Source organism: Ambystoma mexicanum, chromosome 13 (genome assembly GCF_040938575.1).
Source record: "Ambystoma mexicanum isolate Mex_15411 chromosome 13, UKY_AmexF1_1, whole genome shotgun sequence".
In the NCBI taxonomy this organism is placed as follows: domain Eukaryota; kingdom Metazoa; phylum Chordata; class Amphibia; order Caudata; family Ambystomatidae; genus Ambystoma; species Ambystoma mexicanum.
In genome coordinates, this window is record NC_090938.1 from 567,760,879 (window position 1) to 567,832,967 (window position 72,089).

The following is a 72,089-nucleotide window of genomic DNA, read 5'->3' on the forward strand; positions in this document are numbered from 1 at the left end:
CCCACCCCCCAGCAGTGCAGGGGCAGCCTCCACCAGGCCCCCTCGCATGTCCCCCTGCACCCCCACCCCCCAGCAGTGCAGGGGCAGCCTCCACCAGGCCCCCACTCATGCCTACCACCACCCCCACCCCCCAGCCACCAGGGGCAGCCTCCACCAGGCCCCCACTCATGTCTCCCACCACCCCCACCCCCCAGCAGTGCAGGGGCAGCCTCCACCAGGCCCCCACTCATGTCTCCCACCACCCCCACCCCCCAGCAGTGCAGGGCAGACTCCACCAGGCCCCCACTCATGTCTCCCACCACCCCCACCCCCCAGCACTGTGGGGCACCTGCCAGCAGGCCCCCACTCATGTCCAACTCATGTACCCCTGCACCCCCACCCCCCCAGCACTGTGGGGCACCTGCCAGCAGGCCCCCACTCATGTCCAACTAATGTCCCCCTGCACCCCCACCCCCCAGCAGTGCAGGGGCAGCCTCCACCAGGCCCCCACTCATGTCCCCCTGCACCCCCACCCTCCAGCAGTGCAGGGGCAGCCTCCACCAGGCCCCCACTCATGTCCCCCTGCACCCCCACCCCCCAGCAGTGCAGGGCAGCCTCCACCAGGCCCCCACTCATGTCTACCACCAACCCCACCCCCCAGCCACCAGGGGCAGCCTCCACCAGGCCCCCACTCATGTCCCCCTGCACCCCCACCCCCTAGCAGTGCAGGGGCAGCCTCCACCAGGCCCCCACCCATGTCTCCCACCAACCCCTACCCCCCAGCAGTCAGGGGCACCCTCCACCAGGCCCCCACCCATGTCTACCACCACCCTCACTCCCCAGCCACCAGGGGCAGCCTCCACCAGGCCCCCACTCATGTCTCCCACCACCCCCACCCCCCAGCAGTGCAGGGGCAGCCTCCACCAGGCCCCCACCCATGTCTACCACCACCCCCACTCCCCAGCCACCAGGGGCAGCCTCCACCAGGCCCCCACTCATGTCTCCCACCACCCCCACCCCCCAGCAGTGCAGGGGCAGCCTCCACCAGGCCCCCACCCATGTCTCCCACCAACCCCTACCCCCCAGCAGTCAGGGGCCCCCTCCACCAGGCCCCCACCCATGTCTACCACCACCCCCACTCCCCAGCCACCAGGGGCAGATTCCACCAGGCCCCCACTCATGTCTCCCACCACCCCCACCCCCCAGCAGTGCAGGGGCAGCCTCCACCAGGCCCCCACTCATGTCCCCCTGCACCCCACCCCCCAGCAGTGCAGGGACAGCCTCCACCAGGCCCCCACTCATGTCCCCCTGCGCCCTCACCCCCCAGCAGTGCAGGGGCAGCCTCCACTAGGCCCCCACTCATGTCTACCACCACCCCCACCCCCAGCCACCAGGGGCAGCCTCCACCAGGCCCCCACTCATGTCCCCCTGCACCCCCACCCCCCAGCAGTGCAGGGGCAGCCTCCACCAGGCCCCCACCCATGTCTCCCACCACCCCCTGCCCCCCAGCAGTCAGGGGCACCCTCCACCAGGCCCCCACCCATGTCTACCACCACCCCACCCCCCAGCCACCAGGGGCAGCCTCCACCAGGCCCCCACTCATGTCTCCCACCACCCCCACCCCCCAGCAGTGCAGGGGCAGCCTCCACAAGGCCCCCACCCATGTCTACCACCACCTCCATCCCCCAGCCACCAGGGGCAGATTCCACCAGGCCCCCACTCATGTCTCCCACCACCCCCACCCCCCAGCAGTGCAGGGGCAGCCTCCACCAGGCCCCCACTCATGTCCCCTGCACCCCCACCCCCCAGCAGTGCAGGGGCAGCCTCCACCAGGCCCCCACCCATGTCTACCACCACCCCCACCCCCAGCCACCAGGGGCAGCCTCCACCAGGCCCCCACTCATGTCTCCCACCACCCCACCCCCCAGCAGTGCAGGGGCAGCCTCCACCAGGCCCCCACTCATGTCCCCCTGCACCCCCACCCCCCAGCAGTGCAGGGGCAGCCTCCACCAGGCCCCCACCCATGTCTACCACCACCCACACCCGCCAGCCACCAGGGGCAGCCTCCACCAGGCCCCCACTCATGTCTCCCACCACCCCCACCCAGCAGCAGTGCAGGGGCAGCCTCCAGCAGGCCCCCACTCATGTCTCCCACCACCCCCATCCCCCAGCAGTGCAGGGGCAGCCTCCACCAGGCCCCCACTCATGTCTCCCACCACCCCCACCCCCCAGCACTGTGGGGCACCTGCCAGCAGGCCCCCACTCATGTCCAACTCATGTACCCCTGCACGCCCACCCCCCAGCACTGTGGGGCACCTGCCAGCAGGCCCCCAATCATGTCCAACTCATATCCCCCTGCACCCCCACCCCAGCAGTGCAGGGGCAGCCTCCACCAGGCCCCCGCTCATGTCCCCCTGCACCCCCACCCCCCAGCAGTGCAGGGGCAGCCTCCACCAGGCCCCCACTCATGTCCCCCTGCACCCCCACCCCCCAGCAGTGCAGGGGCAGCCTCCACCAGGCCCCCACTCATGTCCCCGTGCACCCCCACCCCCCAGCAGTGCAGGGGCAGCCTCCACCAGGCCCCCACCCATGTCTCCCACCACCCCCTACCCCCCAGCAGTCAGGGGCACCCTCCACCAGGCCCCCACCCATGTCTACCCCCACCCCCAGCCACCAGGGGCAGCCTCCACCAGGCCCCCACCCATGTCTACCACCACCCCCACCCCCCAGCCACCAGGGGCAGCCTCCACCAGGCCCCCACTCATGTCTCCCACCACCCCCACCCCCCAGCACTGTGGGGCACCTGCCAGCAGGCCCCCACTCATGTCCAACTCATGTACCCCTGCACCCCCACCCCCCAGCACTGTGGGGCACCTGCCAGCAGGCCCCCACTCATGTCTCCCACCACCCCCTACCCCCCAGCAGTCAGGGGCACCCTCCACCAGGCCCCCACCCATGTCTACCACCACCCCCACCCCCAGCCACCAGGGGCAGCCTCCACCAGGCCCCCACCCATGTCTACCACCACCCCCACCCCCCAGCCACCAGGGGCAGCCTCCACCAGGCCCCCACTCATGTCTCCCACCACCCCCACCCCCCAGCACTGTGGGGCACCTGCCAGCAGGCCCCCACTCATGTCCAACTCATGTACCCCTGCACCCCCACCCCCCAGCACTGTGGGGCACCTGCCAGCAGGCCCCCACTCATGTCCAACTCATGTCTCCCTGCACCCCCACCCCCCAGCAGTGCAGGGGCAGCCTCCACCAGGCCCCCACCCATGTCTACCACCACCCCCACCCCCAGCCACCAGGGGCAGCCTCCACCAGGCCCCCACCCATGTCTCCCACCACCCCCTACCCCCCAGCAGTCAGGGGCACCCTCCACCATGCCCCCACCCATGTCTACCACCACCCCCACCCCCAGCCACCAGGGGCAGCCTCCACCAGGCCCCCACCCATGTCTACCACCACCCCCACCCCCCAGCCACCAGGGGCAGCCTCCACCAGGCCCCCACTCATGTCTCCCACCACCCCCACCCCCCAGCACTGTGGGGCACCTGCCAGCAGGCCCCCACTCATGTCCAACTCATGTACCCCTGCACCCCCACCCCCCAGCACTGTGGGGCACCTGCCAGCAGGCCCCCACTCATGTCCAACTCATGTCTCCCTGCACCCCCACCCCCCAGCAGTGCAGGGGCAGCCTCCACCAGGCCCCCACCCATGTCTACCACCACCCCCAGCCACCAGGGGCAGCCTCCACCAGGCCCCCACCCATGTCTCCCACCACCCCCTACCCCCCAGCAGTCAGGGGCACCCTCCACCAGGCCCCCACCCATGTCTACCACCACCCCCACCCCCAGCCACCAGGGGCAGCCTCCACCAGGCCCCCACCCATGTCTACCACCACCCCCACCCCCCAGCCACCAGGGGCAGCCTCCACCAGGCCCCCACTCATGTCTCCCACCACCCCCACCCCCCAGCACTGTGGGGCACCTGCCAGCAGGCCCCCACTCATGTCCAACTCATGTACCCCTGCACCCCCACCCCCCAGCACTGTGGGGCACCTGCCAGCAGGCCCCCACTCATGTCCAACTCATGTCTCCCTGCACCCCCACCCCCCAGCAGTGCAGGGGCAGCCTCCACCAGGCCCCCACCCATGTCTACCACCACCCTCACCCCCAGCCACCAGGGGCAGCCTCCACCAGGCCCCCACCCATGTCTACCACCACCCCCACCCCCCAGCCACCAGGGGCAGCCTCCACCAGGCCCCCACTCATGTCTCCCACCACCCCCCCCAGCACTGTGGGGCACCTGCCAGCAGGCCCCCACTCATGCCCGACTCATGTACCCCTGCACCCCCACCCCCCAGCACTGTGGGGCACCTGCCAGGAGGCCCCCACTCATGTCCAACTCATGTCCCCCTGCACCCCCACCCCCCAGCACTGTGGGGCACCTGCCAGTAGGCCCCCACCCATGTCCAACTCATGTTCCCCAGCCATCACAATCTAGATCCCTGGTCCCTATGGTCAGCCTCTAAATGCAAAACACCCACCCGAGTATTGCATCCACCCACTCATAATTGGCAATTACATGACAGAACACCAATTGCAAGTTCCGAAACAAACACATTTCCCTCACATACACCCAATGGGTGTCAGTGAATCTCAAAACCCATATCATGATATGCATTAAACCAATGAGATGATACTACACATTGAAGTTTGATAAAAAAAAATATGTATTGAAGGAAACATAAATAGAATCAAAAATAAAGAAACAGAAATGGGAATGTACAAAAATGAAAAGAAGCATGTCCGTGAAAAAAAGCAAAACCAAAAATCAAAATCCAAAGTAATGGTGTCCAAAGTCACTGTCCAGAAAACAAAATCCAATGGGAAATGAAATAGAAAACCATTGCTCCATGGTTTAAATGTGAAAGAAAAATACAATCCAACAGTGAACTATGTACATACGAACAAGCCAGGGTCCATTATCCCAACAAAAGAAAGCAAACCTAACTAACTACACTAACTAATAAAATAAACTATATACAAAAATGTGGCCAATCTCCGAAAGGTCCAAAATAAATCCTAAAAAAAATGAAACCTAACACTACCTACATAACTATGTACAAGGGCAGTGGGCTAGTTTGACGGCTCACTTGTGGATGTCCCGGGCCAGGGCATCATCAAACTCCTGCTCAGTCCCAGAGGCGGTCCTCCTCCATGGCCCCGAGGGTCCGCAGGGCCGTCGACGTGTCCACCTCCAAACCCCTGCGGATTGCCTCGAGGCATTCGGCCCGCCTCAGGGCCCTCCGCATGGAGTTCTCCGCCCTGACCATTGTGAGCCGTGCCTCTTCCGCCCGCTGCCGCTCCACATCTATGGCGTGGCCCAACCGCTGCCACACGGAAGACACTCTCTGTCCTGGGTCCTCCTGCCCTCCGGCCGATGCCTGCCCCTCCGATGTTGAAGGCCCCGAGCCTTCATGGCTCCCACCACGTTGCTGCTGCTGCTGTGCCTCTGCCCGTGCACTGCCTCCTGCTGCCTGCACATCCTCCGCGTGCTGGGGTGCAGTCGTTGATGTGGCCACCCCTGCTGGACGTCCGACTCCCGACTGTGGCAGGGATGCCTCCTCCACCAGCCTGGCCGCACCATCAGAGGCAGCTCCACAGGGCACCCAGGTGACTGATGGGTGGGAAGATGGCACGGAGGACGACTGGCACGTAGGGGGTTCAGTTGAGGAGGGGGTCATAGCAAGCCCCATCATACGGAGGAATCCGGCCTGGGTGACCTGTCCCAGCAGGCTGACGTGGTCAACGAGCCATTCGAGATGACGTGCAGTCTCCTCATGAAAAGACTGCAGGTCACCTCGCATGGCCCATTGACACAACGCCACACCACTCAGAACAGGCTCAACCCGGACCCGGATAGCCACGTCCGCAGGCAGAGGAAGGCCAGTTGTCGTGAGCTCATCCCCTGCCTGAAAACGGGTCTGGACGTAGGCATCCCTGCTGGTGCAAGATGATGCTGGGACAGGATCAGGGACAGGATTGCACACAGGCACCTCCGCGGCGGCCTGTGCTGCCTCCTGTCCCTGGTCCTGCACTGCACCACTAGCACCAGTGGGATCCCCACCTCCAGACCCCGTCTCTGTTGCTTGCACGGCCTCCTCCTCCACCAAACCCCCCACCAACCTGGATGACTCTGTGCCATCTTCCCCCGTTGGGCCCTGTGGGGTCCCAGCTGCCCCTTCTGCTGCCGAGGAGTCCAACTCCAACCTCCGCCTCTTGGACCTCCCCCCGGCAGCTGCGGCCAGGGACGCGGCACCGGACTCCTCGCTCCCCGACGAGATGACAACATGGGAGGGGAGCCGGGCCTTGCGTCTCTGGCTGGCGGTGGGATCCCCGCCGCTGTGCTCCACAGCACCTTCTCCGCCCTCTTCATCAGTTGACGCTGCAGACAGGGAGAAATAAAACACAGGCATCAGGGCACTGTACAATGGACACATACACACATGACAGTTGTACATGAGTGGCATTGGCAAACCTCAGACATGTCATCACAATCCCCAACACACATGTCATTTCAACTCGCACACATGAGCCATACCACAGCCATATCGCAACTGCCAGCACCATCCATACACATACAACAGCATGAGCAGGCAAAGGTGAGCCAGACATCACATGCAACACAGGAAGTGCACCACACATGTACACACACCACCACACTTGCATGCATGTGTACACCTCTGCCAAGTGTCGCAGTGTTCAGATGGGCATCCATGTCACATCTGCCCATCAGGCCTCCACATACCGCTGTCACATGCATCCATGTTGCATCACTGTTGCACCCTTGTCAAATACACACACATGCACATGTACACAGTGCTGATACATGCAGCTGAAAACAACATACATGCGTGACATCACGGACATGTCTACTTACATACACATTCATCCAAACATGTGTGCCCACACAACTGCATTTGGCATGCAAGCCTACACACACAAGCACCATCCATGTCTCACACATTCCAGCCCTGGCATGTGTTAGCCCCACGGCCCTGTACACCCCCACCCATACTCGACCCCATACAAACAGATGTGCAACCTGCACACTACTGAAAAATCACCACACGCACAGCTCACAATCAGGATGCATGTACACTTACCGCTCGACTCCAGACGGGTCTGCCTTTCAAGGACCTGGACGTGGAGGGCTAGGGATATGCGTTCCAGGACCCTCATCTGTTCTTCCGACAAGTGGCCCCAGCGCCCCTTGGCATCCGCTGCCTTCAAGAGGCGCCGGGCCTTGTTCAGGGTCCTGGACCTGAAGTCCTCCCAGCGCTTCCTGACATGTTGGAAGTCGCGGACTGCCACCCCCTCCGCGTTGATGGCAGTCACGATGTCAGTCCAGATCCGAGTCTGTCCTTCCTTGTCAGCGCGGGAACTTCCGAAGAGGGCATCATACTGCCCCAGGACTTACTCCACCAGGACACCAACTTCAGTGGCACTGAAGCTGGTGCCCCTGTGCCTCTCTGGCCGGGGGTTGTCAGTGGTCTCAGATGGTGTTTGCCCCGACATGACAACCCCAGAGGCAGGAGTGGGTGGGCAACTGGGTCCTGGGGCTGGGCTGTGGAGCGATGGAATCCTAGTCGGGAGTCTTCAGTTCCAGCACGGGTGGTCACAGCAACAGCACCCCTGATGTGCAGGCAGCAAATGGCAGGGCACGTGGGCAGCAGGCAGTCAGGCAGCAGCAGATGGCAGGTGGGAGGCTGCTCGGGGCTCTGGGGGGCAGTAATTCGGCCTTTTGGGCAGGAGCGTGGTCTTCCGTGTGCTTACGCGTGGCCAGCTTGATACGGAGTGATTTGGCACGTGAAAATCCTGCACGTCTGCGTGTAAATCGAGGAAAGGCCCTTAGCACGTATGCACATCAGCACGCATATGCAATTTCATTGGACCAAAGGCCCTTAGCGCGTGAGTGCGTCTGTGACGTGAGGCGCGCAGGTGTTTCCCTCATTACACGTGATGACAGAGCACACGTGGATTTCCACCAATCGCGTGTGGAACTTCCTGCGCACCCCAGAAATACACGTACCCAGGCCAATCGCGTGTACGCTCACTTCCCTCCGATTACACGCGATGACACTCGGACGTGCAGTTTTACCACGTGTGCTCGCATATGCGATTTCATTGGCCCAAAGGCCACCATGCGCAGCTGTGACGTCACACGCATGGCCGTAGAGAATGGCGCGTGTAAAAATGAAGAGATACACGTCCGAGTGTCAAAGCGTGTAATTGGTGGAAATGGCTTCATTGCGTATGCGCGTCTGTGACGTGTGTATAAAAGGTACGTGTAGAACGCCATTTCCTTGTACGTGCTTTTCGTGCAGAGCGAGTGGGTGAAATCTGTACTTCTTGTCGGTTCACACGCGATTTACTTCATGGCGTTTCCAGTTCGTACTCCCTGTTACCTCTGACAGCTTTTTCTCTTTTCCTCTTTTTCCTGGGCCTGTTTCCTCAAACAGCTTCCCTACTACTGTTGTCCTGTCTCCTCAGACAGCGTACAATTCTTCTTTTGGCAGGGGTGTTGCCAACGCGCACACGCGCATTTCACGCTTTTGTTCCTGGCGGACGGTGAGTCGCGCACGTATCTAACATCTGTGCTTGCCCCGTGTGTCGCGTACCCCTTCAGAGGTCATTCTAGGCTTTGTGTGACACGCATACGTTCATTCTTGTGTTCCTGGGTGCCACAGCGTAGTGCAGGTTTATTTTTCCACGCACGTGGTCTAGGAGGGGTTGCGTGCACCTTACTTCGCTTTTTTGGGGTGCCTGTGCGTTGCGTGACCCGTCATCTTTCCCCAGGGGTGACATACAGCCTTGCTAGAGCACTGGGGTACGATTACCATCTGGTACCCAACCCCTTTGACCCCCAATTGCCCAGGACAAAAGTTCACATCAACTCCCATACGCACAATAACATCAGTGCCATGGCTGGGAGGCGAACAAGCCGTAAGGGTGGCAAAGGTGGCCGAGCCCCAAGTGGTGGCCGTGGTGGATCCGGTAGGGGACGTGGCCGTGACTTGCAGGGTACCCCTAGCCCCCCATGTGTGGAGGAGCAGTCAGGGACACCCATGCCCCCCCCCTGGTTGAGGTTACCGTGGCTGACACCATCCATGCTCAGCCCTTGTTGGACCAGCCCACTGTGGAACCAGACCTGGCACAGGGTGACTCCATGGCTGACTTCCAGGTCAGCAGGTCTAGGCCACGTGCGCCGGTGAACGTTGGTGTCGTCAGGCCACGTGGATCAGGGGCAGCTAGGTCATCTGCTGCCCCGCGTAGGCAGGCTGGGGAGGCTGCAGGGGCAGCTGCGGCTCCATCCACCCCACCTCTCACACACCCATCCAGGACAGTGTCGGTCCAAGTCCATCATGCTGACATTCCCCCTGACACCATCAAACTTGAGATAATGCCTGCACCAACTCCCATGCTGAGTGTGCAATCCCACGCTCCTGCCCCTAGTGTCCAGAGCGGCGGAGGACACTCCGGATCCCCACCACCTTCCAAGCGGAAGAGGAAGAGTGCTCGTCCAGTAGAGGCTGATGCCCCAGACACGGCTACACAGTCCGGCCCGTAAAGGAAGTCCAGCTTCAATGAGGCCGAACTGAATGCACTTGTAGAGTATGTGTCCGCACATGACCGCGAAATGGTGACTGTTGCAGGATCCAAAAGCACACCTGCACAACATCAGGCACACTGGCAGACCATTGCGGACATCATAAGTGCCCTTGGAATCGTGAGGCACACAGCTAATGAATGCTACAAGCGCTGGAATGACCTGAAGCACAGGGCAAAGAATAAGCTGGCCCCAAGTCATGCCGCAACTCTAGTGACTGGAGGTGGGTCTCCAGCAGACGACATAGAACTCACTCCACATGAGCAGGTTGCTGGGACCTACGTCACGGAGGAACAGATCCAAGGCGTGGGAGAAGTGGCAGATTACGAGGCATTGTCCGGTGAGTGCACATGCATGTGTGTGTCATCCATGTGCATGGTGTGTGTGGGAGGGCTTCTGTTTGGGTGCCAGGGGAGGGTGTGTGTGCCTGAGTGGTTCGGCTCACCCATGTGCCTCTTCCTAAACATTCTTGGCAAAAGTATTTGGGTATAGCAGCATCCCTTCGGCCAACATTAGACATCCAGCCCAACACCACGCCAGTTGCCCTTGGAGTGTCATCTTGCCACTACACTGTTGCTTATTTACCTCTGTTTATTCAGGCAGATTGTTTGCATACCACCACTTTTACTCGGGATTTCTCAGTCCTATTGTCACATGTCTGACATGGCTATGGTACAGTGGACTGGCTCAGTTTCGTGGACATGATTAGTTTGGACATGTCCCTGTGCTATAGGACCATTTATGACTGGCAGCTGCATGTTAAACATTTGAACCATTACAATGAAAATAATCAATCATATGAACAAACTGGACTGAATGAACAATTGGTGACCTCCTCTCCCTCTTCACTTCATGGCTAGGGTACATGCCAACTGTGTGATGGCATGTGTATTTGACCTGCCAATCACTGGCCAATGTGTGATGCCACTGTTAGGCAGCATGCAGCAAATGTGTTCATCTTCCATCTTGGTGTCATCAATGTGTGCCATCTGCCTCCCCATCACACGCAGTGACGGTGCATGCATGGGAGTGTTTTAGTCATGTGGGACATGTCAATCAAGTACTGTTTCTGTAGCCCCTCAGCCCTCATTGTGTGCCATAGTGCTAATGCCTGTTTCCATTTGTTTTCTTTTATGTCTTTGCAGGGGAAGACGCACCTGATACTGCTGGGGTTGTGGAGATGGTGCAGACCCAGGAGGGGTCTGAGGGCCGACCGACCACCAGTGAGGGACGTGATGTGGTGGTGGGTGAGAACCCACAACTGCTGCAGGTCGTGCTCTCAAGGGGTGTCTCTGGCTGCACCTCCCCCGAGCTGTACTCAGGTGTTGATTCGGATGATGAGACCTACGTGCCGTCGCATGTGAGTGTTCCTGGGAGGGATTCTGTTCTGTCCGACCCACCTGCACCAGGGTTAGAACCCTCAATGGGGATGTCAGTGTTGGCAGGTACGCCTTTGGTGGTTACGGATGCAGGGTCACACTCCGCAACATCTGATCCTGTTCCTGGGCCAGCAGATCAGAGGGGGAATGCAGTCCTGCAGCCTCAGGCAGTGCCGGCACAGCAAGGCGCAGTTCGCCTTGCCCCAGACAGGTGTGGTGCCCGCCGACGTGGTGGCCATACGCCACCTGGCAATACCGCATGGGAGCAATCCATTTACGGTATGGCAACCCAACAGGCAGCATCATCAGAGATGATGGCCCAGGCCATGGATAGGGTGGCCACTTCCATTGTCCCCCTCGAAAGGCTGATGGAGCGACTACAGCGGGCAACCGACTCCATCTGCCAGTCACACAGGGAGGACATGTTGGCGTCCGACAGGGACAGGCGGGCGGCACTGGCGACTCTGCAGGAAGCCATCTCCATAGAGTCCCAGGGCCACAGGGAAGCCCTGAGGCTGGAACTCCTTCACCTCAGGACGACTCTTGTTGAGCTTGAGGCTTCAACAAACCGAAGGACAGAACAACAGCTGGAGCGTCTCACCCGTACGCTCTCAGCTGAGATGCAGGCAACTAGGGCGGAGGTCCGGGCATCCGGTGAGTTGTTGCATGGGGACCTCTGCACACTCATCCTCCAGGACGAGACCTACCACACCCGCATGCTTGCAGCCATGGAGGAACAGACTAGGGCTTTGCGTGGGCTGCCTCCCATAGTGCCACCACCTCCGGATGCAGCTGCAGAGGGTGAGGATAGCGACAGCAGTGATACTCCCACAATAAGGTAGCCGTGTAGGCCATGAGCCCATCGAGGTGTTTTTCTTTCGCAAGATCCACACAGGTGTGTTTTGGTGTGCACCCTGTCCTCGGACCTCCTGGGTGGCCTCCCCAACCCCCCCGGGCCCATTAATGGCCATTTTTGATTTTTTTTTTTTTGTTCTTTTTTTTGGGACAGTGTGTTGCCTTGTGTGGCTCCCGTGGGCATACGCTGCATTGTGGCTGGGCACATGCAGGCTTGTCATGGATTTGGTTCAGATGCTTGGGTTTTTGTCACACACACCCCTCCTGCTTCCCGTTTCCATGGGCTTGCAAAGGGTGTGCCCAAGTGACATTGACGTACATGGTGACATTGGACTCCCATGAGCTGTGTGGGCAGTCTGTAGTCAATACTGTGTATACATTCATAGTGCATATTGTTGTTGTATTGTACACTGCGTGGTGTATTGATATGTGCCTCTGCATCCATCTCATCCTCCATATTTGCAGGTCCATTCCTCATGTCTTCACAATGCGGTCCACCTTGGAACTGGAGTCCATGTTGTAAGCAGTGCACCTACACTCTTGCGTGGCGCTAACACTGTATACTTGCAAGTGTTCGGAGGGCTGTCATCATCAGGTGGTGAGGCTAGCTAATTTTTAAGTCTGTAATGTCATGTTTAAGGTAGGTTGGAGGTTGTGTAGGTGATTGGTATTCTTGGTAAGTATTTGGTAATGTGGGTTGTAGGTCCTGCATTACTGTGAGCATTTCATGTGTGGACATGTTTCCATTAGGGACACTGTAGCTGCTGACACTTGGGGCATGTTGTGGGGATTCATTTCTTTCCTCTCACATTGCATGACATGCCATGGTATGTTGTGTGGCCGTGCCGGGGAGGGGGTGGGTGACATGGGACTGTTTTCATGTAGTATTTTGCAAGTGGGTATTCATTTCTGCAGCATGGAAGTGTCTTTTCATGACACTGCATTGGTGGTGTTTGTGTAGGTAGGGATGCACACATTGTGACACTTCCACATGAACAATCTCAGGCTGCTATGGTTCTGACAGTTGACAGTCCCTTTGTTCGTCTTAATTGTCAGGTCGAGTCATCATTGCTTATCAGATGGTATGTGCCAGGCCTGTGTGCACTCCACTGGGGTGTGATTTCTATGTGAAGTAATAAGCCACCAGCTGCGTACGGGCTGCCTCACCCCGTGCCCTCTCCCCTCCCATGCGCAGCGGGCGTGCATGTGGTTGGGGATGTGGGGGCACCACCATGTCCACGGCCAGGCCCCGGCGTGTTGCAACATTGTGCAGGACACATGCTGCCACTATGATCCTGCACACTACTGGGGGCGCATATAACAGCTGCCCGCGAGAACGGTCAAGGGAGCGAAAGCGTGACTTGAGCACTCCGAATGTGCGCTCCACTATGCCCCGGGTTGCAATATGGGCTGTGTTGTATCTTACCTCTGGAGGCGTGATGGGGTTCCGAATTGGCGTCATCATGTGGGTGCTCAGAGGGTAGGCACTGTCCCCTGGTGAGGAGGTGATGGGTATCATTAGTGGGGTAGTGACATAACTCTGCATCTGACATGCATGCATGTGCAGTACATTCATACTCACCAAGCAGCCATGTATCGCCATGCCGCCCAGCTTCTAGGTCCCGGCTTAGGGTAGACATTCAGTAAATGAAGCTGTCGTGGGTGGACCCTGGATAGTTGGCATATACTGAGGTGATGATTCCCTTAGCATTACATACTACCTGCACGTTGATGGAATGCCAGTGCTTGCGGTTCCTATAGATGTGCTCATATGCCCTGGGGGGACGTAGTGCCACATGGGTGCAGTCAATGGCACCTAGCACTTTTGGAAATTGTGCCACACCGTAGAAATCGAGGGTGGCAGCCTGCCTTTCTGCAGGTGTCCTGGGCAGGTATATGTACCTACGGACTGATGGGCGTGCAGTGATGATGTTCAAGACCTGGTGTAGGCAGCGTGACTCCGTGGCCTGTGACACCCCACCCACTATGGCACTTGTCCGCTGAAATGATCCTGTGGCCAAGAAGTGCAGTACATTGAGGACCTTCTCCAGCGGGCTGAGTGCTTGGGAGCGTAGGGTGGGTGATGTGAGGTCATCCTCCCACTCACTGACCAGGTCCAGTATTATGTGTGGGGGAAACCTGTACCTCCCATACACCTGGTCATCAGGCATCCCAAAAAGGCTGGTTCTGGGAGTGAAACTTCGGGCCCTCACTATCCTCCTCCTCCTTTGGTAACCCACGGCCACTGCTGCTAGGAATGGTGTATTCATCCTGGCGTATGAGCTTGTTTGTTCTTTGCGCGCACTTTTATGCTGCGCGGGTCGACGTATGCCTGCTTAATGCTGGCGTACGTGTCTCAGGATTGGACCATTTTTCGGCATGTCGTAGGCGAACGTGTGAATCTTCCCGCCCACCCCAGGAATACACGTAGCACGCTCTCACAGGCACAGTTGCGGGTAAATAATCCCGCCCACCCCTGGAATACATGTAACCCACTCTCACAGGCCCAATCGCGTGTGGAAGTTCACGCGCACCCCGAAGTACACGTACCCAGGCAAATCGCGTGTGGAATTTCACGCGCTCCCAGAAGTACACGTACCCAGGCTAATCGCGTGTGGAACTTCCCGCGCACCCCGAGTTACACATACCCAGGTCAATCGCGTGTGGAACTTCCCGCGCACCCCTAAGTACACATACCCAGGCAAATCGCACGGCTGGGGGGTGGGGGTGGTGGGAGACATGAGTGGGGGCTTGGAGGAGGCTGCCCCTGGTGGCTGTGGGATGGGGGTGGTGGGAGACATGAGTGGGGGCCTGGTGGAGGCTGCCCCTGCACTGCGGGGGCGTGGGGGTAATAGGGGACATGAGTGGGGGCCTGGTGGAGGCTGCCCCTGCACTGCTGGGGGGTGGGGGTGGTGGGAGACATGAGTTGGACATGAGTGGGGGCCTGGTGGAGGCTGCCCCTGGTGGATGGGGGGTGGGGGTGGTGGGAGACATGAGCGGGGGCCTGGTGGAGGCTGCCCCTGGTGGCTAGGGGGTGGGGTTGGTGGGAGACATGAGTGGGGGCCTGGTGGAGGCTGCCCCTGGTGGCTGGGGGGTGGGGGTGGTGGGAGACATGAGTGGGGGCCTGGTGGAGGCTGCCTCTGGTGGGGGGTGGGGGTGGTGGGAGACATGAGTGGGGGCCTGGTGGAGGCTGCCCCTGCACTGCTGGGGGATGGGGGTGGTGGGAGACATGAATGGGGGCCTGGTGGAGGCTGCCCCTGGTGGCTGGGGGGTGGGGTGGTGGGAGACATGAGTGGGCGCCTGGTGGAGGCTGCCCCTGCACTGCTGGGGGGTGGGGGTGGTGGGAGACATGAGTTGGACATGAGTGGGGGCCTGGTGGAGGCTGCCCCTGGTGGGGGGTGGGGGTGGTGGGAGACATGAGTGGGGGCCTGGTGGAGGCTGCCCCTGGTGGCTGGGGGGTGGGGGTGGTGGGAGACATGAGTGGGGGCCTGGTGGAGGCTGCCCCTGCACTGCTGGAGGGTGGGGGTGGTGGGAGACATGAGTGGGGGCCTGGTGGAGGCTGCCCCTGGTGGGGGGTGGGGGTGGTGGGAGACATGAGTGGGGGCCTGGTGGAGGTTGCCCCTGCACTGCTGGGCGGTGGGGGTGGTGGGAGACATGAGTGGGGGCCTGGTGGAGGCTGCCCCTGGTGGCTGGGGGGTGGTGGGAGACATGAGTGGGCGCCTGGTGGAGGCTGCCCCTGCACTGCTGGGGGGTGGTGGGAGACATGAGTGGGGGCCTGGTGGAGGCTGCCCCTGCACTGCTGGGGGGTGGGGGTGGTGGGAGACATGAGTGGGGGCCTGGTGGAGGCTGCCCCTGCACTGCGGGGGCGTGGGGGTAATAGGGGACATGAGTGGGGGCCTGGTGGAGGCTGCCCCTGCACTGCTGGGGGGTGGGGGTGGTGGGAGACATGAGTTGGACATGAGTGGGGGCCTGGTGGAGGCTGCCCCTGGTGGATGGGGGGTGGGGGTGGTGGGAGACATGAGCGGGGGCCTGGTGGAGGCTGCCCCTGGTGGCTAGGGGGTGGGGTTGGTGGGAGACATGAGTGGGGGCCTGGTGGAGGCTGCCCCTGGTGGCTGGGGGGTGGGGGTGGTGGGAGACATGAGTGGGGGCCTGGTGGAGGCTGCCTCTGGTGGGGGGTGGGGGTGGTGGGAGACATGAGTGGGGGCCTGGTGGAGGCTGCCCCTGCGCTGCTGGGGGATGGGGGTGGTGGGAGACATGAATGGGGGCCTGGTGGAGGCTGCCCCTGGTGGCTGGGGGGTGGGGTGGTGGGAGACATGAGTGGGCGCCTGGTGGAGGCTGCCCCTGCACTGCTGGGGGGTGGGGGTGGTGGGAGACATGAGTTGGACATGAGTGGGGGCCTGGTGGAGGCTGCCCCTGGTGGGGGGTGGGGGTGGTGGGAGACATGAGTGGGGGCCTGGTGGAGGCTGCCCCTGGTGGCTGGGGGGTGGGGGTGGTGGGAGACATGAGTGGGGGCCTGGTGGAGGCTGCCCCTGCACTGCTGGAGGGTGGGGGTGGTGGGAGACATGAGTGGGGGCCTGGTGGAGGCTGCCCCTGGTGGGGGGTGGGGGTGGTGGGAGACATGAGTGGGGGCCTGGTGGAGGTTGCCCCTGCACTGCTGGGCGGTGGGGGTGGTGGGAGACATGAGTGGGGGCCTGGTGGAGGCTGCCCCTGGTGGCTGGGGGGTGGGGGTGGTGGGAGACATGAGTGGGCGCCTGGTGGAGGCTGCCCCTGCACTGCTGGGGGGTGGGGGTGGTGGGAGACATGAGTGGGGGCCTGGTGGAGGCTGTCCCTGGTGGCTGGGGGGTGAGGGTGGTGGAAGAAAGACATGAGTGGGGGCCTGGTGGAGGCTGCCCCTGGTGGCTGGGGGGTGGGGATGGTGGGAGACATGAGTGGGGGCCTGGTGGAGGCTGCCCTGCACTGCTGGGGGGTGGGGGTGGTGGGAGACATGAGTGGGGGCCTGGTGGAGGCTGCCCCTGGTGGCTGGGGGGTGGGGGTGGTGGGAGTCATGAGTGGGGGCCTGGTGGAGGCTGCCCCTGCACTGCTGGGGGGTGGGGGTGGTGGGAGACATGAGTTGGACATGAGTGGGGGCCTGGTGGAGGCTGCCCCTGGTGGATGGGGGGTGGGGGTGGTGGGAGACATGAGAGGGGGCCTGGTGGAGGCTGCCCCTGGTGGCTGGGGGGTGGGGTTGGTGGGAGACATGAGTGGGGGCCTGGTGGAGGCTGCCCCTGGTGGCTGGGGGGTGGGGGTGGTGGGAGACATGAGTGGGGGCCTGGTGGAGGCTGCCTCTGGTGGGGGGTGGTGGGAGACATGAGTGGGGGCCTGGTGGAGGCTGCCCCTGGTGGCTGGGGGGTAGGGGTGGTGGGAGACATGAGTTGGACATGAGTGGGGGCCTGGTGGAGGCTGCCCCTGGCGGGGGGTGGGGGTGGTGGGAGACATGAGTGGGGGCCTGGTGGAGGCTGCCCCTGGTGGCTGGGGGGTGGGGGTGGTGGGAGACATGAGTGGGGGCCTGGTGGAGGCTGCCCCTGCACTGCTGGAGGGTGGGGGTGGTGGGAGACATGAGTGGGGGCCTGGTGGAGGCTGCCCCTGGTGGGGGGTGGGGGTGGTGGGAGACATGAGTGGGGGCCTGGTGGAGGTTGCCCCTGCACCGCTGGGGGGTGGGGGTGGTGGGAGACATGAGTGGGGGCCTGGTGGAGGCTGCCCCTGGTGGCTGGGGGTGGGGGTGGTGGGAGACATGAGTGGGCGCCTGGTGGAGGCTGCCCCTGCACTGCTGGGGGGTGGGGGTGGTGGGAGACATGAGTGGGGGCCTGGTGGAGGCTGTCCCTGGTGGCTGGGGGGTGGGGGTGGTGGAAGACATGAGTGTGGGCCTGGTGGAGGCTGCCCCTGGTGGCTGGGGGGTGGGGATGGTGGGAGACATGAGTGGGGGCCTGGTGGAGGCTGCCCTGCACTGCTGGGGGGTGGGGGTGGTGGGAGACATGAGTGGGGGCCTGGTGGAGGCTGCCCCTGGTGGCTGGGGGGTGGGGGTGGTGGGAGTCATGAGTGGGGGCCTGGTGGAGGCTGCCCCTGCACTGCTGGGGGGTGGGGGTGGTGGGAGACATGAGTGGGGGCCTGGTGGAGGCTGCCCCTGGTGGCTGGGGGGTGGGGGTGGTGGGAGACATGAGTGGGGGCCTGGTGGAGGCTGCCCCTGGTGGCTGGGGGTGGGGGTGGTGGGAGACATGAGTGGGGGCCTGGTGGAGGCTGCCCCTGCACTGCTGGGGGGTGGGGGGAGACATGAGTGGGGGCCTGGTGGAGGCTGCCCCTGCACTGCTGGGGGTGGGGGTAATAAGGGACATGAGTGGGGGCCTGGTGGAGGCTGCCCCTGCACTGCTGGGGGGTGGGGTGGTGGTAGACATGAGTGGGGGCCTGGTGGAGGCTGCCCCTGCACTGCTGGGGGGTGGGGGTGGTGGTAGACATGAGTGGGGGCCTGGTGGAGGCTGCCCCTGCACTGCTGGGGGGTGGGGGTGGTGGGAGACATGAGTGGGGGCCTGGTGGAGGCTGCCCCTGGTGGCTGGGGGGTGGGGGTGGTGGGAGACATGTGTTGGTGATCACTAGTACAAGGTGACATGTGGGTTGGCTGGTGGGCATGGCCATGGTGGATGGGTTGCCTGTGGGACATGAGCAGGGGTGCAGGGTAGTACCCTGTGGTGTGGGCTGCCTGCAGGGGCCGTGGAGGGTGTAGAGGGAACACATGGGGGGACCCACATGGCCAAATCACGTGTAGCATTCCCCGGCACCACCGAAATACACGTACCCTGCAGAAATCGCATGTGAATCTTCCGCGCACATCGGAATACACGTACCCAGGCCAATCGCGTGTGGAACTTCCGGCGCACCCCCACCTAGCCAGGCCAATCGCGTGTGGAACTTCCCGCGCACCCCGTAGTACACGTACCCATGCCAATCGCGTGTGGAACTTCCCACGCACCCCCACCTACCCAGGCCAATCGAGTGTGGAACTTCCCGCGCACTCCGAAGTACACGTACCCAGGCTAATCACGTGTGGAACTTCCCGCGCACCCAGGAACACGCGCACACGCTATTTTTCACACAGCGGGTGTCCGTGTTTGCCGGGGCCCCTTTGCACCTCATTTGTCCTAGAGGGCCACTGTATGGGCCATTCATCATGGCTGTATATGGGTGCTTTTTGTTAGCGCACATTTTGGCGCACATTTTTTTCAGTCGCAGGGGCTCTACCGCCTGCTTTCTTGTGGCGTACTTGTTTGGCCCTGTGCGCGTCTTTGACCGTGCGCTGGTTTGCCCTATTCGATTCCATGAATACGGGTTGTAGGCGAGCGTGTGGGCGTTCCACGCACTTGCCTCCTGTACTTCCCCCGTGACGCCCATATTTTCACGCGTTGTTCCCCATTCCGAGTGTTACGCCCCGTGTTCCGCCTACTTTTTATGATGTGCGCCGCGCTATGTGCGATTTCGCAGTGACCGTGGCGCACGCTGTTCGATGACCTGTGCGCCGGCGTGCGCGGCGCACATTTTTAGCGCACATCCAATGTTTTCTCGCGCACGGACTTCCATGAATCGCTGTGCGCTGGTTTTCCTGCGATTTTCGCACTTGACTGCGATTTTCGCACTTTTCCCGCGATTCGCACGTTTTGGCACCTCTGCGAGGGAATTTTCGGCGCACATTAATTCCATGAATCGACCCCTTAGTCTCAAAAAGAAAAGTACTGGTTATACCTATTGGACACAAAATATCCCCTGGGGCTTAATGAAGAAACATCTTTGAACTGTTTTATTTGAACATTACAAACTTATACAGCATCAGCATTGTTGACCTGTATTGACAGCCACACACCAGTCTTAACTGTATATAGCATACACACCATTATAATATAGAATGACTTGACATATAGTACTAGCGGTCCCCCTCTAATAGGGCAATAGGTTGAGCTTGTGGACTACATAAAGATGAACACCTTGATCAAGATGGTTGCCTTCACCTGTAATAATGTACAATGAATAAATAATACATGTCATCGATATGTCATTTGGTTAATCTTGTGGACTGTTGTAGATATGCATTATGTCAGCCTTACAGCACTTTTTGTTGATTCGAATATCATGTGTGCGCGCATGTGCACTATATGCACAGTTTTCACTTACTGTCTATGTTCACACATATACCTATGTGGTCGAATTACTGTACCTGCAATAGATTGTACTACGTGCACATACATAAGGCTTATTCAGAATACTTGATATCTTATATCAATAATATATGTCATCGATATGTTATCCAGTTAGCCTTGAGGACTTCTGTGGATATACATTAGATCAGCTTTACAGCACACTCTGTTGATTCAATTGACATGTGCACACGCAAGTGCAAACATTTTTTTTACACAATCTTCGTTAATGTCAATGTTCACACGTATAATTATGTGACCGAATTACTGTTCTTGCAATAGATTGTACTATATACACAAACGAGAGACTCATCCAGAATATTCAATTGCGTGGCTCCAACAGGGCTACACATGATTCAAATTCCGGATTATATATGCCACTATTGGGCTAGCTAGACACTTACTCATGTTCAAGATGTCTGTCATGTTATTATGATTAGGGTAGTCCTTCTTCTATTTTTCCCACACGTTTTGCTTCAGCCAGTGAAGTGAGTATATCACTCGAGTACCGCCAGTTTCTCAACTATCCCTTGTCTCCATGGACACGGGTGGCATGGTGGGACGCTATCGGCTTCTCAAGTTATATTAACAAGGTACGCAGTTAATTCTCTTGGATTCATTGAATTTCTTTTACCTGTGGTTTCTTACTTGATTGACTTTGACACGGAGCCTCGAATAACACGGACTCCCTGTCTTTGCAGAGGGCGATCGCAACCTTTGCACCACCCGCCCCCTTGAAGCTGATTGCCATTCTACATTCGGCTCCCTTACAGCTTGTCATTTACCTGGGTTTCGCACCCATTTACCTGGGTTTCGCACCATGCCATAGGAGGAACCTTGGTCTGCTACCAGCTGACACAAGGTCAGTTTCACATAACGCTGAGCATTTATACAACTTAGTCATTACGACTTTAGGCATTTTCTAGCCATATACAGTTTCACCTACTTAGGTGTCCGCTGTGTTTTATATCTTCCACAGATAGCCTGCACATTTCCTGTTTTTTCATCCTGGAAAGCGAGCCCCTTTAAACGAGGCGCTTTACACACACAGTGTGCACGCGCACCCCATTACCTGCCAGTTTCCTCATTGAGGTCTTTATGTGAGTCTTTTTTCTTTTTTTTTTCTTTTAAACTGTTGTTCACTAGACGTTTTGACCCACTATTGACTATTTTCTGATCTCGAGCCGATTCCCATATATTATACTGCAGTTCCCGGTTACTTTAGCATACGCTTTTTGTGTATTCACCTATCTCTATAGTAAAGAATTTTGCTTGCGATTTTTTTAATACAACTACCACCATATCATGGCTCTATTGTTTACCGTATGAGCCCTCTAGGGGATGTGTATGTCTATAGGTCCTGTATGTAATATTTTCAATCATTACCACCCATTAGTGATACACACTTCCTTCTCCTTTCTTTCTTAGTGCCCTTGTGCTTATCCTTCTCCATCCTTTAGGAGCAAGTTTCCTGTTCTACATGAATACAGACATTACACCGCAGTGCTCAGATACTATCAACCATGTAGGTAAATGCCTTTTCTCATAGCCTGTGCGTCCTTTAACCAACAGTGGAGAGATATATATTTAGATCCGCTTTTAGAGTTGATATGTTGACCTTTCTAGTTTGGGATTATGTTCAGTTATTGCACTATATGCTTGGCTATCTTCTACAATGTACTTTGGTCGACAGGTGCACATTGTTTGTACTGTTTTCAAATGAATGGATTGCCCTTGTTACAATGGATACACTACTTGCGTGACTCACAATATATGATTCACTAGCTAGTTGTAGCTAGATCTAACTATACTTTTTTGATTTCTCTGTTTCATTTATGCTTATATTATACCCAACAACAGTTCCACAAAGGCTTCTGAAGAAGAGGATTGACCTCAAAACGCGTCAGCCTACCACAGTGGAATTTCTGTTATTTGTGATGATGAGACGATGCACTGCTCTTTTCATTGCTTTTGTTTCAATTACTGTTTCTGAATAAATGGGAGCTAATCCTGCCCTCATGTTTTACATCATTATTACCAAAGTTTTTTTGTCCTAATCAGATCAAATTTTAACTGATTATTTCACATACAATGTGCTAAACTACTAACTTTAAGAATTGTACGCCTTGCTGCGTATACCCAGAGTGTGCAGGGGACGGGAGGACTCCAATCTTGGGTCCTCTTTTCTGTTCTCAATAGATTATGGTCTCCCAGTTCCTAATCAACAGAATGATGTATATTATACATTTTAATATAACATTCCCAACAGTTATAGCCTTTTTTCTTAGTGTAATGTGCGTAGCTTGGCAGAAAGCCAGTGCAGACACACACACAGTAGGAGGGGACTTCAACGGAGTGCCAGACCCGATAAGAGATAAATCGCACCCCCGACCTCGAACGACCTCGCTCAGGCGCTGAGCCTCCTACACTTATTCATATCCCTGGAGGTGGTGGACTCCTGGCGGGTCCTTCACCCCACTGAAATAGAGTACTCCTTTTACTCTTATGTCCACCGCACCTTCTCAAGGATTGACCTCCTCCTGGCATCCCCACAAACTCTCGCTTTCGTTGAGGAAGTGTCCATCGGCTCAAGAATCCTATCCGACCACGCCCCAGTGATCATGGAGATCCGCACTCAAAACCCCAAATCTAATTCCCCCTGTAAATGGTCGTTGTATGACCCAATCCTCAATGACATGTCGACAAGAGACAGAATCGCAACCGCGATCAAGAACTTCCTTGAGGAAAATCCAGCCTCCGACACCTCCCCGGCAAATAACTGGGATGCCATGAAGGCAGTAATCAGAGGCATCCTGATTGCACAGGGGTCGGCCTATCACCGGAACAGGCGGCAGATCCGGACGGCTTTGGAAGAAGAACTTAAAGCGGCGGAGGAAACCCATAAGAAAAAAGATTGGTCCCCCAAAACGCAGCGTGCCTTACGCACGGCCAAGAAAAAACTAGAAGCCCACTATGCAGAACAGACTGCGCATCTAATGGCCAAGGTCAAACAATCTTATTACGCAAAGAACAACAAGGCAAACAAAATCCTGGTAGCCAAACTGGCCAAAATAAAACGAACTAACACTATTTCCGGCCTGCGCGACTCTCAGGGAGTCGTCCAATACTCAGAACCTAAAAAACAGCAACTGGCGGTAGCCCACCTGACCCAGGTCATGACAGCTACTCCGCGAGACCAGCTTAAACAAGAAGGATACCTGCAAAGCGCGGCGTTGCCCCAACTTTCCAACTAAGCACAGGAATCCCTGGAGGCACCAATCACAGAGGAAGAGGTCAAAGAAGCCATCAAGTCTCTCAAAACTCGAGCCCAAGGCCCGGACGGATTCTCGACGAGGTACTACAAACTATTCAGACCCCAGCTGATTCCCCCCTTGGTAACACTCTTCAACTCCTTCAGGGAAACAGGGTCAGTGACCCCCTCGATGCAGGAATCAACCACCATTCTCCTGCCCAAGCCAGGGAAAGACCCAAGAGACCTGGCCTCCTACAGACGGAATGCACTACTGAACATAGATGCGAACCTGTATTCCAAAATTCTTGCAAATCGCCTGGGCCACATCCTGCCGGAGATAATCCAGCCGGACCAGGCAGGTTTCATCCTAAACCGGTCAGCAGGGGACAGTATCCAGAAGACCTTAAACCTGGTGGACCGTGCCGCCCGAAACTCCCAAAAACTAGTACTGATGGCCTTGGATGCTACCAAGGCATTTGACAGGGAGGACTGGCCGTTCATGAAACGCACTTTGGGGGCCTTTGGCTTCGGTACAGCATTCCAAACGATGGTTCTGGCCAACTACAAGAACCAAAAACATTTCTGAGGACCAACGGATCCATCTCGGCCCCAATCCCACTGTCCTGTGGAACTAGACAGGGCTGCCCATTTTCACCCCTGCTTTTTGCACTCACCATGGAGCCCTTCGCCCAGAAAATAAGACAAAACACCCATATTAAAGGCCTGCAGGTCGGCCCATCGCAACACAAAATCGCTTTATACACCGATGAAGTCCTGCTTATGATTTCGGAAGCCTGCTCCTCTTTGAAGCATGCCTTAGTGGAGATAATCAGCTACGGTGAGGTGCCCGGCTTTTCAGTCAACTTCGCTAAGTCAACGGCTTTGGGCATTGGCCTCGCCCCGGAGGAACAGGAAATGCTGATCAAGATGAGCCTAATAAAGTGGGAAAAAAGGGCCATCCCCTACTTAGGGGTCTACGTTCCGGCGGACCCAAAAGAGACATACCAGACTAACTTTCCCCGGCTGTTTAAAGAACTAGAGGGAGACCTGAAACGCTGGACGACCCAGGAGATCTCATTAATGGGACGCATAACAGCTTGCAAAATTAACTTTCTTCCTAGCTTTTTTTATGCCTGCTCCTCCCTCGCAGTGGCAATTCCCGCACCAACCTTCGGAGATCTACAGAGGAAAATGTTGAAGTTCATCTGGAGAGGTAAGAAGGCTAGAATCCCTTACAAGACACTATTGGCTGGCTCCAAAATGGGAGGGCTAGGAGTCCCAGACTTACAGGCCTACAGAGTGGCAGCCCAACTGGCACATGTCCTTGCATGGCAAACAATCACAAACCGCCCCAGATGGGTAGAACTGGAACAATCACAGCTGCCCCTACCCCTACGATTTCTGCCACACATCCCGCCCCTCCTCAGAATACACTGGGGAGGCCTCCTTCTGGCTACCAAACACACCCTGAATACCTGGGACTGGGCACTAAAACGGAAGGGCATCCCGAGGGGCCTGAACCCACAATCGCCGATTTTCCCTAACCCAGCTTTCTCACCAGGGTCAAACCCTTGCATCTTCCAACGCTGGATAAACGGTGGCCTTGAGACCCTAGAGCAGCTGTACGAGGGAAATGCACCCTGCACTTTTGAACAATGCAGGGAAAAGTTCCAACTTCAGGAAAAAGACAGATTTACCTATATACAATTGCGTCACTGGTGCTCGCATCCCCAAACCCTACAAGAAGCAACGCGCGTTCTCACCCCTCTTAAACTAACGCTCAAGGATCCCCCCCGATTCGAGGCAGTATATCCACCTTACATAGGTGCTTTTTGGGCGATTTCCTGGCAGAGAGAACCCGCTGCATGGCCCAGTGGGAGGCCGGTTTGGGGCACCCGATAGAGGACCAAACATGGGTGGATATCTGGACCCGAGCACACTCCTCATCCACTTGTGTCACCAATAAGAAATCTGCATCTAAAATGATGCTAAGGTGGTACTACCCCCCTTTTAGGCTTCATCACATGAACCCCAGGGTGGACCACTCTTGCTGGAGAGGATGGGGTAACCCAGGCTCCTTCTTCCACATGTGGTGGGCATGCCTGAAAATCCAGCAATTCTGGAAACTATGCCTGGGAGGTATTGCACAAATCACCGGGGCAGCAGTCCCGCTGGAACCAGGGCCCGTCCTGTTGGGGGTCCCGGTCCCTGTGATTTACCCACACTCCGGGAATAGGGCGAAACTGTTGACCCAATGCCTTCTAGCTGGGAAATCGGTGCTGGCCCGCTGTGGGAAGTCCCCGGACGGCCCTTGTATGGCTCAATGGTGGACAAAACTATGGGAGATACTGATAGCGGAAAAGGTGACAGCAGCAAAGGCGGGGTCCTCCACCGATTCCAGAACATTTGGGGCCCGGTACTAGAATATGCGTTTTCCGCTCTAACCTACAAACCCATCAATGCCCGATGGACCCTAAGAGACCAGGTGGACCCCGGAGGGGACACATAGACTGCGGGGCCACAGAACAGACGGCCCAGAGGCTGGAGGCCTCGGAAGGGGAAGGGTCTGGAGGGAGTCAACACGTCTCTGCTATTGTTTTTGATTTATGCTTGTCAACCTGCCTTGATTTAAAATAAACACATTTAAAAAAAAAAATCAAAAAAACATTAGGTTGAAAAGGTCGTTTTTATAGAAGTACACATCTTGATGGTCTGGCTTCTAAGAATAAGGAAAACATTATTTAGGGGATTTTGTAAGAGTTGTTTAAATGGAAATGTATTTGTGAAAAAAGTGCAAGCAGGTTGAGGCACTAAAAAGGAAAAATGAGGAAAAATTGGCACATTTATAGGGGAATAAATTGAGATAATTAAGGATAGAATCTTTGTTATGACAGGCACACATTCATGCCCACATGCATACATGCACACACACATGCAAGCACATACCCACATGCATACATGCACACATGCATGCAAACACATGCGCACACACACACACATGCACACACATGCACACACACATCCACATGCATACGTGCACACTCATGCACACATGCACATGCATACATGCACACACACACCCATGCACACAAATAGACATGATTTTATGGAAATACAGGCAATCAATAGATTATATATAATGCAGATAAAAACACACATGGGTAGTCAGAAGAAGGAATTCAATATTGTGAAGAGAACACACGCACACGCAGGATGGTTTCGTTTTACATTTAGAGTGCTAGATGAAACAGAATATAAGAGTAGCTGGTCTTTTTAGAAGGAAATAAAGACAATTTTAAAAAATGATCTGCTTGCTCATATTTAGGAGCACTAAAATTCTTGCAGTACGAAAGCAAGTGTGAAAACAGTGGCAGTATTTTACCACATTTTTATGTCAGAGATTATTTGAGCAGGAACAGAGACACTTGGGAAAGCAAGTGGGAGTGAAAGCAAGATCATGGGCAGTAGCGGCTGGTGAGTTTGAAAGCTGGTGGGGCGTAAAGATCCCTGGGGGAATTTTTGGAGTGAGCGCGTGCAGCGCACGAGCCCAGACCACCCAATGGGGGCATGGAGGGGTTCTCCCCCGCAACATTTTTTTAAAAATGGCCTCCAAAATATGCTATTTACTGTCCAAAACCCACCGAAATATGACATAAAAAGCATTAGGTTTTACATACTAATATCCCTTAGCCTTGCAGGGCCTCTTGCCTGCAAGTTTCCTTGGTGAATAACAATGGAGAGATGAACAGTGCAAGAGGGTCGATTCACAATTGATATCAAGCCACACATCACAAGGAGTGCGCAGATATGGCATGGGGCAGATAACAACTTCCCATGTGCCACTAAATGACTGACAGCTGAAATGATGCACTCATACTTGGCCAAGTATGTTGAACGGTACCACCTGGGAGTCGGCCGAGCAGTCTACTGCTGGCAAGTGGGCAAGCAGGGATCTGGTAAAGTCGGTGGGCCTTTGGAAAGGAATAAATAGCGCCATTTGTCTCTGGGCACGCATTATAGAAGGTGTGCATCATCCTGAATGCCCTTCACTACATCAGCAGACATGTAGGGCAAGCGTCCCTAGACCAGAATTTACCCATTCTTAATAAAAAGGGCCTCAGCCTGAAAGGACTCCAGTTCTGGGAAACCCCGGCCACAGCTGCCCATCATCCCATGGGGAACCATGCCCAGGGGCACACAGTAATGGGTCCTTCTACCAGACCCATCTAAAATACCTTCCATGCCTCATCGGCAGGGGTGGACTGACCTATACAGCAATCTGGGGATTTCCTGGTAGGCCTCTGCACCCCAGGCTTCTTTTGTGTGTTACTGGTAACCTATTTTATTTCTAAATGTTCTCATAGAAAAGGGGTTGGACTTGCTGAAAATGTGTAATATGGGGCTTTTGTTCCCAGTCCACTCCAGCTCATCGGTGACCCTGTATAGGCAGAGTAGTGAAGTATTGTGAATAATCCCACAGCCACACTTCGCATGGGAGAGGTGTGATTCCGCGCTTGCATTGCAGGCTGCATTTCACTGCACCAAAGAGCTAATCCCAGTCCCCTCTGATGAAACTGTCATCTTTGGGAGCTCGATTTACTGCACGGTTCCTTTACCTGCCAACATTTGAGGGCGTGCCAGTACCCCTCGGTCATGGACCATGGGTAAAGAAAGGCCCAAGCGGCCCCCGCTGCTGCGTTAACCCCAATCACATTGGACTTCAAGGATGGGGCAACAACAACATACCGTAAAAAGGTGTATGAATTGCTACATACTTGGAGCCTGCCCAGCTGTCACCTCTCGCACCTTATGATCACATGTGAGTAGTGCAAAGCTTCAAAGGGGGTCACGTGCTCGCGCTCATCTGGCCATCTCGCAAAACAACATATATGTGCCACAACGGAAGCAAGGAATACGTGTACAGGGGACGGATATCTGCGGTGGCAGTAGTGCAGTGAAATATGCAATGCCAATCTGCGTCTGCTGACCGTCGCTCTTTTTCTATGCAATTAAATGAATGACAACTACCAAGAAATAGGGCTAATGCCTCGCTTTCACTTTTAGTGCTCAGCTCATGAAAGGTCCCTTTCTACTGAAAAGTGTGTTAAATGTTAATGTCATGGGGTGTAGGGTGATAAGAGCTTTCGAGGTAGGCGCGCGCCCTGGAAGGAAAATAGTGCATAGCTTGTTTTTAGTCAGTGAAGGGTTTCAAAACGAATGCACTTTGACGTTTACGTTTATGGGGTATTTTTTTCACAGAGAGGTGAGTGCTCCAAAACACGAGTCGTATTTACCAAGGCATAAAAGTGGTGGCTATTTCTTAAAAAACACTCGGCATTACACTAATCTACAACTATCACAAAGGGGTCAATCTGCCGCTTGCGCGATATGTCTATGCATGGCAGTGATTGGCCGAAGGAGCCTTGCTGCCGTTTTCTCTCCTCAGGAATAGAGACCAGGAAATGGCTGGTTATTTTTTTGCACTTGTGGTAAATACACTGAAATGGCCTTTAGTCTTTTGGTAAGGGCAAGTGTCCTTTTTTATAAACTAGAGGAGTACTGTCCATTGTCTGTGTACTGATCAAAGAGACTGCTGGACATGCGTCCCAGGTAGTGTGCCCGCCGCCGTGGGACACAAAGTCCCAAGTTGCCTACACGGCCGGCCAACAATCAGCACTGAATGAAGTCTAGGCACTGGCCTACACGTCTTTCAGTGCTGACTGTTGGGGCTGTGTTACACGGCCCAAACAGTCACTCTGGGTAGGGTAGTGGCTAGTAGGTGGGTAGTGGGTACTTACCGCCGGCAAGCTTCACCGAAACAATCCAGAGACAGACTGAAGTGTGAAGGTGGCGAAGGCGCACGCACACACCCTGCCTGCGCCATCATCTGCATAGATACAGTAATGTCATTGGCTGGCAAACAGCCAATTTCATTACTGTATCTATCTTCGGTGCGCTGTTTGCGCACATTTTATACTGGCGGGGCCACCCTTCAAGCACTAATGAAAGGGCTTACGTAGTGTGCGTGGAGCTACGAGCTCCACGGACTCTAGTAGTGAAAACACAGAGTAAAACGGGACGTGCCCCGCTGTGGGAGCTGGGCCGGCCATAGGAGTTAACTTCTGAGACAACACTATTGTTGCCACAGCGCCCCCGTGCTGTTGGCAATGAAATGCAAAGAAGATTCAGAAGTGTTGTGAAGTTCTGAATCTTTTACAGTTTTACTGCTTCTACTTTCTGGGCCCTTTGTTGGGGGGGTTGGGGGGGGCGGCGCCCTGCCACCCTCTGATAGCAGCCGCCACTGGTCATGGGTAAATATACAGTTGACTATCACACATTTTTGCAGGCTGCTGCAAGAGGGTAATAACAAGAAAAACTTGAGGCAGTCAAATTAGTCCAAAAAGAAAGTGTCTAAATATGCCATAGGAAGGGCGATGCTGACAAGCGGATAGGGGCCGGGAACACAGCAGGCAGTGGGTATGTCACAGCCAAATAATCAACGTCAATGGGATCAAGGAGGGAACAGGTTCATGCCGAGAACAGGCTCCAGAGGAAGAGGAAGAGGAAGCTTTCAGAACAGCCAAAGTAGTTTTCAGAATGTGCAGTGATAATCAAGACATGTAGGGAGGGCAGACTAGAAGATTCCCTCCAGAGTGTTGGACATGTGGAATGACAGAGCACATTGTGCGCACATGTAAAAGTCAAGGAGATGCACGAGGTGGACAATTCTCAAGAGGGGGGTAGTTTATCCCCAGTATATAGCTCACGAGCTAGGCAAGGGTTTGCCCAGTATCAGACAGTGTATCAAACGAAGACATTTAGAGTACAACAAGTATAGCAGCTAGAGCGAGTGTAAAATGAATTCACTGCAGGGGCAAGTATAGCGAGCCGCCATGCAGATTCAGCAATGTGCAAACACAGGACAGGAGGTGCCACTATGATAGGAGGAAATCCTTTCACAGGAACACGGGTATGCATGCACCTACAATAGGACAGCTCACAGGACGACTTGATGCATTCAGAATTATTAATTGATCTTAGGCCTCAAGAGGTGCCAACATTTAATGTGGCAGTAGGAGGCGAAATCTTTGCTCTATTGGTAGACGTTGGGACTGCACGTCTTTGAACAAACGAGGAAAGGTGTCAAATAGTGGGAATTATCAGAAGATTGAGGGTTCTTTGGAGCTACAAGTTGAGTTTCTTTTTGATGATGAATCATCAATCTTTATAGGAGAGTGTGCCTGATTTTTGTTATATTTGCAACAGGCACCTGTCAATGGGCCTCATAACACTGAAGGCGGTAAGGGTTAACGGTCACCGGTAATGGTACCGGTGACCGTTAACCCTTACCGCCTTACTACGAGGTCCCTTTGCGGATAGGTACTTTAACGCCTGCTGTTTAGCAGGCGTTAAAAACCAACCCGCAAAGGGACCAGGGTGCTAATTACGGTACCGCAATTTGCGGCACCGTAATTAGCACCTTCCCTATTCCCATAGAGCCCTATGGGGCAAAAATGGGAATGGGGAAGGGCAATGGGGGAAGGGGGAATTACCGCGCCGCCAACCTTGGAATAGGGCGGTAATTCCCCTTTCCACCAAGGCGATGTCGGTATTTTACCGGCATGGACCAAGGTGCTAATAGCACCTTGGTCCTCCGCCTACCGTGTAATGAGGCCCAATGTTTTGAAAAGGGATTGGATGACAAAACTGAACATGATGATTTCATTTATTTCTGATCAAGGGATAGGGTGTTCCACTTTTGGGATGCAGCATTTTAACGCGGATGAATTTATCTTGGCATGCAAATGGCAAGTGGTTCTGCGAGGTGTTTAAATAGAACCAGAGATTTTTTGTATCATGAGATGAGCATTGTGCTAAACATGGCTATTTGGCCTAGTGGAGAAAAAGGTGAGAATATTTGATGAATTCTTGTTAAGACCATAGATACTTATGGATAAGAGGGCAGATAATTCCTCTAGCATAAAAGCAGCCATAGTGTGAAAATGAAAATGCTCAAAGTAAAGGACAAGTAGAACGGACTGTGATGGTTCTCAAGAATAGGTCTATGTTGATTGATGTCACTGATGATGACATATTTAGACAGGACTCAACAGATGATGACGTGGTGTTTCTTTAGGAGCATCATACACTGAAAAGGAAAAGGGAAAATCTTATAGTATGTTGCAATAATGTAGCAGCATAATTGCAGGAAGGCTTGGAGAGAGAGTGCCAAGTGTCCTGGGGACCGTAGGCCCTTATGACATAGGTCTAGGGAAATGAATAGGGGAACAAAATAAAAATACAGGCATGCAAGGGATTGTAAATATGACAAATATGAACTTTTGTGTTATGATTAGATTAATTAGGGGAAGATGAAAATAAATAGTTGACCTTAAACAGCATAGGTGTAAGAAGTTCAAATCAGAAAAGTGATGTCAATTTAGTGAAATAAATAAATACATAAAAAATGAATGAATGAATGATTGTTTGCATGAATGATTGGATATTAAAGAAGCAAGAAGCCTTAATGAATAAAATATCCAGATTTGCAAAATAAAGAGCACAATTGAGGGTGCTGGCTGTAACTGAATAGTGTAGTGTATTTTAATAAAAAAGACAATGTGATTAATGAAGGGCTGATCCAAAGAACATATAAGGGTAAGTAACAAAAACATTATTTGAATGAATATGATGATGTTGGTTTATGTTTTACAGATGAAAATATATTGATATTCATTGTGGATGGGAGGAATGTCTACATGGCCTAGCAGAGTATAGTATTATAATGGGAGAAAACATTATATTGCAACAGCGGTAAGTGCTGGTGGACAAGTAGGGCTAGAAGAGGTAAGTACTGGTTCACACCCAAAGTGTGTGAACACATTGTTGATCTTTATTAGGAGTAAGAGGACCCAGGTGAGTACAGGAGAAAGGCAGTAAGGGATACAGTCTTTTCAAACATGTAGAATTTTCCCAAGATAGGAATTAACAGGTGTGAGTATAGAATAGCATGTATATGCAAGTATGGCCACCTCTGACAACAAGGACACAGAAGACTTCAGATAAAAGTTGGTGTAACTTTTTTTAAATTCTGATAAATGGCAAGATGCCAAAAGGGTAGATTTGGCAAAAGTGTAGGAAATGTTTATAATAGGCAAAACAATATATTTTTTATGTCACGCTAATATACAGTGCTGGGTTCCAAATAAGAGGGGTAGGCTAAATTAGTGTAGGTGGAGCAGCTGGTAGCAAGCAGCGAGCAGCAAAATGTATCAATTATGTCAACAGAATCAAGGTAAGCAAAAGAAGATGACTGCGGTCCTACGCAAGCAGAAGGAAGACATCAGAAGACACAGAGAAGAACATTTAGCAGAGCAGAAAAAAGAAATACAGGACTGAGTGATACACTAATAGCTATTTTAATGTGCACCAATGATCCAGAAAGAGCGAGCCTATAGTTAGGTGGGCTGAGAATGTGAAGAAATGACCACAGTAGATATTTCTGACTAACAGCAAGGAGAAAGGTTCTATGCTAGGGAGAAATCGGACCACCTTGCGAGACTCAAATGTGACTTCCCATCTATTTTTGGTTTTCTACCGAGAGCAAGGACCCACACCAGTGTTGTCTTCTTCAGCTACGGATGCTCCTAGAAGACAGGAGAACCATAGAAGAAGACGTCCATTCTTGAAATGTTTTTAATCTGGTATGTTACCTGTTTGTCGTTTGTTATTGTTGATTCCTTGGTGTGAGAATGTCGACCTTTGGGGAAAAATGTGCCCTTTAAAAGGATATTGTTACTCACCACTCCGAGTAGGCCGAAGATACAGAGATAATGACCTTGGAGATGTTGGTGGTATAAGATTCCAAACTCAGCCTTCCATCCCAGCTCCCCTGAGTACAAGACTCAGGCTTCCTCAAAGAGGGGCTCTTTTCCACAATGTACCTCTCTGCTGTTTTAGTTAGAACAGACAGAGATGTCAATTGAATAAAAGAGCGGGGAGAACACACACCGCCAATACCAATGCTGCAAAAGAATACCAAGATATTAGACATATTAGTGTTGATATTATGCAAGTAATTAGAACAGATGAAATGATGGGACAACTACCTAGATAGATATTGGAGTGGAGTTGAATTTCCCCGGGAATGATCTAAATGAAGAATAACACAAATGAGTGGAATTGAACTAATTCAGTATCAGTTCCCACTATAGCTATAGGATTGATAACCACTGACCTGAAATAAGATAGTAGAGTAAGAGGAGTCCAGGATTCTGAAGACAACGACAGGAGAAAATAACAAACAGGGAAGTCAGTACAGATAAGTAACCCCGAATGGCACGAGGGACGCACTAGTGCCGGGTTGGTGCAGTTCAGGAGGGCGTTCATGTGCACTTAAGAGCAATCACAAGAAAAGTCACTCAATGTCCCAGAATCCAACAGAAGACAATATCCAAGGAAGGCAATAGGTATGTACCTGAGTACACAAGTATAGCTGAGTAGCTGTTGAGATGATCCGGATAGAAGACGGCAATTGAAGAGCAGAGCGGCAGCTGGGAAGAACCGCCAAAGAAGAGAGCCGTATCCAGTAGCGTTCCGAGTCCAACAACCAGATGAGCACGACAGGAATAAAGGATGAGACGAGGCAATCCAAAAGTCAGGCAAAGGGTCAAAACCAGGAGTTCAGATAAGGATTTGTGTAAGGAAACACGAAGAGGAAACGGTACAAAAACCGCGTGTAGCTGGTAACGCTAATTAGCAGCATTGAGCCCCTTGGAAGACGGTGGTTTTATAGTCGTAAGAGGGGCGTGGCTTGCTGTACGTCTTCCACGTACAAGACGTGTCAGGTGACCTGGAGTGCGTCGGCGTTTGTACAGACGCCATGGTAGCTTGTACCTGGACCATAGAGGAGCCTGTAAAGAAGTTGTATTTTGCAAGGATGCCCGCGGGGAAGTCTGAAGTGTAACAGCATCCTCCCCCAAAGACACCGGCAACCCCCTGGCGGAATGGAAGCTCCTCAGAAGAACCGGACAATGCAAATTGGAGAGTGGCTCCCAAGTACGATCCTCAGGCCATACCCCTTCCAATCCACGAGGTAGAACAACGTACCCCTAGACATCCTGCAGTCCAGGATACGCGAGAACTCATATTCCTCCTCACCATCCACCAAGATCGGCGAAGGACGAGTAGGCAGACGGGTCCCAGGGATGAAAGGCTTGATCAAGGAGACGTGAAAGACTGGATGTATGTGCCAAGATCGCGGCAGAGAAAGCTTAACTGCCACAGGATTGATGACATCAGTAATGATATAGGGTCCCACAAATTTGGGCAGAAGCGAGCGTTTGCCTGCAATTCGCAAATTGCGGGACGATAACCACACCTTCATGCCACTGCGATAGACTGGAGCAGGTGATCGATGTACATCGGCATACTTCTTGGCACGATCTTGAGCTTGGAGTAAATGACAGCGTACGTCCCGATGAATCTTATCGAGATCTGTGATGCAATCTCTTGCTGGAGGATTAATGGCCGGTAATACCGGATCAAGTGGAAGTGCCCTAGGATGACCACCATACAGGGCAAAAAAGGGAGAAACTCCGGTTGATGTATGCATAGAGTTGTTATATGCAAATTCTGCATAAGGTAAAGAAGTAAACCAAGACTGTTGGTACTGAAGGCATAAACAGCATAGATACTGTTCGATGGTAGCATTAGTTCTCTCAGTCTGCCCATCCGTTTGAGGATGGTAAGCCAAGGAATACCTGTCTTCAATACCCAAAGAAGCTGTAAGAGCCTTCCAGAATCGTGACGTAAATTGCGTGCCACGATCGGAAACAATAACCGAGGGTAAGCCAAAGAAACGAAACACATTCGTCAAGAACAGTTTAGCCAATTCTGGAGCTGCAGGCAAACCCGAACAAGGTATGAACAATGCATATTTAGTAAAGTAATCAACGATTACCCAAATAGCGTCATAGCCCTGAACGTCAGGAAGTTCCACAATGAAATCCATTGACAGCATCTGCCAAGGTTTGTACGGCACAGGAAGAGGTTGCAACAATCCAACTAGTTTGGCTCTACAAGTTTTACACTGAGTGCATATGGAACAAGTCAAAATGTAATCCTTTACATCACGAACCATGGAAGGCCACCAAGCCCAACGCCGTAAGGTTTCAAGAGTTTTTTGACTTCCTGGATGTGCAGCATTCAAAGAATCGTGAGACCACTGAAAAGCTAATTCTCTAGCTTGACCTGAGGGTATATAGACGCGCCCTTGAATGAATGGCATACCCTGAATGTTTTCCAGATTGAGGTCAGTGATCTCTTTTGGATGTTTTGAAACCCAATCAAGGATGATTGAACGCAAAGAGGGCTGAACCGAACAACCACAAACAACCTTGTTTGGTAGAAGAGGAAGAGCTTCGAGCTGTTGAGACTGACCATCCGCATGTAAGCATGAGAGAGTATCAGCCGGAACTTGGGCTTTAGCAGGACGGTATGTGATAACGAATTGATATTGTGAAAAGAATAAATGCCACCGCGCCTGTCTAGCCGTAAGACATTTCATAGATTTGAAGGCTAACAGACTGTGGTGATCAGAGTATACAGTTACAAGGTGTTTGCCCCCCAAAAGATGATGCCTCCATTCCAAGAATGCGTCTCTGATGGCTAAAAGTTTGCGTTCTGTGATGGAGTAATTCTTTTCGTAAGCTGTCAATTTACGAGAGAAATAGGCAACAGGATGGATCTCTCCCGAATGCGAACAGGTTTGAGACCATACCACCCCAATGGCATAACCTGAAGCATCAGCTTCAACAAAAAAAGGAAGCTCAGGATCAGGATGTTTGAGGACAGGAGCAGAAGTGAATGCTGATTTTAATTGATCAAAGGCTCTCTGAGCTTCTGAAGACCATACAAATGGTACTTTGGCACTTGTCAGAGAGGTAAGTGGTGCAGATATTTCAGAAAAGCCATTGATGAAGCGTCTATAGAAATGTGCAAATCCCAGGAATGATTGTAATGATTTGAGTGAATTGGGCACAGGCCATTCCAGGATCGCACTAATTTTGGATTGACTCATGTGCACACCATTGTTAGTAAGGTCATATCCCAGAAATTCCACCTTTGAGGCATGAAATATGCTCTTTTCGGCTTTAACAAACAATCTATGCTCTCTCAGACGTTGGAGTACTGTCGTGACATGTTTTTCATGGTCTTCCTGGTTTTGAGAGTAAATCAAAATGTCATCCAGGTAGACAACAACAAATTGCTCAAGAATGTCGTAAAACAGATCGTTCATGAAAGCTTGAAAGGTGGCCTGGGCATTACATAACCCAAAAGGCATGACAAGATACTCAAATAGACCGTAACGTGTTTTAAATGCGGTCTTCCATTCGTCCCCCTTTCTCATGCGGACGAGATTGTAAGCTCCTCTGAGATCAAGCTTAGTGATTATTTTGGAAGAACCCAATTGATCAAGAAGGACAGAAATCAGAGGAAGAGGATACTGTTTTTCTATGGTTGCTGCATTCAAAGCACGATAATCAATACAAGGACGTAGATCCCCTTCCTTCTTAGTAACAAAGAAAAGTGGTGATGAAATTGGTGATTTGGAAGGACGAATAAATCCCATGGTCAAAGCCTTGTCTATGTAATCTTTAAGGGCTTCATCTTCTTTGAGAGTGAGGGAGTATACTCTGCCGGATGGTATTTTTACTCCCAGAATTAGGTCTATTGGGCAATCATAAGCTCTATGTGGGGGTAGGGACTCCACCATCCCTTTGTCAAAAACATCTGTGTAATCTGCATATTGAGAAGGTATCACAGAGGTAACGTTTTTAGAGACAGCTCCAATATGCATCGTAGGCGAAACTAGCGCCCTGACTGGACTATCATGTGTAATACAGAGTAATGTAGTACATCGAGTGTTGCACATATTGGAAGGAAACTGAATCTGGGATGTCGACCAGTCGATGGCAGGATTATGAAGTTTCAACCATGGAATGCCCAGAATGACTTTGTAAGCTGGTGCTTTAATAATATCAAATGATATGTCTTCAGTATGGCCTTCATCAGTACTCATATGTAGTGGAACTGTTTGGTGAGTAACCATTCCTGAGACAAGAAGTGAACCATCCACTGCATTCACTGTTTCAGGTATAGTTTTGCGAACCAGTGGTATTCTTGACATGGCGGCAAAACATTGATCAAAATAATTACCTGTTGCACCTGAATCGATCACAGCTGTTGTCTGGAATAAAACACCATGATGTAAGGAAAATGTAACTGGTAGGCGGACTAAATGACTCGGATTCTGTAATGTAGAGTCCAAGGGTGAGTTTCCTGACATAGGGACTCTGTCTACTGTCGGGATTTGGTGTTTCCCGCCTTTCTTTTAGGTTTTTTGGTACACTCAGGTAATAAGTGATCAGAGGCCCCACAATACATGCAGAGATTGTGTGATCGACGATATTCTCGTTGAGCAGGGGTAAGTGGCCCCCTAACCACCCCATTCTGCATGGGTTCAGGCACAGGAGAAGACGAGGCCTCTGCTGAAACCGTGCTGAATAATGCTGTTTTCTTTTCACCGCGTCTTTCGGACTTGCGGGCATCAAACTGAAGGACTAAGTCTAGCAGTTCCCCGAATGCCGCGGGAACTACAGGAACAGTGGAGAGGATGTCCTCTAATTCATCTGAGAGGCCTTGATAGAAGACAGCTGTCTTCTTTTCTTCAGGCCAGTCAGTTTCTGCTGCCAACTGATTGAATCGTGCCAAATAAACCAATAAAGAATTGTTTCCTCGTCGATGTTTTAAAAGTTCCAAATCAGTAGCTTGAGTAGTATAACGTGTATCAAATACTTTACTCATCATAGCAAGAAGGGCATCACAATTGTAAAGAACATGACTATTAGATTCCAACAACGGGTTAGCCCATGCGGCTGCGGTGCCTCCCAAATGAGACAAAACAAAAGCCGCTTTGGTTGTAGATGTGGGAAATGAGGCGGGGCGACACAGAAAATGCAATTTGCATTGATTAATGAAGGTTCGGTATTGTTTAGGGTCGCCTAGGAAGCGTTCAGGAGGAGCTAGAGGGAACTGGGTGGTAAGCATGATCGGGTTTGATTCCTGCTGTGGAGGTGGAAACCCTGAACCTGATGCTGTAGCTCCAGCACCAGCCATCTGTGACGCTGGTGTGGTAACCAAAGACTGAATGGCATCCATGCGTTGGCGCAGTGCTTCTTGTGCATTGGTCAAGTCGGTACGTAGATCCGTGACCATTTACACGATTTGATTCAAAGCATCACTGGCCTCTGTGGACATTTTTAAGGCTGCTAATTCTGTTACTCACCACTCCGAGGAGGCCGAAGATACAGAGATAATGACCTTGGAGATGTTGGTGGTATAAGATTCCAAACTCAGCCTTCCAACCCAGCTCTCCTGAGTACAAGACTCAGGCTTCCTCAAAGAGGGGCTCTTTTCCACAATGTACCTCTCTGCTGTTTTAGTTAGAACAGAGATGTCAATTGAATAAAAGAGCAGGGAGAACACTCACCACCAATACCAATGCTTCAAAAGAATACCAAGATATTAGACAGTGTTGATATTATGCAAGTAATTAGAACAGATGAAATGATGGGACAACTACCTAGATCGATATTGGAGTGGAGTTGAATTTCCCCGGGAATTATCTAAATGAAGAATAACACAAATGAGTGGAATTGAACTAAATCAGTATCGGTTCCCACTATAGCTATAGGATTGATAACCACTGACCTGAAATAAGATAGTAGAGTAAGAGGAGTCCAGGATTCTGAAGACAACTACAGGAAAAAATAACAAACAGGGAAGTTAGTACAGGTAAGTAACCCCGAACGGCACGAGGGACGCACTAGTGCCGGGTTGGTGCAGTTCAGGAGGGCGTTCATGTGCACTTAAGAGCAATCACAAGAAAAGTCACTCAATGTCCCAGAATCCAACAGAAGACAATATCCAAGGAAGGCAATAGGTATGTACCTGAGTACACGAGTATAGCTGAGTAGCTGTTGAGATGATCCGGATAGAAGATGGCAATTGAAGAGCAGAGCGGCAGCTGGGAAGAACCGCCAAAGAAGAGAGCCGTATCCAGTAGCGTTCCGAGTCCAACAACCAGATCAGCACGACAGGAATAAAGGATGAGATGAGGCAATCCAAAAGTCAGGCAAAGGGTCAAAACCAGGAGTTCAGATAAGGATTCGTGTAAGGAAACACAAAGAGGAAACGGTACACAAAAACGCTGGTAACGCTAATTAGCAGCAACGAGCCCCTTGGAAGACGGTGGTTTTATAGTCGTAAGAGGGGCGTGGCTTGCTGTACGTCTTCCACGTACAAGACGTGTCAGGTGACCTGGAGTGCGTCGACGTTTGTACAGACGCCATGGTAGCTTGTACCTGGACCATAGAGGAGCCTGTAAAGAAGTTGTATTTTGCAAGGATGCCCGCGGGGAAGTCTGAAGTGTAACAGATATGGAGTTGTTAAAAAAAGATGCCCATAAGAACGAAGGGCAATGCCAGGCACAGGTGGATGTATTTATTGCACAAATTCAGATCATAAACCAGGTTCCAATATCAGCCAGCATGAATTTAAAAATGAGTAAACATTTGCGAAAAGAAAGATGGGAGCAGCTATTTTGTTATATTACAAATGAATAAAATGTAGTAGAGATTGTTTCGGAGGCAGGAATGTTTGAAGTAAACACACGAGTATCGTTTTAAGGGTTGGGTTTGAAGAGGAAGTACTGATGATGGAGACATATTTACTTTTCAAAGGAAACTCATTCAGTTTTATGTTACAGGTGGACAGGAAAGATCTATACACAAGGTGAATTGGTGGCACCCGAACCTGCGAGCAGAGAGAAAAGATCAAGGGACTCAGCCAGATGCCCAATCACTGCTATTGTATAATCTGAGCGTTTACAAAGTTTTTCCTGCCAAGACTCCCCCATCCTTGTGCTCCCCAGAAGAAGTATTTGAATACCCCCCTACTGACTTTGGATAAATGAAGGCAGAGTCCAAGTACTCTGTAAAATAAAAGAGAGTGGACCACTGGCCTATGCATTCAAAGGGCCCAGGAACTTGCTTTACACGCAGCCTAAAGGACAAAATAAAGTATGGACTAAATGCAGAAAGTATGTGGACTTGGAACAAGTAGAATAAAAGAAATTGGTGGGAGATGTGACAATGAAAGATGAATGGAAAAAGAAGACAAGCACTAAGAATGTGCATGCGGAAGACAATGAGGAACAAGGAAAATGTCGTCGTCATGGGGTGGGAGTAAGGAAAAAGTGTGCAGTAAAATCACACATGGACAATTTATGAAAATGGGCTGGTGGGTTCCCTCAAGAAATTATTTTCTCTCGATTCTCATAGTGACCGTAATTACCTGATGTGTATAGTTAGTTTATAATTAATTGGCTAATGGAGGTGGGATTCAGATAAAAGCAAACAAAGGTATTCTTTAGGGATACATACATGTTTAGACTAGGAGAATACAATATGTTATTGTTGACTTTGTAGAAATGTTTTATAATACTTCCCATGTTGAGACAGATCACCACACTGAGTGGGATGATTAGGACAGGGATCTATAGGTACACTGAACATGGGGGAGGGTAGACATTGGGTGTGGTGGCTCTGTATTGAATAGGTGTCTAAATACAGGCCAGAGGGGAGAGTGTAGATGAGGTGCTAGACCCCACCCCCTTCAAACTGAATGCAGATAACTTGTCAGGATGATCAATAGTCCCAGTATTGAAAACATCAGAATGGTAGTGCTTTTTACGCCAAAAAGCACATTTTAGGGTGAGATATATTTTTTAGGGTCAGAATGCCTCATGCAGTTGAGGGTATCTCAGGTATTACACATATATCAAGAATATCAAAAATCTAGTCTGAAAACCAAATAGGAAAAAGTTATGCAAACAAGACGAAATAATAAACTCATTATTTGGTAACTGCAGAGTATTCAGGCCAAGGCTCAAGTATTTTCTAAAATGGATGCCAGAAAACAAGATGGTGTCTAAAGCCCCTAATCATGCAGTATGATGAGTAATTCTTTGGCAGCAGTTCAGTAGCAGTTCACTGCAGCTGGTATATATATTTAGAATTTCTTAGCAGGAAAGCATGGTATAGCCTGCCAAAAAGACTCCAGTGATCTGATGAGGACTGCTGTGTTCCAAAAATCAAATGATTTATAATGAGTGTTCAGCTGAATCTTAACACAAGCTATCAGATTGACTGTCCATCAAACCATGTGTGGCAAATTAGGTCATGTGGACTTGGTGAGCGGCAGTTAAAACGGCCAATCACAAGCCAGGAGGGGTTTGTTTTTAGTTGTAGGAACCAATCAAAATGTACTGTGCAATAAAATGTAATGTTGCACCAGCCGTAAAAAAGTATAAAAGGCGGTGATTTTGGGAGATTGCTGGTGTCCTGTGATGCATTAAAGATTATTTTGAAACATAGTCTGGGCGTCGGTCTCCCTATGGCTGGTCTCCAGTACCTCAGTCCACTGATGCCAAAGGTTATGGAGGATGCAGGGCCCTACTGCTTCAGCTCGCTTGTGTTCTTATGCAGAAGGGATGTTGAAAACCGTGTGACCCCTCTTTAAATGTGTACCTACATCATATAGCTCTCAAAGGTGTGAGAGCCTGAATAAGGAACTACCTGTAGACAAACACAAGAGCAGCTACAGCGTAAGCCACCTGAGGTTCTCTATCATTTTCCATGATTCAAATGCCACCTGCATGTCATTGTTTAAATAAAGTGTCCATACCTATCTAAAGGAGGGGCAAGGTAGAAGCCACAATATGGGTGACACTAAATGGTGGGTTGCACTTCCTCACAACTACTTAGATTTTTATCAAGTTTGTTTTACGCTCACCTGGTATCCACGGGGGTGCCACACGACACTGGATGGAAGTCTAAGCGCTATCCCGGACCCCTCTCTGCTTGGTTATGTGTCAGACGTTGGGTAGCGCCTATAACAGGAGAATGAAGGGTTAAGATAATGGTTCTGTGATGGGTGGACTCCCACCTCCCTCTGGTCCAAATCCCCTCCCTTGGGGTTATTGCTCACCTTAGGTTTTTGTGCGTTGAACTCCCCGTCCTGCGTCTCTGTGCAGGGGCGCATGGTTGGTGCGGGCGTTCTGTGGACCTAGTTGCTTCACTGGTCCATGTGCCCTTATGTCTGGTCCAGACCAGCTGTGACTCCGACTCTGCTTGCTGTCTTTCAGGTGAGTTATAATGTCTTTATTCTGTCTCTTTCTTTCCCTCCGTTTTCTCTGTCTTCTCGGCGTCTTGCTCCACTACGCTGTTCCCTAACAATGTCTCTTTTTGTTTTCACAGGGATGGATGCGATCTCGGAGTTGCCACGCCAATGGTGAAGACCATGGTTAGTTATTGGTGCGCGGAGCGCTGCGCTGTTTATTGGTGTTATTTGCTAACCTGTGTTCTCTTCTCTTCTTTGTACAGGTTGCGGTGATGTTCCAGAGTGATGAGCGATCGAAGCGCTGCTTGCCCCGGTAAGTACTTTGTTAATGCTGACCTTGTTCCTTCTCCCTTGCAGGTTGCGGTGAAACCCGGAGATGGGCCAGGTAAGAGAAGCGCAGGGTGCTGCCAGGACTCGCTGCTTGCCCAGGTAAGAATTGTTATTAATGCTGTCCTTGTTTCTTTACCTTTGCAGGTTGCGGAGAAGTCCGGAGATGGGTGAGGTAAGCGAAGCGCAGGATGGATTCAAGACCGGTTACTTCACAAGTAAGTGTTCTTGCTTGCTAATGCTGTTCTTGTTCTTCCAGTTTATCAATGGAATCTGGATCTAGGGCTTCAGGATCGGGCTGCCAGAGAAGCAGATGAGCAGGAACTGGACACAGTGAGGGTTACGCTGCAGGAGTGCAGAATAACGCAAAGCGTGTTCTGCTGTTTGGGTGTGGTTTAAATAGCCCAGGTAAAGTAGTTCCAGGCAAAGTAGTTCCAGGGCCAGACACACCCAAAACACTAGACCGCATGGCTTGGTTCTAAAGAACTGAGTTGTGTAATAGGCCTCCTTGTTGGATTAAGGTCCAAAACTGATATTGTTTTATTCCTGATAATGAGCCTGGCACCAAAGACACCAGGAGTGACTCCAAGTATGTTTCTGATGGAGTTTTAAGGCCCTTGGGGCCAGTGTGAAGGGCTTTAGCCCCACTGCTGCCAGGGGGCTGTTATACCTGAGGGGGTCAGGGGCATGGATCGTGACAGCTTGTGCACAAAACTATGTATTATGAAATCTATGAATGAGTAATGTGGTGAGTTGAAGCAACTATCTACCATTTAGAGTGAGGGGGTGGGCCTCCAGGGGGCTGTGGTGGCCCAGTCTCTAACCGTAGTGACCCCCAAATTGCTGGTTGAGCAAGGTTCACTGGTGTCTTCACCCTCTCGTGCAGATAACAACCCCATATCATACTCCTGTGAAAAGGCTGGGACAAGAATCTTTACATTAAAACTACATTTCTGAGAGGGCTGCAGTGCTTCAGCAATAAGGACATGGAGTCGATCCAAAGATAAAGATCATTCACACACCGGAACGATCATGTACCGGGACACTGGGAAGGCTTGCTGAAAGAACAACTTGCTTACCTCATGGCAGGATGGAAAGGGTGTCTTCCTTCGTCTGCAGTCTTCCGTCAATTGGGGAACCCTGCAGCGCCACCCCACAATGTTTCCCAGAGTCCAAGTTAGTGCTGATGTCTTAAGATGCCCACAACACCTTGCATGCTGCTGGCAGACCCATAAGGGAAGAGAATAGTTTTAAGCAGTTTAAATTAAAAGCTAACCAATCACAGAAAACCCTTAATCATTTTTTGATGAATGAATGTAAGAAACCCATCAGACTTCACCAATCTGCGTGCACAAAGTGGGTAACTTTAGGAAAAATCCAATCCCAAAAGAGATTACAAAGAGTCCCACTGCTCCATGAGTATAAAGGGGTCTGGTAAAAAGGACCAGGTGTCACAGACCTGGAACAAGCATGTGTGCCCTTTGATGCCCTCTTGGTGGAAAGGTTGTGGGTGTCTGGAGGCCATGTAGAGAGAGACTGTGAGAGTGTGGGAGAAACATTTGAAAATGCTAAGAGTGAAACTGGCTAACTAGACTCACCCCAGCAAACCACAGATTCCCAAGAGGGAATTGGAGAGCCTTTAGCCTTGGCTAACTCCCAGAAGCCCTTAGGAAGAGAACGGGAAAACAAAGCAAGATCCATGGCAGGGGTGTAAAATTGTCTCCCTGGCAAGGACCCTCAAGTGAGCGGAATACATATATACCAACAAACTCAGTCGTTGGGCAGGGAGATTGCCCACCTTTAAATTAATTGTGGGAATGGGTGAATACTCCTCGGTGTAGAGTGGAGGGCACTGCATTTCCTTTAAACTGAGTATATAGAGACCTGAAGCCAAAGAACACTGGGTACTGGGCATACCGCAAGACATTTTATATTTTAAGAATTGCTTGTGGCTTTTGTTCTAGATTAGGGCTGGACCATTATGATATAGGTTTTGGGATGTTTGTGTAAGCCAACTGATTTGGGACTTGAATATGGTTAAACTCAAGACTAAGAGTCTTGGTAGTCTTTGGTTGGAATTGTGTGTTGTCCATTGTTGAACTCTTGTTTTAGATTAGATTTGTGTGTCCCCAACAGGACAGAGAATTTTGCACTTCTATTAAAACCGGAGAGATCATCCTCCGGTGTGAAGACAACCCCTACTTTAATGTTAACCTTTCCTTTGCATGTTTTTAAGTTGTCCCTTATTATTTCAATACATGACTCCTCTGCCTTTTAGGCGTTTGTCCATTCTGAACCTATTTTATCAAATCTTTAAATAAACCTGATTAACAATACAGCTTCGACTCATGTGTATCACTTCTCAGCATCCAACAATAATAACACATATATTTGAGGTTTGAAACAATTCAGGGGGCCTTGTGCCCGGTAAAGCAAATCTGCGGGTCAGTAGAAGATGTTAAACAATCCTCTATCTTATTTGGGTGAGACACTGAATATGTATTTTGCCCTCACCACCAGGCTGGATAGATAAAGGTGGATGGCCGAGCACTCATAGAATTACTTTGCCAAGAGATACGCACGTCAGTCACCCACAACGCTTCAAGGTGCTATGTTGTTATTCAACGAGGCACCCAACAGTGTCCCTCTTCTGGACTCCTCATATGCACAGTGCATGGTTGCACAAGTGGGGCATCTCAAAATGTTATACTACTCATACAATAGGTTCCTGTGGGGACCACACATTTTGAGAACAAGTAGTTATGTGAGGTACCTTTTGGGGTACCATTTGGAGAGCTCTTGCATAAGAGGGTCTGCAGGATTCTGTAACTGCTCATAAAGCTCTACGTGCAACCAGAAATTATGCGTAGATGGGCCCCTACCCCCGAATAGAGATTGCCAACAATTTTCAGGTTTTACGGGGCTGTAGGACCCTTGCCATCTTGACATAAATGAATGCTTCAGCACAAATTCCGGGTGTTATGGGCTCATTGAACTTCCCGCTCTTTGTTATCGCCATTTTTACTATGTTCGCTCTCTGACGAGTCTGTCTGTCAGGTCTACATCCACAGCTCTCTGGCACCAAAGGCCCACCAGGATCTTTATGTTGGTTAATCCACATGCAGCCTCCGTCTTTGGTGGCTTACTCCAGGGGCCTGTGAGCCACAGTATTCAGGTGGTCTTTAACTATATGTTGGGGGTCCCACTCCCCACCTGAGAGGAGGGAGGACACTTAAACCCTAGTCCTGGGACTGAAGTAAAATTCCCCATCATTTGAAACCAGTCTGCTTCTTTGAGCCTCCAGTAACCTTTTCCGCAAGGACGAACTGTCATTTCCCATTTTCCAAATTATAAAATCTATAATGTCTGCTTACATTAAATATGTTGAATTTGTTCAGCATCAAAAAACGGATCAAGTTTATTTGCATTTTACAACTGATGTGAATCATAAAAGAGTGATGCAAAATCAACATACCTTGGAAAAATTAGGATTCAGATGCAAAAGTAAAACCGTAATAAAATAAAAAACTAAAATAATAAGGAAACAAAATGATGATGAATCTTGAGAAGAAATAGGTGTGAGGAGTAAACAACAAGATGGTGTAGTATCTGCCAGATCATCACCAAAACATCCAATTAGATGGCAATATGACTACACAGAAGATTCATATTCCGAAACTGACAATGACATTCAATAACAATTAAACACTCAAGAAGCTACCAAGGAAATATCATTATGGAACTGGAATACAAGATGATCAACACATATGATCCAAAATGAACACAGCTTTCTTCAGTGTTTTCAGATAATCTGTTTACAAGAGACTTGGCTTGTGACTCCTCCTTTATGTGAAGGCTATGAAGTTCACACTAATCCGGCAATTAAAAAGGAAAAGGTCGACCAGCCGCAGGCCTTATAACCCTAATCAAGCGTAACAGGAATTTAACCACCCTTCAATCGGTCAACCCAAACCCATGGATCCAAGTCACTATATTACAACTTGAACAAACAGAAAACTCACAAATTTCCAATATCCAAAACATCATAGGATTACTTAATTTGTACTGGAATCCTGCAGCAATTGCAACCCACCCATTCATCGACATAGTTTCAACTAACATTGATGAAATAAGGCTAAAATATAAAAACACCAATATTATTGTCCGTGGAGATCTCAATATACACTTGTATTCAGAACAAGGGGATAGTATTGGAAAACAGCAAAAGTCCATGAAAGCTCAGCTATGGACTAAAGAAATGGAAAAAAACAATTAATACTCATCAATGAAAAGATAAATAATAACTCTATTCCCAAACCAACATGGAAAAGTCCAAAAGCAACCGCTTTTTTGGACTGCATATATGTATCGAACAAACTAGCGTCAAAGCTTATAACCTTTACTAACATTGAAACGACAAATAGTGACCACAACAGAACATCGATTTCTTGGACAGAAACATTGACAAATCGCGACACATGTAATCTCCCCAAACTGGAACTGTATAGTGGAGCAACAAGACTGCGAATAGCTGAAACAAAACGACCACAGCTGATTGACCATGCTAGAAACCTACTAAAACAACAAGATGGAAACTTAGATTACACAGAAGCTTTAAAACCGTTCATTTTTATTTCAAAAGATAACGTGACTAAAACAGTGACTCATCCACATGCATACAACACACTAATAGCCCAGAAGAAGAAATGACTAAAAAGAATCTAAGATTACTAAAAAAAACAACATCATCAAAGGCAATGGCTCGGAAATGTAAACAACATTATACCAACTGGATTAAATCAATCAAAGCAGACTTCCGCCAACATGATGCTGAAAGCATGTTACTCACATGAAATAACCGGAATTCAAGAAATGTAATGGCATTACCAAACCAGAATCCAAAAGATTCAGAGAAAATGATCCAAAATTTATCGGAAGAAAACTGGGTTAATCATTTCACAACTTTATACAATTAAGCCCACTGAAAAATACAACAAACGAGAACAAATGGGACGTAAAGTGGGAAGACTCAGAGATACTAAATCAAATTAAAAAGATGAATTCATCCCGTGCGCCAGGTCCAGACGCAATGAGCAATGCCCTTAAAAAACAACATCCCGAAATATGGGCGGAAATTTGCCAAGAAATATTCGGCGCTATTAATAGACAAAAAAAGATCCCTCAAACATGGAAAACAGACATTCTAATCCCAATTTATAAGACTAGACCAAGAAATTTAGCAGTAAATTATAGACCAATAGCACTTTTAGATCCTATAGGGAAAGTTTTTGCCCCCCTGCCATTGGGCAAAAGAAAAAGGAAGGTTCGATCACAGACAAACCGGCTTCACTAAAAATGTAGGGACAAATATCAATCTGCTATTGCTAAACCTCTTGAAACACGAAACAGCCAGAGAAAAAACAACAACTCTGGCTCTATTTGTTGATCTAGAATTAGCTTTTGATTCAATTAATAGAACTAAACTATGGAACAAATTAACGGCCTGGAACTGCCCAAATGATATACTACAGCCAATCATAGCCCTCTACTCCAGCACCTCTATTAAAGTACGAATGACACAAAGAGGACATTTGACACATAGAATAAGGACATATAATGGACTGAAGCCAGGCTGCCCACTTGCAGCAACACTATTTAGTCTTTTTATTTCAGATCTACCGGAAAACCTAACTACGATAGTAACAAATCCTCCAAGACTAAACCAAACAAATATAACCCATTTAGAAGCTGCACCCAATAGCCTATCTGAAAGCTGATTGTAAAACGGTTCCCACCTGCATTTAGAAGTGTACCCAATAGCATTTTAGAAGTATACCCAGTTACACTTGAAAGTTGCACCCAATAGCCTCTCTGTGAAAGTTGAATTCAGAACTGTTCCCAGCAGCGTTTAGAAGTGTACGAGGGTGTGAACTAGACGATGATAATGACTGAACGAATGTGTGGAGCGGACGAATATGAGGAACGGACGAATATGTACAACAGACGATGCTTAATATGCTTGGAATGAAGGAAACACTTGAAAACATACATCATTACCACACCCCACGCTTACTCTCCCTCTTACACCACCACTCATCTAGAACACAGAGATACTATGACACCATTCGGTATAACTGTTCTCATATCCACATCTCCCTCTTACTCCACATCACTCTAAGTAATCATTGCTGGATTCACACCCCCCAGCCAGGCGTTCTCCTCAGGCCTAACGCAGCCACACTCGTTCTGGGTAAAACCGACCAGAGCAAACACATACTCCTGACCTCTCAACCACCACACCTACAACTAAGAAGCAGCTACCACTCGATTTCCGCACCAGCTGCACACATACCTAGTGAGCACACGCACTTTTGGACTCCCTCTACTCTCTATACTGACCTGAACTTCGGTTCCCAAGGGCGTTCAACCTACCAGCGCCTTCAGACCATACCAATGGTATATAAGGCGCTATATAAATGCAAAATAACAATAACATATCATCTATGCCGACGACATAGTATGCTTCGATAAAACCAAAGTAGGTCTACAAAGAACTATTAACCATCTGATGGAATACGCCAAGAATAATGACCTTAAGATGAATGCAAAAAAAATAAAATCATGTCATTAACAAAAAAATGCAATTAAAAAACCATCTGTATGTACCTTGACGGTAAGCAACTTGAAACAACTACAAGCATAAAATATCTTGGATTGCTAATAAACCAATCAGAAAGTGAAAAAGGGTGGGCCGTAAAAATCAAAGAAAAAGCAATATGCCTGGCAGGACAAGGCAAGATGTTACATGGAAAATATGGCCCATATTCTTTGCAACCAGTTATAACATTCTACTCCCAAAAAATCACGGCAATTTTAACCTATGGTGCAGAAACCCTAATTAATGCTCCACAAGATATTTGGAATCAATTGGAGGGCTCCATATGGCATAACATTCTTGGTTTACCATCTTAATTTCCGGCACCCCGTATTCGGCATGAATTAGGTCTGCAATCCCTTGAGGCTGTCCGGAACTGGAATGTCATCCGCTGTCACGGCCATTGATGAAATTGGCGGATACTTCCGCGTTGGAGCTGGAGACACAGAGGTAGAGTGTTTTAGTCCATTCTCTGTGTTCTTGCTTCCAGCCCAGTTACAAAGCGCAGCGCCACTGGGAGTATTTAACTCCCCGCCTCCCGGTTGACGCTGCGTTGCAACCCACTTTGGATGCTTTCCTGTTTCCGGGTTTCCTCGCTCCGATCCTCTGCCGTCTGCCTTCGGATCTGCCAGAGGGTTTCCTGTTCTCCTGTGTTTCCTGTTTTCCTCGGAACGCTACTCTTCATTCCATTTTCCTACCGCTGCTCCGAGCGGTACGCTGTTGTGCTTATCTCCTGGCGGGTTCTGTTTCTGGCAGCTTCCGTCTCGCTCTCTCTCTCTTTCCCTCTCTCTCTCTCTTTACTTTCGGGGATTTACCCGTACCCTCTTTCCGCTGGGCTCCTCTGAGCTGTGCTTTCTGCCTACCTTCTCTCTCTTCCTGAATCCAGTGCCATATCCTCGTACTGCCACAAGGAGCTTCCAACTTCCCTGACTCTGCTACTCCTTGGCTTCGACTCCTTTGATATTCTTACTACGAACTCTGCTCTTATCAGCGATTGTCCTGTCATCTGGATCGGAAGGGTCGACACTACACCACAGGGTTTTTTCCCTTTTGGGGTTTTCCCTGATTTCTGGCTTGGTTCCGGAAAGGAAGTCACGGGACAGCTGTTTAAACAGCAGTCACTGTGGCTTCCCTCCGTGACAAGCACAACCGTCTTAAGAAGGGAAGAGACTACCTTGCACGACGACGCCTATAAGAGACCGACAACTCAGACAGCTCAGGTGAGGAGAGTGTACTTACAGGGGAGAAAGAGATTGAGTTGCACCCTTTGCCACATTGTTAGAACTGGTATAATATTGTTTCGTCCTCATTGTATATGTTGGCCTATGCCCAGTCGCTTTGCGAGGAAATCCGTATTACAAGGTCGTGACCTCAAGTGAATTGAGCCTCCATTTTAGGTTAGAACCGCCATTTTAGTTTATTGTGCAAAGTCACCCTGTAGTCTAAAATGGCCCGACTCGTGTGCTCTTGTTCTTGCCTTAACCTCTTCAACCTCTGTAGGAGGGTTAATGTCGAATCTGCATCCAGGCTACATGTTAGGGTCATGTAGACCTTGTCCTTTGTTGACCTCGGGATCAGGGGATTACTTGAATTAGCAATGTTAACCTACAAGTATACAAGAACAATAATGCTATCCAAATACGACATGCGAAACATTTGTTTGATCTGTCTTAAAGCAATATGTAAAGAGTGTAACGTTAAATTAGAGAATAATAATGTCTGTTAGTAAATGTATTTAAAAGTAAACCGCATGCACGAGATATGTAAATTAGGAAATGAACCTGGCGCGACCCTAGCCCAGTGTATAATTAACTTGTAAGAGGCTGGACATCATTATAACAAACTGTATAAATATGCTGATGTCCAGCTAGGAAATTCTGCTCACTGCTCATATTGAACCCTGCTGGTGGTCTCTGTGATGTAGTGACAGCCAAATAGCTATTTGTGTACTTAAATACTGTTCAGTTTTGTAATAAAGATTCTGGGAATCTTTACAACCCCGTGTCGGTGTATTTTCCTTTGCTTGGTGTAACAGCCTTAATATTGTATTTTTTCTGATTCCACAGATGGCGCCCGAATAGGGACCCTCAAGAATGACTTTGTCTCGTTGAAAGTTGGCTCAGCTATCGGACCGGGATCGGACGGTGCCAACAGAAACGGCCACTCTAGACGAGAAGCGAATTCCTCGACGAAACTGCACGATCCGATCCCTGAACGGTGAGCTGTAGCCCGAGATGACGTCTTGACGAGGGTCCATGTATCGAGGTGGGTAAATTTGCCGAAAATCACCAGACACGTGGGTCCTTAGCATTGTCCTTAGTAACCCGATCGGGCCTCCCAGTCCTTTGGTCAGGTGAATCGTGTCCCGATTCTTAATCTAACCCTGACAATTTGAATTTGGAGCATTGTACTCGCGAGCACAATTATTTTAACCAGGTAACACCAGAACTTTGATATGCCTGGGAAATTGTCTGCCTGCTTTAGGGCACTATTCCGCAGCGACAGACAATCTTTGGAAGATAGCCGTCCCGCACCACAGGAGGGGGTCGCCGGCATGTACTATGTACTGTAAGAAAGGCTTTCGTAGTATAGCATTTAATGACATTTGGCACAGACAGACCAGACATAATTCTAATCTTCGGTGGCCAACCAATGGTAGTTTGAAATCCCTCGTATAGAATATTTAGAGTCTGCATTAGTAAAGAAAAAGGCTAGACCTGCAGCATTTGACACATTGCACAGTTGGAAAACAGAAGCTTTGCAGCAACAAAAGAGTAGAGAGAAACATATGCGTAGACATATGACAAGTGTCGAAAAGGCACGGTTATATGATCAAAATAAACAATTGGAGTCAGTTAGGAACATGGACAGGGCGTTTCAGTTAGGCATTCAGAAAATCTACCCTTCAAAAGATTTTCATACATCAGATGAGTTCATTAATAAACTTTTGCATGAACGAAGGCCCGATGCCCCTGCGCCACCTCCGTACGTCCCTCCTCCTGGCGCTTTGCCCCTTCCCATTGTTGTTCCCCCTCCTATAGTTCCTCCGGTCCTCCCTGCTGTTCTTCCTGTTGTTCTTCCCGCTGTCGCTCCTTTGCCTGCCCCCTTGCCTCCGCCTATTGATATTCAGAATGTGCCTACTCTTCTTCTTCCAAGTGATTCTGCATCGCTTGTAGTAGACCAGGGAGCGAGACCAAGGGTTGTGACTCGTAATACTGTGTCCCCAGACAAAAAGAGTGAATTGATTGCTTGGGCTAAACATTGTATGGAGAAGGGTGAACAAGCTGATGTTTTTTCCACACTGGAAAATGTAAAAAGTATTCCTGAGAAAAAGGTTTTTATTGAAGGATTAGGGACTCATTTGAGTATAATGTGGAATAGATTAAATGATGAAGATTTCCCACAGGGGTTACGGGATTTGAACGCCTTAGCGTTTTCCAGAGATACTGCGGAGAAGGTATATGAGCATGTTGAGAGGATTTTTGAGTATAGGAAGGAGTTGGAAGGATTACAGAATGAGGAAGCAGATGGTGGTAGTTTAGGTATTATGTACTTAGAGAAACGGTTTTCTCCTCTCCGTGAATTAAAAGATGAGGAAGCGCGAATTTGTATAAAGGATGCGATAAGATGGATTTCGGATATGTCGATAACTCCAGATGAAGTATATGAAACATATAGTCAGTATACGTTAGAAATGCAAAAGAAAGTGATACAGGTGATGGTAGAGTACCTTCAGAATGAGTGTGTAAAAAGAAAGATTTGTTGTCCCGCAGAATTGTTGAGTGTTTATAAGAGAGCTTTTTCGGTTGCTACTTCTTCGACTGCCCTAGCGCTTGATTTGGCTCTGTTGCTTAGTAAGCGTTCGGAGCTGCCTACTTCTCAGTTGCCTATGAGAGAGGTTCCTCCGACATTTGTCCTGAAAGTTGAGATTGCGGCCGATGCTGGAAGAGGAATAGTCGCCGGAGAAATTCCTGCACATTACGTATCACAGTTTGTTCATGCCCCGTTTTCAAGACAGGAATCAAACACCATAAAGCAATCTATTCCCGATATAAGAAAGAATCCGACCGGGTTCTATAAAGAAATAGTCGGTCTTACAGTCGTCGGTATTCACCTTAAGTGATATTGACCTATTATTTCCCGTACTCCTGCCAGTCGATTTGTGGAAACAGATTAGGACTATAGATGACATACCTGTGTTGGGAGATACATGGGATAACATGGTTAGGCTAGATAGAGAAAGACCAGCCGGCGAACGACCGCCTCAAGTGATATTAACCTTGCCTGATAGAATTATTGTAAAATTGAAAACTATAGTTCCTGAAAAAAGAATAATTTGGGGCAAGTTTACGGCCTGTGTCCAAGGAAAGTCTGAGGGTGCTACCGATTTCTTCAATCGGTTCGAGCAGGTATTCTCAGATTTCAGTGGACAAGACTTAGGCACAGAGTCAGGGAAAAGGCTGTTTGTCGACAAATTTGTACGTGGATTGCTGCCTGACATCCAGTTACAGATTATCAGGGTAATTCATAGAAATTCGCACAAAAGTGGCGCACGCGGCTGGCGCACAGTGTCCCCGTGCGATACACTGCGCCAGCCGCGTGCGAAAAAATCCTTTTAATCGCACAGCGAATTCATGGATTTTAGCCTCTGAAACCAGCCGTGGCGCAGAGTGGCGCAGCAACCCTGCAGCAGCGCCAGTTACGCCCCCAAGAACGCCCTCGCGCAAGGAAAAGCCTTCAAAATTCCCAAACCATCGCAAAGGGCTGCGCTAACCCTGGACCAGTTCACAGGCCTGCCAAACAGCAAACGCCAAGCGGGGAACGTGTATTTCAGTGGTTCTTGGGAAGTTTCACACGCGATTGTCCTGGGTACGTGTACATCAGGGGTGCGTGGGAAGTAACATACACGATTCCATCAGGGCTCATGTATTCCAGGGGTGCGCAGGAAGTATCATACGCAAAAACAGCAGGGTACGTGCATTTCAGGGGTGCGCGGGAAGTATCACATGCGATTCCATCAGGGTACGTGTATTCCAGGGGTGCGCGGGAAGTATCACACGCAAAAGCAGCAGGGTACGTGTATTCCAGGGATGGGCGGGAAGTATCACACGCAAAAGCAGCAGGGTACGTGTATTTCAGGGGTGCGCAGGAAGTATCACATGCGATTCCATCCTGGTACGTGTATTCCAGGGGTGCGCGGGGAGCACCACACGTGAATTGCACGTGTGGGTCCTCCCAGGCGTACCCTCTACACCGTCCACGGCCCCTGCAGGCGGCCCACACCACAGGGGCCTAGCCTGCACATGTCCCGCAGGCAGCCCATCCACCATGCCCATGCCCCCCAGCCAACCCACATGTCACCTTGAACTACTGCCCACCAACGCATGTCCCCCTGCACCCCCAGCCCTCAGCATGCAGGGGCACCCTCCACCAGGCCCCCACTCATGTCCAACTCATGTCTCCCAGCACCCCCACCCCCAGCAGTGCAGGGCACCCTCCTCCAGGCCCCCACTCATGTCTCCCAGCACCCCCAGCAGTGCAGGGCACCCTCCACGAGGCCCACACATGTCTCCCAGCACCCCCACCCCCCAGCATCCAGGGGCGCCCTCCACCAGGCCCCCACTCATGTCTCCCAGCATCCCCACCCCCCAGCAGTGCAGGGCACCCACCACCAGGCCCCCACACATGTCTCCCAGCACCCCCACCCCCCAGCAGTGCAGGGCACCCTTCACCAGGCCCCCACTCATGTCCAACTCATGTCTCCCAGCACCCCCACCCCCCAGCAGTGCAGGGCACCCTCCACCAGGCCCCCACACATGTCCCCCTGCACCCCTACCCCCCAGCATCCAGGGCCACCCTCCACCAGGCCCCCACTCATGTCCAACTCATGTCTCCCAGCACCCCCACCCCCCAGCAGTGCAGGGCAACCTCCACCAGGCCCCCACACGTCTCCCATCACCCCCACCCCCCAGTAGTGCAGGGCACCCTCCACCAGGCCCCCACTCATGTCTCCCAGCACCCCCACCCCCCAGCAGTGCAGGGCACCCTCCACCAGGCCCCCACTCATGTCCAACACATGTTCCCCTGCACCCCCACCCCCCAGCATCCAGGGGCACCCTCCACCAGGCCCCCACTCATGTCCAACTCATGTCTCCCAGCACCCCCACCCCCCAGCAGTGCAGGGCACCCTCCACCAGGCCCCCACACATGTCTCCCTGCACCCCCACCCCCCAGCATCCAGGGGCACCCTCCACCAGGCCCCCACTCATGTCTCCCATCGCCCCCACCCCCCAGCAGTGCAGGGCACCCTCCACCAGGCCCCCACTCATGTCTCCCATCACCCCCACCCCCCAGCAGTCAGGGGCACCCTACACCAGGCCCCCACTCATGTCCAACTCATGTCTCCCATCACCCCCACCAGGCCCCCACTCATGTCCAACTCATGTCTCGCATCACCCCCACCCCCCAGCATCCAGGGGCACCCTCCACCAGGCCCCCGCTCATGTCTCCCATCACCCCCACCAGTCAGGGTCACCCTCCACCAGGCCCCCGCTCATGTCCAACTCATGTCTCCCAGCACCCCCACCCCCAGCAGTGCAGGGCACCCTCCACCAGGCCCCCACACATGTCCCCCTGCACCCCCACCCCCAGCAGTGCAGGGCACCCTCCACCAGGCCCCCACTCATGTCCAACTCATGTCTCCCATCACCCCCACCCGCCAGCAGTCAGGGGCACCCTCCACCAGACCTCCACACATGTCTCCCATCACCCCCACCCCCCAGCAGTCAGGGTCACCCTCTACCAGGCCCCCACTCATGTCTCCCAGCACCCCCACCCCCCAGCAGTGCAGGGCACCCTCCAGCAGGCCCCCACTCATGTCCAACTCATGTCCCCCTGCACCCCACCCCCCAGCATCCAGGGGCACCCTCCACCAGGCCCCCACTCATGTCCAACTCATGTCTCCCAGCACCCCCAACCCCCAGCAGTGCAGGGCACCCTCCACCAGGCCCCCACTCATGTCCAACTCATGTCTCCCATCACCCCCACCCCCCAGCAGTCAGGGGCACCCTCCACCAGGCCCCCACTCATGTCTCCCATCACCCTCACCCCCCAGCAGTCAGGGTCACCCTCCACCAGGCCCCCACTCATGTCCAACTCATGTCTCCCAGCACCCCAACCCCCCAGCAGTGCAGGGCACCATCCACCAGGCCCCCACACATGTCCCCCTGCACCCCCACCCCCCAGCAGTGCAGGGCACCCTCCACCAGGCCCCCACTCATGTCTTCCATCACCCCCACCCCCAGCAGTGCAGGGCACCCTCCACCAGGCCCCCACTCATGTCTCCCATCACCCCCACACCCCAGCAGTCAGGGGCACCCTCCACCAGGCCCCCACTCATGTCCATCTCATGTCCCCCTGCACCCCAACCGCCCAGCATCCAGGGGCACCTTCCACCAGGCCCCCACACATGTCCAACTCATGTCTCCCAGCACCCCCACCCCCCAGCAGTGCAGGGCACCCTCCACCAGGCCCCCACACATGTCCCCCTGCACCCCCACCCCCCAGCATCCAGGGGCACCCTCCACCAGGCCCCCACTCATGTCCCCCAGCCAACATGTCATCACAATCTAGATCCCTGGCCCTTATGGTCAGCCTCCAAATGCCAAACACCCACCCGAGTATTGCATCCACCCACTTAGAAATGGCAATAACATGATAGAACCCCAATTGCAAGTTTGGAAATGAACACATGTCCCTCACATACACCCAATGGGTGTCAGTGAATGTCAAAACCCATATCATGATATGCATGAAACCAATGAGATGATACTACACATTGAAGTTTGAAGAAAAAACATGTATTAAAAGCAACAGAAATTGAATCAAAAATAAACAATCAATAATGGAAATTAAAAACAAATAAACCAGCATGTCCGTGAAATAATGCAAAACCACAAATCATAATCCAAAGGAAAGATGTCCAAAGTCACAGTCCACAAAAGTAAATCCGATGGAAAATTAAAATCGAAAACCATTGCTCCATGGGTAAATCATTAAAAAAAATGAAAATCCAACAGTCAACTATATACAGATAAACAATCCAGGGCCCATGATCCCAACAGAAGAAATGAAACCTATCTAATAACACTACCTAAAAAAAAAACTATATACAAAAATGTGGCCCATTGTCCAAAAGGTCCAAAAAAAATGCAAAACCAAAGGAAACCTAACACTAACTACAGAACTATTCACAAGGGCAGCGGGCTAGTCTGACGGCTCACTTCGGGATGTTCCGGGCCAGGGCATCATCGAACTCCTGCTCAATGTCCCGGAGGCGGTCCTCCTCCATGGCCCCGAGGGTCCGCAGGGCCGTTGACATGTTCACCCCCAACTCCCTGCGGATTGCCTTGAGGCACTCGGCCCGCCTCAGGGCCCTCCGCATGGAGTTCTCCGCCCTGACCATCGTGAGCCGTGCCTCTTCCGCCCGCTGCCGCTCCGCATCTATGGCGTGGCCCAACCGCTGCCACACGGAAGACACTTCCTGTTATGGGTCCTCCTGCCCTCCGGCCGATGCCTGCCCCTCCAATGTCGAAGGCCCCGAGCCATCATGGCTCCCACCACGTTGCTGCTGCTGCTGTGCCTCTGCCCGTGCACTGCCTCCTGCTGCCTGCACATTCTCCGCTGGCTGGGGTGCAGTCGTTGATGTGGCCACCCCTGCTGGAAGTCCGACTCCCGACTGTGGCAGGGATGCCTCCTCCACCAGCCTGGCCGAACCGTCAGAGGAAGGTCAATGGGGGGAACCAAGTGACTAATGGGTGGGAAGATGGCACGGAGGACGACGGGCGCATAGGGGGTTCAGTTGAGGAGGGGGTCTGAGCAAGCCCCATCAAACGGAGGAATCCGGCCTGGGTGACCTGTCCCAGTAGGCCGACGCGGTCAACGAGCCATTCGAGATGACGTGCAGTCTCCTCATGAAAAGACTGCAGGTCACCTCGCATGGCCCGTTGACGCAACGCCACACCAGTCAGGACATGCTCAACCCGGACCCGGATAGCCACGTCCGCAGGCAGAGGAAGGCCAGTTGTCGTGAGCTCATCCCCTGCCTGGAAACTGGTCTGGACGTAGGCATCCCTGCTGGTGCAAGATGATGCAGTGACAGGATCAGGGACAGGATTGCACACAGGCACCTCCGCGGCGACCTGTGCTGCCTCCTGTCCCTGGTCCTGCACTGCACCACTAGCACCAGTGGAATCCCCACCTCTAGACCCCGTCTCTGTTGCTTGCACGGCCTCCTCCTCCACTAAACCCCCCACCAACCTGGATGACTCCGTGCCATCTTCCCCCGTTGGGCCCTGTGGGGTCCCAGCTGCCCCTTCTGCTGCCGAGGAGTCCAACTCTGACCTCCGCCTCTTGGACCTCCCTCCGGCAGCTGCGGCCTGGGACGCAGCACCGCACTCCTCACTCCCCGACGAGATCACAACCTGGGAGGGGAGCCAGGCCTTGCGTCTCCGGCTGGCGGTGCGATCCCCGCCGCTGTGCTCCACAGCATCTTCTCCGCCCTCTTCATCAGTTGACGCTGCAGACAGGGAGAATTAAAACACAGGCATCAGGGCACTGTACAATGGACACATACACACATGACAGTTGCACATGAGTGGCATTGGCAAACCTCAGACATGGCATCACAATGGGCAACACACATGTCATTTCAACTTGCACACATGAGCCATACCACAGCCATATCGCAACTGCCAGCACCATCCATACACATACAACAGCATGAGCAGGCAAAGGTGAGCCAGACATCACATGCAACACAGGGAGTGCACTTCACATGCACGCACACCACCACACTTGCATGCATGTGTACACCTCAGCCAACTGTTGCAGTGTTCAGATGGGCATCCATGTCACATCTGCCAATCAGGCTTCCACATCCCGCTGTCACATGCATCCATGTTGCATCACTGTTGCACCCTTGTCAAATACACACACATGCACATGTACACAGTGCTGATACATGCAGCTGAAAACAACATACATGCGTGACATCACGAACATGCCTACTTACATACACATTCATCCAAACATGTGTTCCCACACAACTGCATTTGGCATGCAAGCCTACACACACAAGCACCATCCATGTCTCACACATGACAGCCCTAGCATGTGTTAGCCTCACGGCCCTGTACACCCCCACCCATACTCGGCCCCATACAAACAGATGTGCAACCTGCACACTACTGGCACATCACCAGACGCACAGCTTACAATCATGATGCATGTACACTTACCGCTCGACTCCAGACGGGTCTGCCTCTCAAGGACCTGGACGTGGAGCACTGGGGATATGTGTTCCAGGACCCTCATCTGATCTTCCGACAAGTGGCCCTGGCGCCCCTTAGCATCCGCCGCCTTCAAGAGGCGCCGGGCCTTGTTGAGGGTCCTGGACCTGAAGTCCTCCCAGCGCTTCTTGACATGTTGGAAGTCGCGGACTACCACCCCCTCCGCGTTGATGGCAGTCACGATGTCTGTCCAGATCCGAGTCCGTCCTTCCTTGTCGGCGCGCACACTTCCGAAGAGGGCATCATACTGCCCCAGGACTTGCTCCACCAGGACACCAACTTCGGTGGCAGTGAAGCTGGTGCCCCTCTGCCTCTCTGGCCGGGGGTTGTCAGTGGTGCCAGATATTGCAGTGCCCGACATGACAACCCCAGAGGCAGGAGTGGGTGGGCAACTGGGTCCTGGGGCTGGGCTGTGGAGCGATGGAATCCCAGTCGGGAGTCTTCGGTTCCAGCAGGGGTGGTCACAGCAACAGCACCCCTGGCTGATGTGCAGGCAGCAAATGGAAGGGCACGTGGGCAGCAGGCAGTCAGGCAGCAGCAGATAGCAGGTGGGAGCGTGCTCGGGGCTCTGGGGGGCAGTAAATCAGCTTTCTGCGCAGGAGAGTGGTCTTCCGTGTGCTTACGTGTGGCCAGCTTGATACGGAGTGATTTGGCACGTGAAAATCCTGCATGTCTGCGTGTAATTCGAGGAAAGGCCCTTAGCGCGTAAGCGCGTCTGCACGCATATGCGATTTAATTGGCCCAAAGGCCCCCATGCGCATCTATGACGTCATGCGCATGGCCGTAGAGAATGGCGCGTGTAAAAAAAAAATACACGTCCGAGTGTCAAAGCGTGTAATTGGTGGAAATGGCCTCATCGCGTATGCGTGTCTGTGACGTGTGTATAAATGGTACGTGTAGAACGCCATTTCCTTTTACGTGCTTTTCGTGGAGAGCGAGTGGGTGAAATCTGTACTTCTTGTCGGTTCACACGCGATTTACTTCACAGCGTTTCAAGTTCGTACTCCCTGTTACCTCTGACAGCTTTTTCTCTTTTCCTCGTTTTCCTGGGCCTGTTTCCTCAAACAGCGTTCCCTTCTACTCTTGTCCTGTCTCCTCAGACAGCGCACAATTCTTCTTTTGGCGGGGGTGTTGCCAACGCACACACGTGCATATTTTTCACGCTTTTGTTCCTGGCAGACGGTGAGTCGCGCACGTATTTAACATCTGTGCTTGCCCCGTGTGTTGCATACCCCTTCAGAGGTCATTCTAGGCTGCGTGTGACACGCATACGTTCATTCTTGTGTTTCTGGGTGCCACAGCGTAGTGCAGGTTTATTTTTCCACACACGTGGTCTAGGAGGGGTTGCGTGCACCTTACTTCCCTTTTTTGGGGTGCCTGTGCGTTGCGTGACCCGTCATCTTTCCCCAGGGGTGACATACAGCCTTGTTAGAGTACTAGGGTATGATTACCATCTGGTACCCAACCCCTTTGACCTCCAATTGCCCAGGACAATAGTTCACAGCGACTCCCATACGCACAATAACATCAGTGCCATGGCTGGGAGGCGAACAAGCCGTAAGGGTGGCAAAGGTGGCCGAGCCCCAAGTGGTGGCCGTGGTGGATCCGGTAGAGGACGTGGCCGTGACTTGCAGGGTGCCCCGAGCCCCCCATGTGTGGAGGAGCAGTCAGGGACACCCATGCCCCCCCCCTGGGTGAGGGTAACGTGGCTGACACCATCCATGCTCAGCCCTTGTTGGACCAGCCCACTGTGGAACCAGACCTGGCACAGGGTGACTCCATGGCTGACTTCCAGGTCAGCAGGTCTAGGCCACGTGCGACGGTGCACGTTGGTGTCATCAGGCCACGTGGATCAGGGGCAGCTAGGTCATCTGCTGCCCCGCGTAGGCAGGATGGGGAGGCTGCAGGGGCAGCTGCGGCTCCATCCACCCCACCTCTCACACACCCAGCCAGGACAGTGTCGGTCCAAGTCCATCCTGCTGACATTCCCCCTGACACCATCACACTTGAGCTAATGCCTGCACCAACTCACATGCTGAGTGTGCAATCCCACATTCCTAGTACAGAGTCCATCGGGGCTCCTGCCCCTAGTGTCCAGAGCGGCATAGGACACTCAGGATCCCCACCACCTTCCAAGCGGAAGAGGAAGAGTGCTCGTCTAGTAGAGGCTGATGCCCCAGACACGGCTACACAGTCTGGCCCGTCAAGGAAGCCCAGCTTCAATGAGGCCGAACTGAATGCACTTGTAGAGTATGTGTCCGCACATGACCGCGAAACGGTGATTGTTGCAGGATTCAAGACCAAACCTGCACAACGTCTGGCACATTGGCAGACCATCGTGGACATCATAAGTGCCCTTGGCATCGTGAGGCGCACAGCTAATGAATGCTACAAGCGCTGGAATGACTTGAAGCGCTGGGCAAAGAATAAGCTGGTCTCAAGTCATGCCGCTACTCTAGTGACTGGAGGCGGGTCTCCAGCAAAGGACATAGAACTCACTCCACATGAGCATGTTGCTGGGACCTACGTCACGGAGGAACAGATCCAAGGCGTGGGAGAACTGGTAGATTATGAGGCATTGTCCGGTGAGTGCACATGCATGTGTGTGTCATCCATGTCCATGGTGTGTGTGTGAGGGCTTCTGTTTGGGTGCCAGGTGAGGGTGTGTGTGCCTGAGTGGTTTGGGTCACCCATGTGCCTCATCCAATACATTCTGCGCACCAGCATTTGGGTATAGCAGTATCCCTTCTGCCAACATTAGACATCTAGCCCAACACCACGCCAGTTGCCCTTGAAGTGTCATCTTGCCACAACATTGTTGCTTATTTTCCTCTGTTTATTCAAGCAGATTGTTTGCATACCACCACTTTTACTAGGCATTTCTCAGTCCTATTGTCACATGTCTGACATGGCTATGGTACAGTGGACTGGCTTTGTTTCCTGGATATGATTTGTTTAGACATGTCCCTGTGCTATAGGACCATTTTGGACTGGCAGCTCCAGGTTAAACATTTGAACCATTCCAATGAAAAAAATCAATTTCATGAGCAAACTAGACTGAATGAACAATTGGTGCCCTCCTCTCCCTCTTCACTTTATGGCCAGGGTACATGCCATCTGTGTGATGGCATGTGTATTTGACCTGCCAATCACAGGCCAATGTGTGATGCCACTGCTAGGCAGCATGCAGCAAATGTGTTCATCTTCCATCTTGGTGTCATCAATGTGTGCCATCTGCCTCCCCTTCACACGCAGGGACGGTGCATGCATGGGAGGGTTTTAGTCATGTGGGACATGTGTCAATCAAGTACTGTTTCTGTAGCTTCTCAGCCCTAATTGTGTGCCATAGTGCTAATGCCTGTTTCCATTTGTTTTCTTTTATGTCTTTGCAGGGGAAGACGCACTTGATACTGCTGGGGTTGTGGAGATGGTGCAGACCCAGGAGGGGTCTCAGGCCCGACCGACCACCAGTGAGGGAAGTGGTGTGGTGGTGGGTGAGAACCCACAACTGCTGCAGGTCGTGCTCTCAAGGGGTGTCTCTGGCTGCACCTCCCCCGAGCTGTATTCAGGTGTCGATTCGGATGATGAGACCTATGTGCCGTCGCAGGTGAGTGTTCCTGGGAGGGATTCTGTTCTGTCCGACCCACCTGCACCAGGGTTAGAACCCTCAATGGGGATGTCAGTGTTGGCAGGTACGCCTTTGGTGGTTACGGATGCAGGGTCACACTCCGCAACATCTCATGCTGTTCCTGGGCCAGCAGATCAGAGGGGGAATGCAGTCCTGCAGCCTCAGGCAGTGCCGGCACACCAAGGCGCAGTTCGCCTTGCCCCAGATAGGTATGGTGCCCGCCGACGTGGTGGCCGTACGCCACCTGGCAATACCGCATGGAAGCAATCCATATACGGTATGGCAACCCAACAGGCAGCATCATCAGAGATGATGGCTCAAGCCATGGATAGGGTGGCCACTTCCATTGTCCCCCCCGAAAGGCTGATGGAGCGACTACAGCAGGCAACAGACTCCATCTGCCAGTCACACAGGGAGGACAATGGCGGGAAGCCATTTCCATAGAGACCCAGGGCCACAGGGAAGCCCTGAGGGTGGAACTCCTTCACCTCAGGACGACTCTTGTTGAGCTTGAGGCTTCAACAAACAGAAGGACAGAACAGCAGCTGGAGCGTCTCACACGTACGCTCTCAGCTGAGATGCAGGCAACTAGGGCGGAGGTCCGGTCATCCCGTGAGTTGTTGCATGGGGACCTACGCACAATTATCCTCCAGAACGAGACCTTCCACACCCACATGCTTGCTGCCATGGAGGACCAGACTAGGGCTTTGCGTGGGCTGCCTCCCATAGTGCCACCACCTCCTGATGCAGCTGCAGAGGGTGAGGAGAGCGACAGCAGTGATTCTCTCACAATAGGGTAGCCGTGTAGGCCATGAGCCCATGGAGGTGTTTTTTTTCGCAAGATCCACACAGGTGTGTTTTGGTGTGCACCCTGTCCTCGAACCTCCTGGGTGGCCTCCCCAACACCCTGGGCCCATTAATGGCCATTTTTGATTCTTATTTATTTTTTTTATTTTTTTAAATTTTTGTTTTTTGGACAGTGTGTTGCCTTGTGTGGCTCCCGTGGGCATACGCTGTATTGTGGCTGGGCACATGCAGGCTTGTCATGAATTTTGTTCAGATGCTTGGGTTTGTGTGACACACACCCCTCCTGCTTCCCGTTTCCATGGGCTTGCAAAGGGTGTGCCCAAGTGACATTGACGTACATGGTGACGTTGGACTCCCATTTGATGTGTGGGCAGTCTGTAGTCAATACTGTGTATACATTCATAGTGTATATTGTTGTTGTATTGTACACTGCATGGTGTATTGATATGTGCCTCTGCATCCATCTCATCCTCCTAATTTGCAGGTCCATTTCTCATGTCTTCACAAGGCGGTCTACCTTGGAACTGGAGTCCATGTTGTAAGCAGTGCACCTACACTCTTGCGTGGCGCTAACACTGTATACTTGCAAGTGTTCGGAGGGCTGTCATCATCAGGTGGTGAGGCTACCAATTTTTTACGTCTGTAATGTCATGTTTAAGGTAGGTTGGAGGTTGTGTAGGTGATTGGTGTTCTTGGTAAGTATTTGGTAATGTGTGTTGTAGGTCCTGCATTACTGTGAGCATTTCATGTGTGGCCAGTTTCCCTTAGGGACACTGTAGTTGGTGACACTTGGGGCATGTTGTGGGGATTAATTTGTTTGCTCTCACATTGCATGACGTGCCATGGTGTGTTGTGTGGCCGTGCCGGGGAGGGTTTGGGTGACATGGCACTGTTCTCATGTAGTATTTTGCAAGTGGGTATTCATTTCTGCAGCATGGAAGTGTGTCTTTTGATGACACTGCATTGGTGGTGTTTGTGTAGGTAGGGATGCACACATTCTGACACTTCCACATGAACAATCTCAGGCTGCTATGGTTCTGACAGTTGACTGTCCCTTTGTTCGTCATAATTGTCAGGTTGAGTCATCATTGCTTATCAGATGGTGTGTGCCAGGGCTGTGTGCACTCCACAGGGGTGTGATTTCTATGTGAAGTAATTAGCCACCGGCTGCGTACGGGCTGCCTCACCCCGTGCCCTTTCCCCTCCCATGCGCAGCGGGCGTGCATGTGGTTGGGGATGTGGGGGCACCACCATGTCCACAGCCAGGCCCCGGCGTGTTGCAACATTGTGCAGGACACATGCTGCCACTATGATCCTGCATACTACTGGGGGCGCATATAACAGCTGCCCGCCAGAACGGTCATGGGAGCGAAAGCGTGACTTGAGCACTCCGAATGTGCGCTCCACTATGCCCCGGGTTGCAAAATGGGCTGTGTTGTATCTTACCTCGGGAGGCGTGATGGGGTTCTGAATTGGCGTCATCATGTGGGTGCTCAGAGGGTAGGCACTGTCCCCTGGTGAGGAGGTGATGGGTATCATTAGTGGGGTAGTGCCATAACTCTGCATCTGACATGCATGCATGTGCAGTGGCATTCACACTCACCAAGCAACCATGTATCGCCATGCCGCCCAGCTTCTAGGTCCCGGTTTAGGGTAGACATTCGGTAAATGAAGCTGTCGTGGGTGGACCCTGGATAGTTGGCATATACTGAGGTGATGATTCCCTTGGCATTACATACTACCTGCACGTTGATGGAATGCCAGTGCTTGCGGTTCCTATAGATGTGCTCAGATGCCCTGGGGGGACGTAGTGCCACATGGGTGCAGTCAATGGCACCTAGCACTTTGGGGAATTGTGCCACACCGTAGAAATCCAGGGCGGCAGCCTGCCTTTCTGCAGGTGTCCTGGGCAGGTATATGTGCCTGCGGACTGATGGGCGTGCAGTGATGATGTTCAAGACCTGGTGTAGGCAGCTTGACTGCGTGGCCTGTCACACACCACCCACTATGGCACTTGTCCGCTGAAATGATCCAGTGGCCAAGAAGTGCAGTACATTAAGGACCTTCTCCAGGGGGCTGAGTGCTTGGGAGCACAGGGTGGGTGATGTGAGGTCATCCTCCCACTCACTGACCAGATCCAGTATTATGTGTGGTGGAAACCTGTACCTCCCATACACCTGGTCATCAGCCTTTTTGGGATGCCTGGTTCTGGGAGTGAAAATTCGGGCCCTCACTATCCTCCTCCTCCTCCTTTGTTAACCCACGGCCACTGCTGCTAGGAATGGTATATTCATCCTGGCATCTGAGCTTGTTTGTTGCTTGCGCGCACTTTTATGCTGCGCGGGTCGCCGTACGCCTGCTTCATGCTAGCGTACGTGTTTCAGGTTTGGACCATTAATTTTTTGGCGCGTTGTAGGCGACTATGTGAATCTTCCCGCCCACCACAGGAATACACGTAACACGCTCTCCCCGGCCCAGTCGCGAGTAAATATTCCCGCCCACCCCTGGAATACACGTACCCCACTCTCACAGGCCCAGTCGCGTGTGGAACTTCACACGCACACCGAAATACACGTACCCTGCAAAATCGCATGTGAAACTTCACACGCACCCCAAAATACACGTACCCAGGGCAATCGCGTGTGGAACTTCCTGCGAACCCCGTAATACACGTAGCCTGCTGGTATCGCGTGTGGAAGTTCACGCGGACCCATAATACACGTACCCTGATGGTATTGCATGTGAGACTACCCGCGCACCCCAGGAATACACGTACCCAGGCAAATCGCACAGCTGGGGGTTGGGGGTGCTGGGAGACAGGAGTGGGGGCCTGGTGGAGGGTGCCCTGCACTGCTGGGGGATGGGGGTGATGGGAGACATTAGTGGGGGCCTGGTGGAGGGTGCCCCTGGATGCTGGGGGGTGGGGGTGCTAGGAGACATGAGTGGGGGCCTGGTGGAGGGTGCCCCTGGATGCTGGGGGATGGGGGTGATGGGAGACATGAGTGGGGGCCTGGTGGAGGGTGCCCTGTGCTGCTGGGGGGTGGGGTGATGGGAGACATGAGTGGGGGCCTGGTGGAGGGTGCCCCTGGATGCTGGGGGGTGGGGGTGCAGGGGGACATGAGTGGGGGCCTGGTGGAGGGTGCCCTGCACTGTTGGGGGGTGGGGGTGATGGGAGACATGAGTGGGGGCCTGGTGGAGGGTGCCCCTGGATGCTGGTGGGTGGGGGTGATGGGAGACATGAGTTGGACATGAGTGGGGGCCTGCTGGAGGGTGCCCCTGGATGCTGGTGGGTGGGGGTGATGGGAGACATGAGTGGGGGCCTGGTGGAGGGTGCCCCTGGATGCTGGGGGGTGGGGGTGATGGGAGACATGAGTGGGGGCCTGGTGGAGGGTGCCCTGCACTGCTGGGGGGAGGGGGTGATTGGAGACATGAGTGGAGGCCTGGTGGAGGGTGCCCCTGGATGCTGGGGGTGCAGGGGGACATGAGTGGGGGCCTGGTGGAGGGTGCCCTGCGCTGCTGGGGGGTGGGGTGATGGGAGACATGAGTGGGGGCCTGGTGGAGGGTGCCCCTGGATGCTGGGGGGTGGGGGTGATGGGAGACATGCGTGGGGGCCTGGTGGAGGGTGCCCCTGACTGCTGGGGGTTGGGGGTGATGGGAGACATGAGTGGGGGCCTGGTGGAGGGTGCCCTGCACTGCTGGGGGATGGGGGTGATGGGAGACATGAGTGGGGGCCTGGTGGAGGGTGCCCTGCGCTGCTGGGGGGTGGGGTGATGGGAGACATGAGTGGGGGCCTGGTGGAGGGTGCCCCTGGATGCTGGGGGGTGGGGGTGCAGGGGGACATGAGTGGGGGCCTGGTGGAGGGTGCCCTGCACTGCTGGGGGGTGGGGGTGCAGGGGGACATGAGTGGGGGCCTGGTGGAGGGTGCCCTGCACTGCTGGGGGGTGGGGGTGATGGGAGACATGAGTTGGACATGAGTCGGGGCCTGGTGGAGGGTGCCCCTGGATGCTGGTGGGTGGGGGTGATGGGAGACATGAGTGGGGGCCAGGTGGAGGGTGCCCCTGGATGCTGGGGGGTGGGGGTGGGCGTGATGGGAGACATGAGTGGGGGCCTGGTGGAGGGTGCCCTGCACTGCTGGGGGGCGGGGGTGATTGGAGACATGAGTGGAAGCCTGGTGGAGGGTGCCCCTGGATGCTGGGGGGCGGGGGTGCAGGGGGACATGAGTGGGGGCCTGGTGGAGGGTACCCTGCACTGCTGGGGGGTGGGGGTGATGGGAGACATGAGTTGGACATGAGTGGTGGCCTGGTGGAGGGTGCCCTGCACTGCTGGGGGTTGGGGGTGTAGGGGGACATGAGTGGGGGCCTGGTGGAGGGTACCCTGCACTGCTGGGGGTTGGGGGTGTAGGGGGACATGAGTGGGGGCCTGGTGGAGGGTACCCTGCACTGCTGGGGGTTGGGGGTGTAGGGGGACATGAGTGGGGGCCTGGTGGAGGGTACCCTGCACTGCTGGGGGGGTGGGGTGATGGGAGACATGAGTGGGGGCCTGGTGGAGGGTGCCCTGCACTGCTGGGGGGTGGGGGTGATGGGAGACATGAGTAGGGGCCTGGTGGAGGGTGCCCCTGGATGCTGGGGGGTGGGGGTGCAGGGGGACATGAGTGGGGGCCTGGTGGAGGGTGTCCTGCACTGCTGGGGGGTGGGGATGATGGGAGACATCAGTGGGGGCCTGGTGGAGGGTGCCCCTGGATGCTGGGGGGTGGGGGTGCAGGGGGACATGAGTGGGGGCCTGGGTGAGGGTGCCCCTGGATGCGGGTGGGTGGGGGTGATGGGAGACATGAGTTGGACATGAGTGGGGGCCTGGTGGAGGGTGCCCCTGGATGCTGGTGGGTGGGGGTGCAGGGGGATATGAGTGGGGGCCTGGTGGAGGGTGCCCTGCACTGCTGGGGGGTGGGGGTGATGGGAGACATGAGTTGGACATGTGCTGGGGCCTGGTGGAGGGGGCCCTGCACTGCTGGGGGGTGGGGGTGATGGGAGACATGAGTTGGACATGAGTGGGGGCCTGGTGGAGGGTGCCCTGCACTGCTCGGGTGTGGGGGTGATGGGAGACATGAGTGGGGGCCTGGTGGAGGGTGCCCCTGGATGCTGGGGGGTGGGGGTGCAGGGGGACATGAGTGGGGGCCTGGTGGAGGGTGCCCTGCACTACTGGGGGGTGATGGGAGACATGAGTGGGGACCTGGTGGAGGGTGCCCCTGGATGCTGGGGGGTGGGGGTGCAGGGGGACATGAGTGGGGGCCTGGTGGAGGGTGCCCTGCACTGCTGGGGGGTGGGGGTGATGGGAGACATGAGTGGGGGCCTGGTGGAGGGTGTCCCTGTATGCTGGGGGTGGGGGTGCTGGGAAACATGAGTGGGGGCCTGGTGGAGGGTGCCCCTGACTGGTGGGGGTGGGGGTGCAGGGAGACATGAGTGGGGGCCTGGTGGAGGGTGCCCCTGGATGCTGGGGTGGGGGTGCTGGGAGACATGAGTGGGGGCCTGGTGGAGGGTGCCCCTGACTGGTGGGGGTTGGGGGTGCTGGGAGACAAGAATGGGGGGCTGGTGGAGGGTGCCCCACAGTGCTGGGGGGTGGGGGTGCTGGGAGACATGTGTTGGTGATCAGTAGTGCAAGGTGACATGTGGCTTGGCTGGGGGGCATGGCCATGGTGGATGGGTTGCCTGTGGGTGCAGGGTAGTCCCCTGTGGTGTGGGCTGCCTGCAGGGGCCGTGGAGGGTGTAGAGGGAACACCTGGGAGGACCCACACGGCCAAATCACGTGTAGCATTCCCCGGCACCACCGAAATACACGTACCCTGCTGAAATCGCGTGTGAATCTTTCCGCGCACCTCGGAATACACGTACCCTGCTGAAATCGCGTGTGGGACTTCCCGAGCACCCCGAAGTACACGTACCCAGGCCAATCGCGTGAGGAACTTCCCGCGCATCCCGAAACACACGTACCCAGGCCAAACGCGTGTGGAACTTCCCGCGCACCCGAAGTACACGTACCCAGGCCAATCGTGTGTGGAACTTCCTGCGCATCCCGAAGTACACGTACCCAGGCCAATCGCGTGTGGAACTTCCCGTGCATCCCGAAACACATGTACCCAGGCCAATCGCGTGTGGAACTTCCCGCGCACCCGAAGTACACGTACCCAGGCCAATCGCATGTGGAACTTCCCGCGCATCCCGAAACACATGTACCCAGGCCAATCGCGTGTGGAACTTCCCACGCACCCCGAAGTACACGTACCCAGGCCAATCGCGTGTGGAACTTCCCGCGCACCCAGAAACACACGCACACGCTATTTTTCACACAGCGGGTGTCTGTGTTTGTCGGTACCCCTTTGCACCTCATTTGTCCTAGAGGGCCACTGTATGGACCATTCATCATGGCTGTATATGGGTGCTTTTTGTTAGCGCACATTTTGGTGCACATTTATTTCAGGCACAGGGACGCTACCGTCTGCTTTCTTGTGGCGTACTTGTTTGGCCCTGTGCGCGTCTTTCACCGTGCGCTGGTTTGCCCTATTCGATTCCATGAATACGGGTTGTAGGCGAGCGTGTGGGCGTTCCGCGCACTTGCCTCCTGTACTTCCCCCGTGACGCCCATATTTTCACGCACTGTTCCCCATTCCGAGAGTTACGCCCCGTGTTCCGCCGACTCTTGTGATGTGCGCCGCGCTATGTGCAATTTTGCAGTGGCCGTGGCGCACGCTGTTGGATGACCTGTGCGCCGGTGTGCACGGCGCACTTTTTCAGCGCACATCCAATGCTTTTCTCGCACACGGACTTCCATGAATCGATGTGCGCTGGTTTCCCTGCGATTTTCGCACTTGCACTGCAATTTTCGCACTTGCACTGCGATTCGCACGTTTTGGCACCTCTGCGCGGGAATTTTCGGCGCACATTAATTCCATGAATCGACATGTAAGTCTTCTGAAAGCGCTTGGCAGGCGAAGTCTCAATCAGAAGTACTGCATATGGTTCAGTACTATGAAAATCGTGTAAATACTGAAAAGGAAAAACTTGAGAAAAAAAAGGGTGACCTGAAAACAAAAGTTTTATTACAACAGATTGTTAGAAGCCCTAGAGGGGGTAATTAATTTAGAGGTCAGTACATTCCACAGGGAAGTGCGCCCTTGGCTCCGGTAACCATTAACCAGTGTGCATATTGCCAGCAGGAAGGCCACTGGCGCGCACAATGTCTGACCTTGCAGCAAAGGTCATTTGGGAACATGGGTAGACGATGCAGAGGTCGCCCAGGTGCAGGGGGCCCTGGCAGGGTCAGTTTGCACCAGAATCACAGCAACCTCCTTCACAAGATAAGCAAGTTTCGAATGTGGATAATAGAAACATTTTTGATCACCCTTCTGCCGCGTACCTCTCTGAAGAGCTTCCTTTTGATAATATTCTGTTTCGCTAAGATTGCCTGAAGCAGGATTTGGAACCTACGCCTATTCCCGTTCATCAGAAAGGCACCTACGTTGAGATGGCGGTGGGAAATAGGAAGCATCTATTTTTAGTAGATACGGGAGCACAGAAATGCTCCATTGATCATTCACGGGTTCCAAATATTCCCCTGTCAGGGCAGTCCAATGTTTCCGTAGGGTTTTCAGGCACACCTGTAGTTTGTCCAGTCTCTTTGCCGGTACCGATAACACTGGGTCCCTTCACGGAACAGTGTCCATTTCTA

The 72,089-nt window shown here is 52.4% G+C and overlaps 1 long non-coding RNA gene across 5 annotated transcripts; it reads left to right on the plus strand.

Moving 5' to 3' along the window:
• Positions 1-20,589: 20,589 nt before the first annotated feature.
• Positions 20,590-41,858, plus strand: LOC138521487 (uncharacterized). 5 transcript variants are annotated; one of them, XR_011283060.1, is made up of 5 exons: positions 20,590-20,699; positions 20,808-20,968; positions 21,086-21,206; positions 21,535-21,635; positions 40,191-41,858. It is a non-coding gene; the product is annotated as an uncharacterized lncRNA (long non-coding RNA). The 5 variants fall into 5 exon arrangements; XR_011283057.1 differs by lacking the exons at positions 20,808-20,968; positions 21,086-21,206; XR_011283056.1 differs by lacking the exons at positions 20,808-20,968; positions 21,086-21,206 and having other exon boundaries at positions 21,535-21,631.
• The last annotated feature ends 30,231 nt before the right edge of the window (positions 41,859-72,089 follow it).